Raw genomic sequence first — 72,089 nt, 5'->3', positions numbered from 1 at the left:
AATGATACAATAAGATTATGTATAGAAAACGTTATAGTAATGATAGATTGATAAGACGATACGATAAGGTTATGTATAGAAAACGTTATAGTTATGATAGATTGATAAAACGATACGATAAGATTATGTATAGAAAACGTTTTAGTTATGATAGATTGATAAGACGATACGATAAGGTTATGTATAGAAACATTATAGCTATGATAGATTGATGAGACGATACGATAAGGTTATATATAAAAAACGCTATAGTTATGATAGTTTGATAAGACGATACGATAAGGTTATGTATAGAAAACGTTATGATTATGATAGACTGATAAAATGATACGATAAGTTATGAATAGAAAACGATATGGTCACGACTAATTGATGAAACAATATGATTAGGTTATGAATATAAAATGATATGATTATGATAGATTGATAAAATGATAGAATCTAGGATGCGTTGGGAAACGATATGAGTAAAGTATGTTCATGAAATGATAATGGCTGTTATGACATAAGTTTATATTATAAATACATTATATGAGTTTCATAGATTAAAAATGGGATGTTTTATTAAATTAAAAATTTGAAATTATGTTTTGATTTTTTGTCACAAAATAAATTTTAATATCTAAAATGGAATCCGAGGGTAAATATGCGACTCAATTTTAATTTTGAGTAAGTTATAAATTTCTGTCTATAAAAGATTTTGAGTTAAGTAAATAGGAAGCTAAGAACATGATATTTACCGGATGAAATTCATTCATTCCCATAAAAAGGGCAAGTAGAAGAACCGTTCTCTGTAAGTACTAATTTCAAGAATTGGATAATAGGGTCTCGTTCTCTCACTTGCTCGAGAGCAACTTAGTTTATGATCGAATCATTAAATATTATTCATTAGAAAATAAGTGGTACTTAAAGTACCAAATATATTTATAGGGGTAAAATAAACTTTTAACTTAGTTGTATTTATGAACCATTCATGAAGGGTTAAATAACCCTTGCATGTGGCTATGGTCACAATTTGTTCTACTGTACCTACAGTCTATGGTGAAATTAAAGAGTTTAATTAATTAATTTTGTATTATTGTATAGATTTATAATACCCATTTGCGCGATCAAAATAATTGAAAGAAAATTTTGAACGATTCAAATAAATATTTAATATATTTGATATTATAAATGTAAAGAAAAAAAATTATTTTTAATTTGAAGAATTGAAATTAATGTTGTATAAGAAGTATCTAAATTAATATTATATGTTAAATATAAAAAGAAAATATATATTTAATTTGATGGGTTGAAATTAGTATTTAATATATTAAATATGAAAAGAAATAAATATATATTGTGTTTAAATACTGAATAGTATATAGTAGACCATAAATAAAAATATAGATTTAAATGAGTTAACTATATAGGAAGTATTTTATTATATTTTAAATTGATTTAAATAAAATATACATTCACGTCAATTATGTTTCTCAATGTCGTACTCAACCTTATCCATATATTATGGATCTTTCTCAATGTCCTTTTGATAAGATAAGGAATCACTACAAGGGGAGTAAGATTCGGATTGCCTTGTTGATCGAATATCTCAAGACAAGAATATTGTTTGAGATTCAAATCACTCCACAAGCAAGATCGATCATGTCTAGCTTGAATGATTCTTTGATCAAATATCTCAACACAAGAACACTTGATTGAGATTCGAATCACTCCACAAGCAAAATTGATCATGTGCAGCTTGAATGATTCTACATGCAACCTAAACTACATAGAATTCAAAAGAAACTTAGTCATTGGCTAAAAAAAAAAAGCACAAATGCTTCTTTTACTATATTTTCCAAGTCTGCTTACAAATACAACATACATGGCTTTATATAGCCTCAAAATCAAACTATTAAAGGCATACCAAAAGTTGTAACATTCATACTTATTGACCATAATTAGCCATTATGTAAATGTAACCTAAATTAAATAAAAAGTCTTAAACTACATTCATGAAATACAATAACTCTAAATTGTAATCCACCCAAAATTTATCACATGAAACTAAATTGTAACTCCAAAATAAAAAGTCTTAAAATACGATAACTCTAAATTATTCTAAATTGTAACCCACCCAAAATTTGCAACAATCAAACTTTATTTCTTCTTCAATGTAGCATGAATTGAAACATCTTTTGATAATTTTGACAACCTTTTCTTCACATCTTCATTGAAGTATATTGTATGACTGATGTCTCTTGGTTCATATCACATTTCCTTTACATTTATGTTTTATAATCTCCTTAATATTAGTTTTTGCATCACTATTTGTTAGGAATTACGGATCTCTACACTGGTATGATATTATTCACTTTGAGGGTAAGCTCTGATGCCGTTGGTTTGGGATTCCCAAAACGCCTCACACCAATGAAGATGTATTCCTTTACTTTATAAACCCATGATCATTCCCTAAATTAACGGACCCAACAAATCTCAACACTATTATTGTAATAAAAAGGAAAGAAGAACTCAAACCTAGTGATGTTTCTTATGATTTAGCTAAAGATTTTGAGGGATTTGTGAATATACTAATTAGAGGAGTTTGAGAAGTGCTCCAAAAGTAATAGAAATTGAAATTAGGCTCTTACATTTATAAGAACTAGATCTATAATGTTGTAACAGGTATCAGTATGGCGGTAACAACAGTTATCATGCAAAGGACATAATGAGTATTTTAATAAAAGATCTTGAAATTTTAGACTGAATCCAAGGAAGAAGATGATTGACGCATGGTGTCACGGTCATGCTCGTCCAAAGCGTGTTGCTCATGGCCACATGCCTATGACAAGCCAAACTCTTGATGTCTTTCTATGTGTAGTGTTTTAGTTTTGTATTTCTAGGAAGTATGACGTTTCTGAAAAATCATGTTTAGGCCCGCCAGACATGAAATGCCTCAAAATATACTATAGGGGGATATGACTAGTTGTCAACTTCTCCCTAGCCGATAGTTATATTTAGTAAGCTGTTGTTATTGCCTTTTGCTTACATTCCTATATAACACAAATTTCAATTTCTCAAATCTTGCTTTCAAAACTCTCTTTCAAAATCTGATAAGATAAGAAATCAATACAAGGGGAATAAGATTCGGATTACCTTGTTGATCGAATATCTCAAGGCAAGAACATTGTTTGAGATTCGAATCACTCCACAAGCAAGATCGATCATGTCTAGCTTGAATGATTCTTGTTGATCAAATATCTCAACGCAAGAACACTTGCTTGAGATTCGAATCACTCCACAAGCAAGAATGATCATGTCGAGCTTGAATGATTCTACATGCAACCTAAACTACATAGAATTGCAAAGAAACTTAGCCATTGGCTAAAGAAAAGCACAAATGCTTCTTTCTATATTTTCCAAGTCTGCTTACGAATACAACATACATGGCTTTATATAGTCTCAAAATGAAACTATTAAAGGCATACCAAAAGTGGTAACATTCATACTTAATGACCATAATTAGCCATTATGTAAATGTAACCTAAAGTAAATAAAAAGTCTTAAAATACAGTAACTCTAAATTATTCTAAATTGTAACCCACCCAAAATTTACAACAATCAAACTTCATTCTTCTTCAATGTAGCGTGAATTAAAACATCTTTTGATAATTTTGACAATCTTTTCTTCACATCTTCATTGAAGTATATTGTATGATTGATGTCTCTTGGTTCATACCAAAATCTCTCTGCCCCTGTTTTCTAAAACCTTCTTCTTAAACTGGGGCCAGAGGCTCGAGCATACGTCGCTTGGCCGTAGGCGACGCGAGAACAAATAGGCTTAACTCACTTGTTGCTGAGAAGTGAGTGTCGCACAATTGCAAGTCCGTTGCCATCAAAGTGCGATTGTGAAAAGTGGTATCAGAGCTTTGTTAGCTCCATGACATAGTAAAGACCGAAACCATGTCGATGACATAGTTGACACCCAAATCACAAGCCGACCGACCTACTCTAATAGAGGAGGAAATGTTATTCCTCAAAAAAGTCCCTACACCATCCGCTTCCTGGGAGCACAAGTGACAGAATTGAATGGAAAAGTCGGAGAAATCGACCCAATGGGCAACCGTCTAGATGGGTTGCCAATCAAAGAAGCAATGTTTCGACTGGACTCGCTCGAAGAAAGAGTTGCTCCTACGAGCAGCTCAAGACCTGCTGGTAGCCCTCATAGCTCTATCGCGCACAAGGAGGGACGTGGCAAAAAATTCGACGAGCTACAAAATGCCATGATGAAGTTGTTTAATGGATTAGCTGACGAATTTAGAACAATGATCGAAGCCATCCAAGAAAAGATGACCGAGATGAACACCCGAATTGGGGTGACCATGAAAGCCGTGAATAACGTCACGGCAGGACAAACTCATACAAGATCCAACAAACTGAAGTTCCCAGACCCTAGACCTTTCAAAGGAAACCGGGACGCCAAAGAGTTGGAGAACTTTATCTTTGATGTCGAACAGTACTTCAAAGCCACACCAGCCTGTACCGACGACATAAAAGTTACAGTCGCCATGATGCATCTCATTGACGATGCAAAACTTTGGTGGCGTTCGAAGGTGCAAGACATTGAAAATGGATTATGCACCATCAACTCGTGGGAAGACCTCAAGAGAGAGTTGAGGGACCAATTCTTCCCCGAAAACGTAGAATACATAGCAAGAGAAACATTAATAGCACTAAAACAAACTGGAAGCATAAGGGAATATGTCAGATAGTTCTCGATCTTGATGCTGGATATCAAGGGCACGTCAGAGAAAGACAAGATATTTCTCTTCATAAATGGGTTGCAACCGTGGGCCAAAACAAAAATATACGAGAAAAAGATTCAAGATCGCCAGCGCCGAAAGACTCCTAAACTTTGGAAGCAAAACGAGTTTCTAAAGAAAAACAACTCAAACTCCAAACACTTGGGGCAAAGCATATAAGCTATCGGGTCATCGAAACGAAGGCCCCAATAGGCCAAACAGAAGTAACGACAGACCAAATGGATGGGCAGATAGACCTTCTTAGAATAACCAAGCGGGGACATCTCGAGGACCTTACCCACAAAAGAACTATCCGACGGCACCTTTACAATGCCTGTTGTGTAAAGGCCACCACAAATTGTCCTACTGCCCTCACCGGGCCTCTCTCGGTGCACTCCAAGTGTCCATTCAAGAGAGCAACGACACAGGAGTCAAGACTACGCAAGACAAGAGGGAAGATCAAGACAATCCTCGAATGGGTGCGCTTAAATTCTTGTCAGCCCTCCAACGAAAGGTCGAACCAAAGGGCTTATGTTCATAGACGCAACAATAAACTCACGACCGAGCAAGAGCACCTTGATAGACTCAGGTGCGACCCACAACTTCATCGCTAACCAAGAAGCCCAAAGATTGGGACTCACCGTAGAAAAGAACCCCAGAAAATTGAAAGCTGTCAACTCTGAGGCCTTGCATATCGTGGGAATCTCCAAAAGAGTCCCCTTGAAATTAAGGGCCTAGTCAGGAGAAATGGACCTTGTCGTGGTTCGTATGGACGACTTCGACGTGGTACTTGGGATGGACTTCCTCCTAGAACACAAAGTTATCCCAATGCCACTAGCGAAATGCTTGGTGATTACCGATCACAACTCCACAGTAATACCTACAAGCATCAAACAACTAGATAATCTTATAATGATCTCTGCCATACAATTTAAAAGAGGACTCGCACGAGAGGAACAAACATTTATGGCTATACCTTAGGATATTAAATAAATGTAGTTAAGTTGTTTTGACCCTGTAAGAGCGTGAATTTGGCTGGCCATTTTTGGCTAACTTCGGGCCAAGTTTTAGCCCACTCTTTCTATTTTTGTAATTATGTTTGTTATTTAAAGAATTCAACTATGAGAAATAAAACATCGAGTCTTCAGCAAATCTCTCCCTCTCTCCTTTTACTTTCCGCTATTTTTTCGTTCAAAGAAATTTTCCTTCGGCCAGTTTTTTGGTCGACGTTTTCCTCCGAGTTGCCAGAGTTAACAAGTGGTATCAGAGCCCGGTTGAAGCCATCGGTGGTATATCATTTCAGAAGAGCCAATCTTATTAACAGTCAAGTTGAATAGCTCAAGTGGTTAGAGAGTTGACTTAACAACACATAGGTCTTAGGTTCGAGTAGAAGAAAATGCAAAGCGCGAAAATATACACATCGTGGGGTCCATCTCGGGTAGGCTCACTCACTCACTCCTTCATGGTAGGTGCGCCCATATGTGGCTCAATTTGAGGAGGACGTGTGCGCATGCGTCCCCAATTTCGATTCCAAATCCACGGAGGTGGAGGTATGTGGCTCAATCTGGGGGGGGGGGGGGGACGAGCAGCGAGGCCGGCTGGCTTCATTTCCATCGACGACGGCTGCTCACGCAGGTTCGGCGGACGACAAAACTGTCTTTACATCCTGGAGTGAGAGATAGAGGCAACCCTGGTGCGCACAAGTTAAGTTCGGCATACAACGGCATCTACAGCGCGCCCTACTCCCCCCAACAGAATGGAGTGGTGGAGCGCCAAAATCAGACCATCGTCGAAGTCGGAATAGTAGAGCACTATTCGCACAAGTTTTGGTAAGTTTGGCATACAACAGCACCTAACGGCGCCCTACTCCCCCCAACAGAACGGAGTGGTGGAGCGCTAAAATAAGACCACCGTCGGGAAAGCGAGGTCATTGTTGGTGACGGTCGGGATGCCTGGGAGATTCTGGGGAGAGGCGGTTCGGTTGCGTCGCATACATGAAGGTAACACGTCCCTACCTCGCCAAGCTCGATCCCAGGGGGCTGAAGATCGTCTTCATCGGCTATGAACCTGGGAACAAGGCGTACAGACTCTATGATCCTGTAGGGGGGCGAGCTCACGTGTCTCGCGACGTCATCTTCGACGAGCACCTTCTGGCAATAGAACAACGTGATCGAGACAGACCACAACCCAAATCAATTCACGGTGGAGTACCTCGTCACCAAGTCGGAAGAAGGAGGAGTCCAGCATCAGGAACCGTCACCGCCGCCAGCAGGTGCACCCCCTGAACCAGTGGAGTTCGCAACACCACAGACTGCCGGATTCGACGCTGGATGCCGATCACGATTGATTGATCTGGTGGCCAGGTACTGGAGGATGAACGACCTAGTGGGAGGAGGTGAACCACATCGATTGGCAGCGTGCGAGCTCGAAGAAGTGGCTGATATCCATCACCGAGAACCAGACGTGGAGTTTGGAGGATATGCCACCGGGACACCGAGCCATAGGGCTCAAATGGGTCTTCAAACTGAAGCGCAATGAAAAGGGAGAAGTTGTGAAGTACAAGGCCCGTCTGGTGGCGAAGGGCGCTACGTCCAGAAGCAAGGAGTGGACTTCGAAGAGGTATTTGCACCGGTGGCAAGTTTTAGAATCCGTCCGCCTTTTGCTGGCAATTGCGGCACATTGCTCTTGGGAGGTCCACCATATGGACGTGAAGTCTGCTTTCCTTAACGGAGAGCTAAAGACGACCGTGTACATCCGACAACCACCTGGCTTCCTGGACAAGGACAACCCCGATAAGGTACTGCGTTTGCACAAGGCACTCTACGGGCTTTGACAAGCACCACGAGCCTGGAACGCGAAGCTCGACAGTACCCTACTGATATGAACCAAGAGACAATCATACAATGTACTTCAATGAAGATTTGAAGAAAATATTGTTGAAATTATCAAAAGATGTTTCAATTCATGCCACATTGAAGAAGAATAAAGTTTGATTGTTACAAATTTTGGGTGGCTTACAGTTTAGAGTAATTTAGAGTTATTGTATTTTAAGACATTTTATTTACTCTAAGTTACATTTACATAATGGCTAATTATGGTCATTAAGTATGAATGTTACAACTTTTGGAATGCCTTTAATAGTTTCATTTTGAAGCTATATAAAGCCATGTATGTTGTATTTGTAAAGTAGACTTGGAAAATATTATTAAAGAAGCATTTGTGTTTTCTTTAGCCAATGGCTAAGTTTCTTTGCAATTCTATGTAGTTTAGGTTGCACGTAGAATCATTCAAGCTAGACATGATCGATCTTGCTGGTGGAGTGATTCGAATCTGAAACAAGTGTTTGAGATATTTGATCAACAAGAATCATTCAAGCTAGACATGATCGATCTTGTTTGTGGAGTGATTCGAATCTCAATCAAGTGTTCTTGCCTTGAGATATTCGATCAACAAGGTAAATTGAATCTTATTCCCCTTGTAGTTGATTCCTTATCTTATCACCTACTCTCACTAAAGTTCAAGCGTTGTGCCTCTGAGCATGGCATATACACGCACGGCCACGGCGAGTAGCGACTGATCGTGGGAGTGTACGTCGACGACCTCATAATCACTGGAGGTAACATGGAAGTCCTCGGAAGATTCAAGAGGGAAATGTCAAAGAACTTCAAGATGAGCGATCTCGGCGTACTCAGCTACTACTTCGGCATCGAAGTGCAACAAAGTACTGCCGGCATCACCATCTGTCAAAGTGCGTACGCAAAGAAGTTGTTGGATATTCTTGGGCTAGCAGACAGTAACCCTACAAGGACGTCAATGGAGGCCCGGCTCCAACTAAGGAAGGCCGGCACTACGACGACAGTCGACTCCACCAATTACCACAGCATTGTCGGGAGTCTGCGCTATCTGGTAAACACTCGTCCTGATCTTGCTTATTCTGTTGGATATGTGAGTAGATTTATGGAAGCACCTAGGGAGGAGCATCTAGTGGCTGTCAAGTGCATCCTGCGCTATGTAGCCGGAACCAGAGGCTGGGGTGTAAGATACTACGCAGGGAGAGAAAAGGAGAAACTCCAGCTGGTCGGCTACAGTGATAGTGACATGGCCGGTGACGTTGATGATCGTAAGAGCACCAACGAAATGGTCTACATCCTCTCAGGCGGCACGATCTGCTGGCAACCAACAAAACAGAAGGTAGTTGTTTTGTCTTCCTGCGAAGCAGAATACATCGCCGCTTCGATGGCAGCAACACAGGGGGTTTGGCTTGCGCGACTAATGGAAGAACTCATCGAGAGAGAAAGCGATCCACCAATGCTATACGTGGACAACAAAGCTACGATCTCCCTGATCAAAAATCCAGTTTTGCACGACCGGAGTAAGCACATAGAAATCACATTCCACTACATTCGAGAATGTGCAGATCGAGGGCTCATCAAGATTGATTTCATCCGAAAAGAGGAACAACTTGGAGATATTTTCACCAAGTCCCTGGCGCGGGTAAAATTTGAAAAACTACGCTCAAAGATCGGAGTTCAAATAATAAGGTAGATATAGCACAGCTTTTAAGAGGAGATTATTAAATAAAAGTTATGGTCTTTAAATGTAGTTAAGTTGTTTCGACCTTGTAAAATTCTGAATTCACGCTCACGGAAGAGCGTAAATTTGGCCGGCCATTTTTGGCTAACTTTGGGCGAAGTTTTAGCCCACTCTTTCTATTTTTGTAATTATATTTGTTATTTAAAGAATTCAACTGATGAGAAATAAAACATCGAGTCTTCAGCAAATCTCTCCCTCTCTCCTTTTACTTTTCGGTATTTTTTCCTTCGAAGAAATTTTTCTTCGGCTAGTTTTTTCGTCGACGTTTTCCTCCGAATTGCCAGAGTCAACAGAAGAAACTATTACGAGCGAAATCAAGGATGTACTAGACAATTATGCCAACATAATGACAGAGAGCTTACCACAAACATTACCACCTCGTCGAGGCATCGATCACGAAATTGAACTCATTCCCCGAGGTTAAACCCCCAGCAAAGAACGCATATCGGATGGTTTCCCTTGAGCTAGCTGAATTGAGGAAACAACTAGATGAGTTGTTGGCGGCAGGATTTATTCGTCCTACAAAGGCACCTTAGAGAGCCCCCGTACTGTTTCAGAAAAAGAAGAATGGGACGTTGCATATGTGCATAGATTATAGAGCCTTAAATAAGGTGACCGTACGCAACAAATACCTATTACCGATAATATCTGACTTGCTTGACCAGCTTCACGTGGCCAAATACTTAACGAAGCTGGACTTACGATCAGGGTACTACCAAGTACGTATCACCAAAGGGGACGAGCCTAAGATAATATGCGTACAAGATATGGGGCTTTTGAGTTCCTGGTAATGTTTGGCCTGACAAACGCCCTAGCTACGTTTTGCACGTTAATGAACCAGGTTTTCCATGAATACCTGGATTAGTTCGTCGTGGTATACCTCGACGACATAGTTGTATACAGCGCAACCCTAGAGGAACACAAGATGCACCTGAAGCTAGTGTTCGACAAGCTACGGCAGAATCAGTTGTATGTCAAGAAAGAAAAATGTGCCTTCGCACAAACATGCATCAACTTCCTTGGACATGTCATCAGTTGTGGACAGATTAGTATGGATAGGAACAAGATAAAAGCTATCCAAGAGTGGAAAATTCCTACTTCTGTATCCGATGTACGATCCTTCTTGGGTCGAAGGGTTTTCACGACGAGCCGCCCCATTAACATAACTTCTGAAGAAAGACCACCCTTGGTCTAGTCAAATGAATGTCAAATGGCCTTTGAAGATCTGAAGGCAACCATGACGAGGGGACCTATCCTCGGATTGGTGGATGTTTCTAAAACATTTGAAATAGAGACAGATCCAAGAAGGCCACCCCATCGTTTATGAAAGTCGGAAGCTCAATGATGTAGAAAAAGAGGTACATTGTCTCTAAAAAAGAAATGCTAGTTGTGGTCCATTGTCTACGAGTCTGGAGACAGTACCTCTTGGGATCAAAATTCGTGGTGAAGAAGGATAACAACGCCATTTGCCACTTCTTCGATCAATCGAAGTTGACGGCAAAACAAGCTCGGTGGCAAGAGTCGTTGGCTGGATTCGACTTTAAATTTGAACACAAGACAGGGAGGAGTAACCAAGCAACCGACGCGCTGAGTCGGAAGGGCGAACATGCAGCCCTGTGCATGTTAGCCCATATTCACTCAAGTAAGATCGATGGATCGATGCATGACATCATCTAAGAACGTTTACATAGAGACCCGTCAGCCAAAGCCATTGTTGAACTAGCCAAAGCTAGGAAGACACGACAGTTTTGGGTCGAGGGAGACCTTCTAATGACAAAGGGAAACATATTATACATCCCAAGAACAGGAGAACTAAAGAATAAATTCATTCAAGAATACCATGATACTTTATGAGCCAGGTGACACAATCGCACTTTCGAAGGCAGCGGACTAGCGATTGTGCGGCACTCACTTTCCAGCGACAAGTGAGTTAAGCCAATTTGTTCTTGCGTCGCCTACGGCCAAGCGACATACGGTCGAGCCTCTAGCCTCGGTTTTAAAAGAAGGTTTTAGAAAACGAGGAGAGAGAGATTTTGGAAAGAGAGATTTTTAGAAAGAGACGTTATATAAGCAAGCAAGAGAAAGATAACAACGACTTAGCATATATAACCTTGGGTAGGGAGAAGTTGACGACTAGTCATATCCCCCTATAGTACATTCTGGGCCATTTTAGTTCTGGCAGGCCTAGACATGATTTTCTTGAGGTGTCATACGCTCAAGAATTACAAAAGGAAAACACTAGAATGAAAAGACATGACAAGGGTTTGGCTTGTCATGGGCATGCGGCCATGGGCAACAAGCCCTGGACAGGCATGACCGTGACACCAGGCACCTTGGGTGGAAACGAACTTATGCCTTAATCAAAAAGAGGTATTTCTGGCCAAATATGCGAGACTACATAATGCAGTACACCAAGACGTGCCTCATCTGCCAACAGGACAAATTCGAGAAAGAAAGTCTCGAGACTCTTGAAACCTTTACCCGTGCCAACAAGGCCTTGGGAAAGTGTGTCTTTAGACTTCATAACACACCTCCCAAAAGTCGCGGAGTATGACGCCATCTTGGTTATCATAGACTGATTTTCTAAGTACGCAACGTTCGCTTCCACCCCAAATTATGCTCGGCCAAACTAACAGCCCAACTATTTTTCAAACACATTATGAAGTTATGGGGCATTCACCTTCTTGGGAACGACTTTAAACATCTCCTCGAGCTACCATCCCCAAAACAATGGACAGACAGAACAGTTCAACTGCTTGCTCGAAGAATACTTGCGTCACTTCGTCGACACTCGATAGAAGAACTAGATACAACTGCTAGATGTCGCCCAATTCTATTTCAGTTGTCAAATGAGTTCGTCTACCGAAAAGAGCCCGTTCGAAATTGTAAGTGGACGGCAACCGACCTTATCCCATATTATTGATCATCCTTAAGCAGAAAAGAACCCTCAAGCTCAAAACTTCACCAGAGAATGGAAGTAGACAACAAATATAGCTCGGGCGTATTTGGAGAAAGCTTCCAAGCATATGAAGAAGTAGGCGAACAAGAAGCGTCGACCCTTCCAATTTCGAGTAGGAGACCAATCCTCATCAAGTTGAGGCCAGAACATGTTAGATTCCGTAGTCGAAAGGTCTGTTGTTTTGACTGAGGAGGAAATCGTTGATGAGGGAAAAGCCGAAGGAAAAAGCCAAAGAAAAACTCTTGGAAGAAGAAAATAACGGACAAACAAAAGAGAGAGACAGTATCCGCTAAAGACCCGATGATTTTATTTTCATTCAGTTGATATATTTAAATAACCGTCCAATCCTAAAATTAGCCTTAGTGTCAAACAAAGTTTGCCCTTAAAGTTGGCCAGAATGGCCAGCTAAAAATATGTTCTTCCATTATACGTGGAGCATTAATTTAGATATAAAAAAAAAAAAAAAAACAACAACTAAGTTTAAGGAAACGTGTGAATAACCTAAACAAGGAAAAACCATAGCTTTTATCTAACAATCTCTTCCTAAAAGATAAAAGCGGTGGTATATCTACCTTATTATTTTTTAACTCCGATCTTTAGGCATAGTTCCTCAAATTTTACCCGCGCTAGGGACTTGGTGAAAATGTCTCCAAGCTGTACCTCTGTTAGGATGAAATCAATCTTGATGAGCCCCCGACCTGCACATTCCCGGATGTAATGGAATCTGATTTCTATGTGCTTGCTCCGGTTGTGCAAAACTAAATTTTTGATCAGGGAGATCGTAGCTTTGTTGTCCACGTATAGCATTGGTGGATCGTCTTCTCTTTCGATGAGTTCTTCCATCAGTCGCGCAAGCCAGACCCCCTATTTTGCCGCCATCGAAGCGGCGATATATTCTGCTTCCTAGGAAGACAAAGCAATAACTTTTGTTTTGTTGATTACCAACAGATCGCGCCACCTGAGAGAAAGTAAATCATCTCGTTGGAGCTCTTACAATCATCAACGTCACCGACCATGTCACTATCACTGTGGCCGACAAGATCAAGCTTCTCTTTTCCTCTCCCTGTGCAGTATCTCAAACCCCAGCCTCTAGTTCCGGCTACATAGCACAGGATGCGCTTGACAGCCACTAGATGCTCCTCCCTAGGTACTTCCATAAACCTACTCACGTATCCAACGGAATAAGCAAGGTCAGGACGTGTGTTTACCAGATAGAGCAGGCTCCCGACAGTGCTTCGGTAATTGGTGGAGTCGACTGCCGTCGTAGTGTCAACCTTCCTTAGCTGGAGCCGAGCCTCCCATTGGCGTCCTTGTAAGGTTACTTTCCGCTAGCCCACCTGTGCCCAGCAGCTTCTTTTCAAATGTACCTTGAAAGATGTTGATGTCGGTAGTACAATGTTGCACTTCGATGCCGAGGTAGTAGCTGAGCACGCCGATAACGCTCATCTTGAAGTTCTTTCACATCTCCCTCTTAATTCTCCCAAGAACTTCCATGTCACCTCCAGTGATGATGAGATCGTCGACGTACACTCCCACGATCAGTCGCTGCTTGTCGTGGCCATGCGTGTACATGCCATGCTCAGGGCACAGCGCTTGAACTTCAGCGACAGAAGGGTACTGTCGAGCTTCGCGTACAGGCTCGAGGTGCTTGTCGAAGCCCGTAGAGTACCTTGTGTAGATGCAGTACCTTGTCAGGTTTGTCGTTGTCTAGGAAGCAAGATGGTTGTCGGACGTAGACGGTCTCCTTCAGCTCTCCACTGAGGAAAGCGAAGTTCACATCCATGTAGTGGACCTCCCAGGAATGATGTGCGGCGAACGCCAAATTCCAACCTTGCCACCGACGCGAATACCTCTTCGAAGTCCACTCCTTGCTTCTGGACGTAGCCCTTCGCTACGAGACGGGCCATGTGCTTCACAACTTTTCCCTCTTTGATATGAACCAAGAGACATCAATATACAATATACTTCAATGAAGATGTGAAGAGAAGGTTGTCAAAATTATCAAAAGATGTTTGAGTTCATGCTACATTGAAGAAGAATGAAGTTTGATTGTTGTAAGTTTTGGGTGGGTTACAATTTAGAGTAATTTAGAGTTATTGTATTTTAAGACTTTTTATTTAATTTCGGTTACATTTACATAATGGCTAATTATGGCCATAAAGTATGAATGTTACAATTCTTGGAATACCTTTAATAGTTTCATTTTTGAGTTTATATAAAGCCATATATGTTGTATTTGTAAGCAGACTTGGAAAATATAGTAAAAGAAGCATTTGTGCTTTTCTTTAGCCAATGGCTAAGTTTCTTTGCAATTCTATGTAGTTTAGGTTGCATGTAGAATCATTCAAGCTCGACATGATCAATCTTACTTGTGGAGTGATTCGAATCTCAAACCAGTGTTCTTGCTTTGAGATATTTGATCAACAAGAATCAATCAAGCTAGATATGATCGATCTTGCTTGTGGAGTGATTCGAATCTCAGACAATGCTCTTGCCTTGAGATATTCGATCAACAAGGTAATCTGAATCTTATTCCCCTTGTATTGATTTCTTATCTTATCACTCTTCGTTATGCTTCAGTTTGAATACCCAGTTGAGACCTATGGCTTAGTGTCCCGGCGGCATGTCCTTCAAACTCCATGTCTTGTTCTTAGTGATGGACGACATCTCTTCCTGCATTGCCTTTAGCCAGCACGGGTTCCTTTCTGCTTCGGCAAAGGTGTTCGGTTCATCCGCGCTGATGGCATGCAGTTCGACTACCTCTTCTTTGAGCTCGCGCACCGCCAGTCCAGGTGGTTCACCTCTCCCAGTAGATCTTCATCCTTCGGTACCTGGCGACCAGACCATCATTGTGATCGGCATCCAGTGTCGAATCCGCAGTACGTGGTGTTGCGAACACCACTGGTCGGGTGCAGCCGGAGTTGTGGTTGGGGTTGGCGTAGGCGTGCTCGATGCAACTGCTGGCGGCAGTGACGGTTCTTGATGCAACGCTCCTCCTTCTCCCGGCTCGAGAGGTACTCCACCATGAATTGATTTAGATTTCGGTCATGTCGTTCCACTATTAGAAAGTGCTCTCTGGTCACTCGTGGATGTATATAATAAAATGATGTAAAATTCACAAGAATAAGTGCAAGTATATACTATCACAAGTAGCAAGTAATAAGTAAATTATCGATTCCACAGGGAACCTATCTTTTTGGTTAATTTTATCGCTGGAAATTAAGTGAGTTTTTGGGTAACATTCAAATGGGTGTTGGAGATAACTATTTAAACAAAACTAAACCAGAGTGCCACTACTGTCGAAAAATAGAAAATGATGAGAAAATCAACTATAATGAGGAAGGTTCGGCTAAGAGAGATTAAATAGATAAGTTGTTGAGTTTTGTGGTAGATTTTAGTTCTTTTTAATAGATTCTCAAGCCCACTTCCGAGGGTCATGAATGGTGATTATTTCCATAATCGTTATAATTTCTATTAACAAGGCTTTAGGAAAAGAATTATTCCTAACCCTTCTATTACCCTTCAAGTCTCCTGCTATGGAACTAGAGTATTAAAGAGGATTTCATTGCTCCCTCTCTTCTCCAGAACAACTATGTATGTAAAGTAGCTAATTAAACATATATGTAAATCATTAACAACAACTCTTTAATAAACTAAAATCATACCGTCAACACACTTAAACTATATAAAACTCTCTCGCCTCCCCTATTAAGTTTAGCTCTCCATACAAACTGAATTAAACAGAGGAATCCGCATCTTCATCATGTAAATTGATGGAATAAGGAAAGAGAATAAGGAAATAGAGAGTTATCCCAATTTGTTGTCGTTCGTCAATGGAAGTTCCCTTCTCTTGAGCTCTCACGTCCACCTCTTTGCCCTAATCAATCCTTGTTGATCTCCTTTTCCTTCTGCTGTCAACAGCTGCTGGATTAGGGTTTTCTTCTTCTTCTCTGGTCTGGATTAGGGTTTTCTTCTTCTTCTCTAGTTTCACAGCAGTTCACTGCAGCAGATGCTGCTGCTGTGTAATTCGATTTTCTCCCCAAAATGTGGCTCCCCTCCTCTTGGTCTTCCTTTTCCTTTTATATTGTCCATGAGTTCCCCTTTAGGGGTGAAAAGGAATAAGTTGTTTACTTCCTCATTGGGCCTTTAGGGCTGAAAATGAATAAGTTGTCCACATAGGATGTTCCTCATTGTGTAATCAATGACCCACTTGGACTGCTGATGTGGATTTAAAATTTCCATGTCATCCCCCATTTATTTCCAGATTTGCTACTCCCTCATGGTTCAGCATAAATGTCTGAAATTTTACCACATAACTCAATTAAATGTACAATTAAAATCGATTTATGCAAAATCATATTTTTTTCATGTTAGACCGCAATAAACGATTTCATGCTCACTAAGTAGAATAAATGGGGTAAATAATGAGAAAATTGTGAATACGAGTGCCATATTAAATACAAAAAGACTTGATATGACTCTACTTTTAAACAGTTGTCACTCTCGTCGAAGACAACGTCGCGCAACACGTGAGCTCCCCCCCCCCCCATAGGATCATAGAGCCTATACGCCTTGCTCCCAGGTTTGTAGCCTATGAAGACGACCTTCAGCCTCCTAGGATCGAGCATGGCAAGGTGGGGACGCACGACCTTCATGTATGTGATGCAGCCGAACACTCGGAGATGATGTACCGCTGGCTTCTTGTTGTACCAGGCCTCGTGTGGCGTCTTCCCGTCGAGGCTTCGTGTTGGCGACCGATTGAGGAGGTAAATGGCCGTCATTATTGCCTCTCCCCATAACCTTCCAGGCATTCTGACCGACATCAGCAATGACCTTGCTGTCCTGACGATAGTCTGATTTAGGTGTTCCACCACTATTCTACTGGGGGAGTAGGGCGCCGTTAGGTGCCACTGCATACTGAGCTTGTTGCAGTACTTACCGAAACTCGCCGAGGTGAATTTTCTACCTTGGTCCATGCGCAACACTCGCATCTTCTTCCCGCATTCAACCTCCGCTCGTGCTTGAATGTGCTTAATCGCCTCTACTGCCTCACTTTTCGCTTGCAACAAGATAAGCCACATGAAACGGCTTTTGTCATCGACCAGTAGGAGGAAGAGGGTCTTGCCGCCCAGGGTTGTTGGCTTGACGGGCCCGCAGATATCGCCGTGTACGAGCTCCAATGTGTAAGGACCGGGCAGACGCGATGACTCAAAAAGGCGGGTAAGTTTTTTGCAAAATAAAAACAAAGGAATTTAAAATATTATTTACATTATATCAAAATAGAGCTTATACGTAAGTATTCAAAACACAGCATACTAGTTAAAACACAAAATAAGGAATGGACACAAAGCACTTTAAGACAAAAGGGTTGAGGACGACGGGTGAGGTTAGTCTATGGCACCTGCTTCAGAGTCCGCTCCCGACCTTGACCAACTCCTTATCACCTGAAAAAAAAATTGGAAAATAAGGAATGAGTACAAGACTCAGTAAGTAGCCTACTTGTAGGCTCTTAATCGTGTCCTTGATATGCTAGGGTACCACATTCTTTGTTCTTGTCTTGTTCTTGTTCTTGTTCTTGTTCTTGTTCTTGTTCTTGTTCTTGTTGTAAGTTCTTAGGCCCTCTAATTCTTATTCTTGACTTGGGGTTCTTATCTTGATCTTTCTTGAGGACCTTGGTCCTTGAATTCTAAAACCTTGGTTTTCCTTTAAGGGCCTTAGTACTATGGTTTTTTTTTTTTTTTTTTGTTCTTGGTTCTTTGTTCTTGGTTCTTGTCCTTAGAACTAGGATCTTGCTCCATGTTCTAGTCTTTGATCTTTCTCTTGTTCTTGGTACTTTCTAGATTCTTGTTTTGTTCTTGGTTCCTTCTCCAAGACACTCCCCTTAGGATTTACGGCACTAGATATGCACCTGACAATCCTTTGTCCAAAGCTTCATGCGTTCCAAGTGTCACAACCTTAACCTATGTCCAAGGCTTCATGTGTTCCAAGCGACACAACCTTAACTTATGTCCAAGGCTTCATGCGTTCCAAGTGACGTAGTCCTACCGCATCTTAGAGCTTGCCCTTCGATACGGTCTGCTTAAACTATGCCTAAGGCTTCATGCATTCCAAGCGGCATAGTCTGAAAACCTACATCCAAGGCTTCTTACGTTCCAAGCGATGTAGTCTTAATACTGCATCAAGGGCTTGCCCTATAATACGCAGTAAGCCGTTGTTGTTGCCTTTTGCTTACATTCCCATATAACACCAATTTCAATTTCTCAAATTTTGCTTTCAAAACTCTCTTTCAAAATCTCTCTGCTCCTGTTTTCTAAAACCTTCTTCTTAAAATAGAGCCAGAGGCTCGAACATATATCGCTTGGCCATAAGCAACGCGAGAACGAATAGGCTTAACTTACTTGTTGCTGAGAAGTGAGTGCCGCACAATCGCAAGTCCACTGCCATCAAAGTGTGATTGTGACACATGGCACGCATGCACGCATAGCTGCATGTGAAACCGAGAGTGGCCGAAACCTCTAGCACGTGGGATAGAGTATTTTTCACTCTTGTTTGTTTGAGTATTTGTAAAAGATGTTTTGAAATGTAAATTATTGTCAAGCTTTGTGTACATTTTATGTAAAAGATGTTTCGAAATGTAAATTATTGTCAAGCTTTATGTACATTTTATGTAAATTACGCGTAGTAACAACTTTTTTTATTTACAGAATGATAAATATATTATAAGTAGTATTTTTCGACATTTTATTCCTTTTATTATAATAAATTGAACTTAATTATAGTATATTGCCTATTTTAAATTGAAAAAATTAGAAATAATATAATTATAAATTAGATGTAGAGATGGAACAAAAATATATTAATGACGTGCTCTTAATGCAGGTCATTAATAGTAATTTTCTAATTCTGTAATTATAAATGAGATGCAGCAATCATTTATTTTGTAATCATTTAATGACGTGCTCTTAATGCACGGTGAGTAATTTACTTGATATTCCTTATCGATCTTCTAATTAGTTTATTTTTAACTTGTGCCCCCATCACTTATACTTGTTATTGCTCTCAATTAGCCACATTAAGCTTCTTCATTCCATTACGAGTTTAGGTCCTTTGATGTTGAGTTCACGAGTAGGGTTTATCTCAATCTTGTGTACAACATTGAAACATTAAAGATATTTTGTCTGCACTCGCCTTACTTATCTTAGGCGATTGTTGGCCGCTATTACTTTATAATCTTAGCCTTCAATTTTGGCCTATATCTTTATCTTAGCGATTCATTAAGAGGGTTCTCGTTTCGGTCATACTTATCTTCCCTGTGTATTCATAATAGTAGGAATGCACAAATTCCAAGTTAAAATCAAGTCAGTACATATTAACTTAGATTAGGCATGTACCTATAAGCATCGTACCATCCTCGCTGTCACTCTCATGAATCGCAGTCCACATCGTACCTTGCCTTTTGGGTTCTGTCCTTTTTTTCGCTCTTTTGGCCCAAACTCGAAGGTCGGTTAGCTCTCCATCTCTTATTGTATAGACACTCAGCTGCCTTGCATCTCTGCTCTTCTCACATGTAAGGTAGCCTCATCCTCATTGACTTTAGTTGTACATCTGCTCTTCTCACATGTAAGGTTTCCTTGTTCCAAAATCTCTCTTCTTTGTTCCAAAATCTCTCCATCCTCGAGTTGTCGTTTTTGCTTCTTTTATTTGTTTCGACATATTTCGATCGTGGCCATATCCAATATTTGGTATTAAGAATGTTTGATTAATCCACCACACCTAAATGATGTGAAAGTTATCTTATTTATAATCAAATAAATTACAAGGATATGGTAATAGTAATAAATGGAAAGATACCTACGGTAAGAAGAATAAAATATCAAATATGATATATATGGTAAACTATAATTTATTACTAAATATCTTTAACAGGTATCAGAGCTAGGATGTCGAAATAAATGTCGTCACCATACAAAGTTGTGGAGGAGATGTGACAACAATAAGGAGTGAAAGGGAGGGGCGTGTAATGCTCCTACCCGTTACTTACGAAGAGTGTAAGGATAGGATGACTCTTGCCGCATGGTCGATAAAGATGCATGTTAACTTACCGGCACAAGGCATGTGGGACGCCGTCAAGCATGATAAATGTTAAGGAGTGTAAGGATAGGATGACTCTTGCCGCCATCTACCAAGAATTCCCAGACGACGTCCTTCTCATGTTGGCAGAGAAGAACTTGGCAAAGGCAGCGTGGGAGACGCTGCAAACAATGCATGTAGGTGTGGAATGTGTCAAGAAAGCAAAGGTGTAAACCTTGAAGAGTGAGTTTGAGGCTATCCGCATGAAGGATGGTGAGTTAATAACGACTTTGCCATGAAGTCGACGACGATCGTGAAAGGAAAAAAATAACAGAAGGGGAGAAGGAACAAAGACACACAAATTAAAATTATCTTCTTTCTATAGTATATTACTAACTTGACACCATTTTACTTGTATAATAAAAGGATAACAAATTTCTTGCTACAAATCAGCAACCACTCATTCCACTAATTCCACTAATTCCACTAATTCTACTCCCTAAAAACTAGTTCCACCCTTCACTACTTCTACTCTTCTCACGATATCTTCAGCCTTTTGTATGTAGGTTTCCACTCTTCCACTACTTCTACTCTTCTTACGATATCTTCAGCCTTTCTTATGTAGGAATGAACAACAAAAATAAAATAAATACTACCAGCTATTTTTAACCAAAAACTTATGAAACAAAATAAATAAATAAAACAAGTTTATAATCAACATATCGTCAGCGGCATCCATTCATTAGACGACTGATGGAGGAGATCTCCGTCGTTAAGAAGTTCCTTCGAGTTGTTCCCTCAAGATTCATACAGATTGTTACCTCCATTGAGTAGTTCGGTGACCTCAAAAACATGTTGGTTGAAGAGGTCGTTGGTCATCTTAAGGTACATGAGGAGAGACTTCGTGGTTACGAAGACAAAGAGAAGGAGAAATGCCTCTTACTCACAAATGTGGAGTGGCTCGTACGGAGGAAAAAGAAAGATGCAGACGACTCTTTTTCTTCAAGTATGAGCGGACGTGACAGCCATAACAAAGACAAAGAGGTTGTAGACGTGACGGTGAACGTGGTGGTAGAGGAGATCGTGACTATACCTCACAAACCCATTTAAATACTAATCATTGGAAGGACAAGAGTACGGTCAAGTGTTACTCTTGTAGAAAATATGGGCATTATGTGATAGAGTGCCATAATAAGGAGCGTGATGAGGAGGCAAACCTCATGTTCACGAATGATGAAGAGCTCACATTGATGTTGGCTGATAAAATGCCAAATCTGTTGTTGATGCTCAATGAAGAGAAGGTTATGTCGAACCCCTTCATAGATGGAGAAGACCAAGTAGAGACTAGCATGTGGTACCTAGACAACGGAGCAAGCAACTACATGACCAGAGATCGAGCAAAGTTCAAGGAACTTGATGAGAAGTTCACTGGAAACGTAAAGCTCTGCGACGGATCAATTGTACCAATCCAAGGAAAATGATCTATCTTATTCCAGTGTAAGAACGACGATCAACGTCTATTGACCAAGGTGTATTCATCTCGAGTTTGAAGAGCAATATTATTAGCCTTGGTCAAATGACAGAAGAAGGTAGCAGAGTGGAGATAGTCGGCTCATTCCTCAAGATATATGACAGAAACGAAGCTCTGTTGATGAAGGTAAAACGGTCATGAAACCGCCTGTATAAGATAATATTGAAAGACCATCAACATCTTCCAAAAGTATCTATTCGTGTTCACAGCAAGAAAGTAAAGAAGAAACCAATGCGTCAGGAGCAAAAGAAACCAAAGAACATAGCCAAGAAGAAACTAGAGGCTATTACAATCAGCGAAGAGGAACCTACAAGATGGCGTGTTTCATCGGACTTGTTATCTCAACCACGTAGGCCTAGAGGAAAGCCACCAGGCATAAGAAAAATGGGACATCAAACTTGTCCTCTCAAGCAAAGAAGGCTAGAGGCATGTATAAAAAGAAGGTTGAAAGACAAATGAGTACCCTACAAGATGGATAAGTCCATGCATAGAAGAGAGAAGCGGAAGAAATTGCATGTTGTGGAATTAACTTTTCTTACGAAGAATACGGAGTTGATCAGGGAGCAAGCAACGTTGACACTACAGAGCAACATGTAAAAATTCTCACCAAGGCCTTAGCAAGGGTTAAGCGTGACAAACATGCCAGAGTTGTTCGAAGTGAAGAAAAATAGGATTGAAAGATGATATGAACCAAGAGACATCAATCATACAATATACTTCAACGAAGATGTGAATAAAATATTGTTGAAATTATCAAAAGATATTTCAATTCATGCCACATTGAGAAAAATGAAATTTTATGTTATAAATTTGGGGTAGATTAAAATTTAGAGTAATCTAGAGTTATTGTATTTCATTAATATATTTTAAGAATTTTTATTTACTTTAAGTTACAATTACGTTATGATTAATTATGACCATTAAGTATGAATGTTACCATTCTTGTCATGTCTTTAATAGTTTCATTTTGAGGCTATATAAAGCCATGCAGGTTGTATTTGTAAGGAGAGTTGGAAAATATAGTAAGCCTTTGTACTTTTTTAGTCAATAACTAAGTTTATTTGCAATTCTATGTAGTTTAGGTTGCATACAGAATCATTCAAGCTCGACATGATCAATCTTGTTTTATGGAGTGATTCGAATCTCAAACAAATATTCTTGCATTGAGATATTTGATCAACAAGAATCATTCAAGCTAGATATGATCGATCTTGTTTGTAGAGTGATTTGAATCTCAAACAATATTCTTGCCGATATTCAATGTAATCCAAATCTTACTTCTCTTGTAGTGATTCCTTATCTTATTAGACGTCTGTCGTCAAGTAAAAAAAAAAAAAAAAAAAAAAAAAAAAAAAAAAAAAAAAAGTTTGTGACCAAATTCCATGATGTCCAACGAACAAACTATGAAGTCACGTTGGGTTAGGCCCACCACTTGGAAACAAACAAAACCGCTTCTTTTCATTCTCTCTCAAACCAAACCAAACCAAACCAAACCACCATATTCCTTCTCCTTTTTCACTACCCATGTCCTCCCACCGTCCCGGTTCCGATCTTTCTGCCTCCGTGTCGGCGAGAAGCCTCGGCGACATCTCCCAACTCACTACCATCCGAATCGGCGTCGACATTATTTCGGCCGTCCGGCGGAATCTCGCCTTTCTCAGAACCGTCCTCCATTCCCACTGGCTCCACTCTGAGCCCACTCTCACTCAAGCCATCAGAAGGTCAAATCTCAACTGGAGCCACCGTTTTTTCAACTTCTTAATGCGCTGCTGTCTATTCAAGTTTTGCATTTAATGCTAAGAGGGATTTTCTTGGGGTTTTATTTTATTTTTTTTCTAGGTATGAGGAGCTCTGGATGCCGTTGATTTCTGATCTAACGGTTGATGGGGCTTCTCCTCCGATGATTCTTCCTCCTTTGGATGTTGAATGGGTTTGGTTCTGTCACACGTTGAATCCGGTTAGTTTTAATTTCTGTTTGTTTCCCCAGAAAATGCCTAATGAATCACATGTCCTTTAGATTGCTTCTGATGGGTTTAATCTGTATGCACTTTGCGATAAATTGATTTATGTTTGGTTTTAGAGTTTCAAAAGTGCTTTTATAATCAATCACTTGGGTCAAAAGTACTTACAGAAGTGATTTCTTATGGGGGCTTTTTAAGTGCTCTCTATTGAGAAATTTGATTGGTATTTTTTTTTTTCTTTCCCTCTTTTTGTACTTCCTCTGCAGCCAAATAAGTATCAAAGGTAATGATATATTTCTTTCAGGTTCGTTACAAACATTACTGTGAGTCCAGATTCTCTAAGCTTATTGGGAAACCATCGATTTTTGATGAAGAAAATGAAGAATATGCATATATGAGGTGCCAAGAGATATGGGTCAAGAGGTATCCAACCCAGTCTTTTGAAAATGAGGAAGAATCCAGTTTCAGAGATGATATTACTGTTGAAAATCAGGAGCTTTTGGAGGAAGTGAAGAGGCAAAGGCACTTATATTCTAACTTTTTGGAGCCATATCAGTCCGAGATCGTTTACCTTATTGCAGCTAGACAAAGATACATGGGGTTTCTGTATATGTTGCAAAGGTTTTCTGATGAATGTTCTTCGTTTGTGCCTTCCTCTGATATTCTCCTCATGTGGCTTACCCATCAGGTTGATGCTCTCTCAATTTTCCATCTCATAGTTGATGGGCTTTTCTTTAATTTCTTAGGGGTTGTTTGATAATGAAACAAAACACCAATAGAAAAAAAAAAAAAAAAAAACAAGAAATGGGTGTGTTAATGAATGAATATTTAGGTTATGGTTTTGAATCTATTTTATGTTGCATATGTTAGGAATCACGGATCTCCATAATGGTATGATATTGTCTACTTTGAGCATAAGTTTTCGTGACTTTGCTTTGGGCTTCTCCAAAAGGCCTCATCCTAATGGAGATGTATTCCTTACTTATAAACCCATGATCATTTCCTAAATTAGTCAATGTAGGGCTCTCTCCCAACAATCCTCAACGGATGATTGATTAGAGGTTAAAAATTTCCTCCGAGCATGATACTACCCTTTACTTAGAATGATGCTCGCAGTGTCTCTATGCACAAGAGCCTTACTTTGAAATTCGATTACATTAGTCGAGCTTAGCTATGTCTATACAACGTATTGCGATGTATATATATTTCCTCAGCTCCAGTCATGTTCTTGTTTATTCAATGAGTTCGCTTACTAATGTATCTAGAACTGTAGTTCTTGATATCACTTTTACGATAAAGGTGGAATAAAAAATTTAATTGCGAATGAACATGGAAGTTCTGTATTCATGATTGAAGATGCAAATGGCAGGTGGAAGTGTTGTTATCATACTGTGTTGTCCGCCTTTACTTCAGATGTCTTATGTTTAAAACTTTTTTATTTTTTTTGTTTGTTTGTTATATGTAAACCAGAGTTATCCAACAGTTTATGCAGAAGATGTAAAGGAGATGCAGGGGGAGTTGGCAAAAGTGGTGAGATTTGGGGAAACTGTGAAGCCGAAGGAACTGGAAGAAACCAAGAAACTATGGCACAGAACTTTTGGGCAATCTTACGAGAAAGCTGGAGGGGAGGTAATCATGGAATTAGGCAGAGTTGTAACTTCTAAGCCTTTAGTTTACTGGGAAGTGTCCTTCTCGGATGTCAACTCGAAGTACAAGTCCATGACATCTCGGTTCATCCTCGAGGTTGGTTAACTCGCTTGATTATCTGTACTTTTCATGTTGGAAATAAGTACATTTTGTAAAGGAAGCTGAATTCTGTAGCAACTTTATCCTTGCTTCAAATTCAGGTTTCTGTGTTTATGCGGCTCAAAGATCAAAAACAGCCATTGCAACAAGTTGCTTCTCGAGAATTTCTTCGTCTACGCACTCTAAGATGCCATAAGGAATTTAAGCTCAAACAACCAATCTCGAGCCTCGACAATGATGTTTGGATCAAAGCTTGGCATCTCTATTGTGAATTTGGTACCAAGGGAGTTGTTATCGAGCTTCGGCATCCTGGTAGCCATTGTTTCAAAGAAAGTAGCACTAAAGACACCACCACATTCAAGTGGAATGACTTGATAAGAGCACCGTCTCTTACTTTAGAAAGACAATTCGATCAGAATCTCAAGATAGTTGCCTCAATAACTCCACCCGTTCAAGCACCGTACTTGTTAAAATGTGTGCCAGACAAAGTGACAGATGATTCGGGGGCAATGGTTTCGGATGTTGTTCTTAGAATGAACCAATACCGGCCTCAAGAAGGTCGGTGGCTATCTCGAACTGTACTCGACCATGGAGGGAGAGAGTGTTTTGTCATTCGTTTAAGGTAATAATTCAATCAATAGTTCATTGTCATTTGTCATTCCGTTTACTATTTGTTGAGTTCTGAAGGCTTACTAATGTTCGTTAAATAGAGATGCAACATAACAAATGTGAATGTAAAATGCAGAGTTGGAGCGGGATTTTGGAGGAGAGGAGGTGAAACTCCTTTGCCTGTGAAATGGGAGGACCGAATTATCGAGATTCGAGAAGGTTGTTGGTCCTACATTGCTGGCTCCATCGGCAGATGCCCGGGTATGGCGTGTCTGTACTTGAATCTCATCTCTCTAAGATTGAAGGTTATTTCAAATTTTAATGTTTTTTTCCTTTTCATTTATTTCTAAGAAAAGTATTGTGAGATCCAACATCAGTTGGAGAGGGGAATGAAACATTCTTTATAAGGGTGTGGAAACCTCTCCCTAACAAACGTGTTTAAAAACCGTGAGGCTAACGAATACGTAACGGGCCAAAGCGGACAATATTTGCTAGCGGTGGGCTTGGGTTATTACAAATATCAGAGCCAGACACTGGGCGTTGTGCTAGTGAGGACTCTGGGCTCCCAAGGGGGGTGGATTGTGAGATCCCACATCAGTTGGAAATGGCAACAAAACATTCCTTATAAGGGTGTGCAAACCTCTCCCTAACAGACGCGTTTTAAAACTGTGAGGCTAACGACGATACGTAACGGGTCAAAGCGGACAATATTTGCTAGCGGTGGGCTTGAGTTGTTACAAATGATATCAGAGCCAGACACTGGGCAGTGTGCCAGCGAGAACGAAGGGGGGTGGATTATGAGATCTCACTTCAGTTGGAGAGGGGAACGAAACATTCTTTATAAGGGTGTGCAAACTTCTCCCTAACAGACGCATTTTAAAACCGTGAGGCTGACGACGATACGTAACAGGCCAAAGTGAACAATATTTGCTAGCGGTAGGCTTGAGTTGTTACAAATATATTTGGGGATGTATCTGTTACATGTGCTTTTTTAGAATTAAGGATCCATTAGAACTTAGTTTCGAACTTTTAAGGACCAATTAGCAATCAAATTCAAACTTCGAGAAGTACATGTTACTTTCGAAACCTTGGAGTCTCCCTACTATTAAGTAAGTGATTGATTGATATGGAACAAACAGATGGATTCTTGGTTTAATTCTGATGATTGATTCATATATTGGCATCTAGAACAGAGAAAGTGGTGGGAACAGCAACACCAAAACAGCCACTAGAGGAATGGAAAGCTGCTTGGAATTTTTCAACTGGAGATGAACTCATAATCCAATGGGATACTTCAACACCAAAACGAGCCCTTACCTTTTCCTTAACAAATCCAACTTCTTCAGAATCATCTGTAGGTCATCGTTTCATATCGTATCTTGTTCAAACAGTCTTTTCGATTTCAGGTTTCAATATGTTTTGATGCTGTAGGTAAGGCTTCTAAAAGGTCGCCAAATGGTATATCGAGTACGGAGAGACAATGGCAGAGAGGAGGAAGAAGAGGAAGGCGGAGATGGAGATGGGTTTGTAACGGTGATTCGATATACCGATGAGGACCCAACTGGAAGAGCAACAGCTCTTCTAAACTGGAAGTTGCTGGTGATCGAGTTGTTGCCTGAGGAGGACGCTGTGTTGGCTCTCCTTCTCTGTGTCTCGATCCTCAAAAGCGTGTCGGAAATGAAGAAAGAAGATGTTGGGAAGTTGTTGATCCGAAGGAGATTGAGGGAGACAACAATCGGCCTTAGAGATTGGGGCTCCATAATGCTTCACCCATCTTCGTCGCCTTATCTTCAACCGTGGTATTGGAATGCCGAGACCGTGATGGCATCAAACAGCATCGACCACCTCTCGAGACAGCGTGCATCAAGCTACTTGCCCGTGGAGGGTGGAGATAAGCTGTACAAGCAAGGAATAATATCATAGAATGATAAAAACTGAGGAAACAACATGTTTTGTTGCTCACTCATTTTTCCTTTCTTTGCTCTATAAATTAAGTACATCAAGGTGTGTTTGTACAGCTATTTTTTTAGTTTCAATTTTATTGTCTGTAAAAATGATTAATCATTAGCTCCACCCTCCCGGCTTGCTCGAACTTATCAATTGATACTGACACACGTTTCATTCATCTCATCGGAGCATTCAGACATCTATCTATCTGAGTTCTATCGAGGCATTGGACCCTCTCATGTCTATGCTTACACCATTTATGAAATTCGTTCCGGATAGCGGATGCATACTCCTACCTCTGACACATGGGTTAGGTTACAATGGTGGCACACTCGTGCCAGTGGATAGTGTCCTTGAAAGACCCATTTCAAAGGAAGTTACCCGAGACACTTGTCTCACAATGCTCGCCCTCACTATGATACACGCATTTTGAGACATTTCTAATATTTCTTGAGTAGATGTCATTTTGGTGAGTGGTCATATGCCATTGTGTAGCATACGTTGAGTATCCAATTGACATCAAATTTGGCAAGCTTTCATCTTTACTATAGAAAAACTTAGCTCTAGAGTCCATGCTGAAACTCATATTGAAACCCCGACTTCTGAGGTTATGGTCAGGGTCTTATCCGACTCTCTTCGAGTTTGTCTTCGACAATCATATCGTTTCGTTCTCTCAAACCTTGCATATGCCTCAGCTTGGCTTGAATGCACATTCTCGATGTGTTGGATGATGCACCATCCTCCACGATCGCATCATGCCACTTCTCAATCTTAGTCCTCACGTTGTTAGATGGGCTCCACTTGAGGATCCCCTTGTTTGTCTTGCGTGTGTGGTCACAAACTACTCTTCTCTCAGCGAGGTTGTGACACTCTCACCCACTCAACCTAGTCATTATCTTTTATGGCTTTGAGAGCACAACAATCGTATCGTCGATTAAACCTTATGTGCCTCGTATTTTTTTTAAATAAAGTAAAAATTATTACTATATTTTTATAACAACTTCACGTCAGTCCACGCCGTGATCTGTGATTCGAACCACTTAGAAATCGATTCACAATTTCATGGTTTTTAGGTCCGTTCCAACCTGATCGCTTCTTGGATCCGTCTCCTTCACCCAAAAACGAGATGATCATCATTTAATAAGTATTGACCATGTATTTTAGCATATATACCTAATATATTTATAATATGAACCTCATATTATTCTAGCATACCAATTGAAATATAATAATATTAATTACATGATGTCAATATTATGTAATGTAAATCTCATAATTTTATATCATACTAATTTGATTATGTCATGGCCCAATTTTTTTAAGTTTTAAAATTAGGACCGCCACCAAAAAGACAAAGATAAAAGTAAAATTTTAAATTAAATTAAAACAAACTAACTCTACAAATAAATACAAAACCAAATCTAATTATACCAAAACATGGGGTTAGGGATACGTTTATAAAATAAAATATAAAATATTCAAAATATAAAAATAGAATAACACTCGGGAACGACCCCTATGTGACTATACAGCTCTTGAACGCTTCCATCCTCAACTAGTAGCCTATAAACACCTATAAAAGGGGGAAATGGCGAGTATAAAAATATTCAATAAGCAACATACTTGTAGCTTTCATTGCAGCCAATTTCTAATAGGTTTCCACGAGCTTTTCTTTAGGTTCAAAGAAGTTGGAGCTTGATTCAACACCTATTTGAGTCAACTATCTTTGTAGTCTCAAGTCCATGTTCAAAATTAATTTGCAAAATCACGACCTCAACCTTTGACTAGTTTCTACACGTAATAGAAGTACTCACTTTAACATCTACCTGCGTAATCCCAAGTCTCTTTCCAAGACTAGTTTACAAAATCATAGCGTGAGATCCCACTTCGATTGGAGAAGGAAACAAGTGCCAGTTAAGATGCTGGGCTCTAACAGGGTGGATCATGAGATCCCATGTCGGTTGGGAAGAAGGTCAAAACATTCTTTATAAAGGTGTGGAAACCTCTAGAAGAGAATGAACTTTTCATCCATATAGCGGCAACATTGCGAACGTTTCTATTTTAATTTTTATCAAGGGTTTTCGATTTCTTTCATTTTTTTTTTTTTTTTTGAATTTTTGAAAAAAAAAGACAAATTAAATTAGTTATTAAAAAAAAAAAAAAAAAGGTCGGCTATGGGGCCCACCAATGACCCTCTCAGCAGCCCCTTTCTCTCTCCTTTATATTACCGTACGGTCGTTACACGCTTCTGGGTCCCACCTAACGTACACAAATTTCCAACTTCCGTAAAATTAATAAATTAAAATAACCCACCGCAGCTTACCGTACCACGGTCCAAAATTATAACGAATAGTATTCCGCCACCTCATCAATTAGAAACTTCCTGTAGTCTTGCTTGTACCTGATCCCGCCCTCCTTCCTCTTCCCCAATTCTCTCCTCTCTGCAAAAACAACTCCATAATCCCACAAAACCCGAGAAATCAGAACACGAGAGAAGGAGGAAGAACAACAGTAGAACACCATGATGGATTGGGTCGGCAATTCCGGTTCGGGTCAGATCCAAACGCTCTCCAAATCCGCCCACCATCCTCTCCTCCGTCTCCGCCTCCTCTTCCTCTTTGTCCCAACTTAGACTCCGCTTTCTCAATTCTTCAAATCTCTGTTGTTTTCACTTTGTTTCTTCAAAATCCGCTAATGCCTTCACCATTTCCACTTCTCCTCAACTTCCCCGATGAAATCCTCATCCGTCTCCGCCGATATCTCACCGACGACTCCGATTCCAGATCCTGGCGGCTCGTCTGCAAGGACTTCTACCGCGTCGATTTAATCTCCCGCACAACTCTGCGAGTCCGTCGAATTGAGTTTCTCTCCAGTTTAATCGCCAAGTTTGAAGCTATCGATGACTTGGATCTGTCGATTTGCCCTCGGATTAACGATGGGACGGTCTCGATCTTTCTGGGTCTTGGGTTTTCAAGGCTGAGAAGTTTGATTCTAAGCCGATCGTCGGGGTTGAGCTACATGGGGTTGGAGAGGGTGATGCGGGTCTGCACGGGGCTGGAAATGGTCGACATGTCGTACAGTTGGGGGTTTGGGGATAGGGAAGCGGCGGCAGTGTCGAATTGTGCGGAGTTGAAGGAGGTGAGGTTGGATAAGTGTTTGGGGGTTTCGGATGTGGGTTTGGCGAGGATTGTTGTTGGCTGTGGGAGGTTAGAGAGGCTTAGTTTGAAGTGGTGCTTGCAGGTTTCTGATCTTGGTGTTGAACTTTTGTGTAAGAAGTGCTTCGATTTGCGGGTTCTTGATTTGTCTTATCTCAAGGTTTGCTCCCCTCGTCTCTGTTGTTACGTTTGTTTGTTTTCCTATACTTTATGTAATTTGGAAGCTCTGTTTAATGACAAATTCAGGAAAATAAACTTAATTAGGTAGGTTTATTGACTTTATTAGTAAAATTTCACTGGATTGGATGATAGACTAAGACAAATGTCACAATTTGTATCTTAAACTAGAATAAGTAATTCAAAATTTACCAATTGATAGGTTTTTGTATGAAGAATTGTGAAAAATGGTGTATAAAGTTTATGAGATCTTAGAAGAAAGTTACTGAAGTTGATTTTTGTTGACATTTATAAATTTTGGGAACATCGATTCAATGTAGTTTTATTGTGCATAAGGTTTGAGTGTTTTTTTGCTTATTTTTGTTAAAATTAGCAAATGAATGTTACAGAATTTGAACACATGCTAAAAATGGCAACTCTTAACTAAGCAATCAGAGGAAAATTTGAAAATTTTGATATTCTCTTTGAATTTTTGTTTTCAAACGTTTTTAAGAACAGCTCCCAAACAATTCCAAACATATTCTTTTGGTAATTCTGGTTAAAATGTGTGAACTGAACTTCATGTTGGGTTAATAACAGGTGACAAATGAATCACTACGTGCAGTAGCTTCTTTGCCAAAGCTTGAGGTCTTAATTATGGTGGGCTGTCTTTCAGTTGACGATGTTGGTTTGCAGTATCTTGAACACGGGTGCCCATCTCTAAAGGTTCTTATGATCAAGTGCAGTATGATTCTTTTTGCTTAATACATTACATAAATTCGAGCAAACTGTCAAGTCGGTCGGCTTGCTTAGTTATATGTTAGTATCACGATCTAATTTGTATGAGCTTGCACGTTTTCAAATGGATTGTAGGAACTTGATATTTCAAGATGTGATGGCATTACACCATATGGCTTAACATCTGTTATAAGAGGTCATGATGGTCTTGAACAACTTGATGCAAGCTACTGCTTCTCTGTAAGATGATGCTGCATTTTTTCGATTTTGAGTTTGCCTTCTTTTTCTGTTATGAAGCTTCCATCTTTGGCTTTTGCTTCTAGGAGCTCTCCACAGATTCTCTTTACTGGCTGAAGAACCTGAAGTGTCTAAAAGCAATTAGGCTTGATGGTACTCAACTCTCGAGTGCGTTTTTCGACGTGATCAGCATCCACGGCAAGTATTTGGTGGAACTTGGGTTGAGCAAATGCAACGGAGTAACTGATGCAAACATCATTCAGCTGATCACTCACTGTATTGGCTTGAAAGTTCTTAATTTAACATGTTGCCACTCCATCACCGATACGGCGATATCTTCAATGGCTGGCTCGTGCCAGAAACTCATGTCGCTGAAGTTAGAATCATGCAATATGATCAGTGAAAGAAGTCTTGATCGGCTTGGGTTATATTGCTCATTACTAGAGGAGCTTGATCTTACTGATTGTTGTGGTGTGAATGACAAGGGTACTTTCATTATAACAAGTAATAACATACAACCATTTGAGTGAATCATTAAGCTAACTTGATTGTGTCCTCTCTTGCAGGACTTGAATGCTTATCAAAATGTTCACAATTGCTAAGCTTGAAACTAGGATTGTGCACAAACATAACAGACACAGGGTTGATCAAGATTGCTCTCAACTGCAAAAGGATTTATGAACTCGATTTGTACCGGTAATGTGAGAGTTCAGAAATTTATTACATCTTTTTGAGTAACTACTCAAAAGAGGAGAATGTCATTCTATTTAACTCTTGAACTGCAGTTGTCTGGGAATTGGGGATGCCGGATTAGAAGCTCTATCAACTGGGTGCAAGAGATTGACGAAACTAAACTTGTCATACTGTAATAAGGTTACGGATAGAGGAATCGAGTGCGTCGGCCAGCTCGAAGAACTCTGCAGCTTAGAAATACGTGGGCTTCAGAATGTCACAAGCGTAGGTTTGACAGCAGTTGCATTCGGTTGTAAAAGATTAGTAGATTTGGATATGAAACAATGCCAGAATGTGGATGACTCTGGCTTTTGGGCACTTGGCTCCTATGCTCGGAATTTGCGTCAGGTATATGGATAGATTCATTACATGTGTTGTTATGTCATTTGTATTTGGTTCTTGGAATGAGATGAAACAGCTGATTGTTGTTTGGATTGTGGCAGTTAAATGTGGGGTGTTGTGGTGTATCAGACGTGGGATTATGCATGATGATGGGGAACCTTTCATGCCTTCAGGATGCCAAGCTCGTGACCCTTAATAAAGTTTCAGTGCGAGGCTTCGAGCTAGCACTCAGGGCCTGCTGCCTCCGGGTCAAGAAAGTCAAGCTGCACGCATCTCTCAGGTTTATGCTCTCCTCAGAGATACTTGAAATTTTAAATGCTTGGGGTTGCAAGATTAGATGGGATTAGAGCGATTTGAGAAGGGAACCAGTTTGATGCATGTTTGTTTGTCATGTTCAACGTGTGCATATCACATTCAATGGCAGAATTGGGTTACTGGGTAGCTTCTTAATAGCATTGCATGCTTTATAGTGCTTTGTATTGAACTATTTGTTCCCATCAATGCTGTGGGATTGAAATAATGGTGAATCTGAAAGCATTTTATGTTAACTTTTTAGTTGTATTAGACGATTTCTTGGAAGCATTTATGAATAACTTCATTACTTGATTCTAAGACTGTCTTCTTCAACGCTTACATGAGTGGTTTGGTACAAGTAGGGGTGTCCATTCAACCCGGTAACCCGACAACTCGGACCAACCCAACCCGAACTATAAGGGTTGGGTAGAGTTGGATTAGCAGTTCGGGTAGGGTTGGATTAGCAGTTCGGGTAGGGTTGGGTAGGGTTGGATTAGCAGTTCGGGTAGGGTTGGATTAGCAGTTCGGGTAGGGTTGGGTTCATTTTTTCTGAACCCGAACTGAATTGGTTCGGTTTTGGGTTCATGGGCAAAACCTTCGGGTTGACCCGAACCAAATTAAAATATCTACAATATATTAAGAACTCTTTTGTATAAAATATCTACAGTATCTACAATTCTTTTTTTATTTTTAATTTCTTGTTTCGTTCTTTAAATTATTTATATCAATGTTCTTTTTTTATTTTTAATTTCTTGTTTCGTTCTTTAAATTATTTATATCAATGTTCTTTTTTTATTTTTAATTTTTTTGTTTCGTTCTTTAAATTATATTTATATCAATGTTCTTTTTTTATTTTTAATTTCTTTGTTTCGTTCTTTAAATTATGTTTATATCAATGTTCTTTTTTTATTTTTAATTTTTTGTTGTTTCGTTCTTTAAATTATTTATATATATAATTTAAAAATATTCTAAATTATAATATATTTATTATCTATTTATTTGTAATATTATTATATCACAATTTATATACATTTTTATTTTTCTAATAGTTTAAGGTAACGTATAAAGAAGTATATGGTAACGTATAAAGAAGTATATTTCAATTAAAAAAATATGTTTTTATTTTTAGTTTCTTTGTTTCGTTTATATTATTTTATTATTTTTAATTAAACACTTTAGAAAAATTAATATATAACTATTAATATATTAAACACTTTTATTCTAAAATATAACTTGTTTAAATTATTTAGAACAATAAATTATATGTATATATAATTTAAAAATATATTCTAAATTATAATAGATTTATTATTTATTTATTTGTAACATTATTATATCACAATTTATATACATTTTTATTTTTCTAATAGTTTAATGTGGAGCATATTTCAATTAAAATATTTTTATATATTTTCTATTTTTGTTATATATAATACTCTTAAATTAATGATTTTGATTGTTTGTTTAATTTCATGATATATCCTTGTATTTTTGTTATTTTAACCAATTCTAAAAAAATGTCGGTATTTAATTGTTTTTAAATGTCGATATTTAATTGTTTTTAATTTTATGACAATGTTGAAGTGTGTTAATATGTTATTATCTTCGTTCGTTATTTTTTATTATTATTATTATTTGTCAATAATTATAGATTAATTTGTGTTTGTAAACTTTAAATATATTTTATCTTTCGAATAATTATAAATGGTGTGTAAATAAAATTAAAAAAAAAATTGACAAACCAACCCAGACCCAACTCAAACCCAACCCGAAAATGGGTTGGGTTGTGAAAAGTTTTGGGTTGGGTTGGGTTACCAATCCAACCAACTCGAACTTTTGGATTGAGTCAAAAAAATCCCCTAACCCGACCCAATCTAGACCATGTACACCCGTATAAAATGGGAATATAATTTTGTCTCTGGCCCATTTATCTAATAGAGAAAAATATTCTCCTCTTCCTCCTCGTTTGGAGTCGTTTGGGACGAGGTCTGGATGAGTAAGATGGATATCCATGTTTGTATTAATAAGTGGAAGTTTAAGTTATAAAAGGATACACTTTATTTAGAAATTGAGATATTAGCTAAAGAAAAGGGCAAACTTCACAAATTTTAGAGTAAACAAAAAGAAACCACAAATTTAGAGGAAGAGTTGGAAGAAACATTCAAAAACCAAACCCTTTTGATCCTTTATAAACCTTCCCTACTCTCCCAACCTCTTCAAACCCACATTCTAAAGGGGGCTTCTAAGAGGAAGGTCCCCAACTACCTCCCAAAAGAAACCAACAAAAAAAAAAAAAAAAAAAACAGGAAAGGAAAAGGAATACCAAATTAAATAAGTAAAAGAAAGAAACAACCTTGATGGCTTATGATGATGATGCTGCTGCTGAGAACAGGAAGCGCTACGCCATCATCGGCGTCTCGTCCATGCTACTGGTTGCGATGGTGGTGGCGGTGACCGTCGGAGTTAACCTGAACCAAGATGGAACGAGCGATCCGGCCACCGGAAAGAAGACTCATGAGATATCTTCTTCTATGAAAGCCATCAAAGCCATTTGCCGGCCTACTGATTACAAGCGAGAATGTGTTGATAGCCTTAAGGGGTCCGGAAAATCGGACCCGAAGGAATTGGTTCAGGTTGGGTTCAAGGCTGCCATGAAACTCATCCAAGCCGCTGCTAAGAAATCTGTCACCTTAAGAGAGGTTGAGAAAGATCCTAGAGCTTCCCAAGCCCTTGCTGTGTGTAAGGAGCTCATGGATTATTCTGTTGACGAACTTAAATTCTCCATTCAAAAGCTTGGCGCGTTTGACATTAGTAAACTCGATGAGATGTTGATCGATATTAAGATCTGGCTCAGTGCCGTTATTACTTATCAGGTAATTCATATTCTCCACTTTCAGCATAAGCTCTCGGTTGATTTAGAAGTTGATGGGTTATTGTTTCTTTTATTAGGAAACTTGCTTGGATGGGTTCGCCAACGCGACAGGGGACGCATCCGAAAAGATGAAGAAGGCATTGAAGACATCGATGCGATTGAGCAGCAATGGGTTGGCGATGGTGACGGAGTTGTCCTCCATGTTGACGGAGTTGCAAATTCCAGGGATCGACCGACGACTTCTCAGCATTCCAGTTCTCGGGCACGAGGATTTCCCCGAGTGGGTCGACCCCGGTATACAGCGTCTCCTCGCCGGTTCTCCGGCGAAGAGGAAGCCAAACATTGTGGTGGCTAAAGACGGAAGTGGGCAGTACAAAACCATTCAAGAGGCTATAAACAAAGTTCCCAAGAGGAAGAACAACGCAACTTTTGTAATCCATATCAAGCAAGGAGTGTACAAAGAATATGTTGTCATTCAAAAAAAGCTAACCCATTTGATGCTCATTGGTGATGGCCCTAAAAAGACCATAATCACCGGAAATAAGAACTTCGTCGATGGCACGACCACGTTCAAGACCGCTACCGTTGGTGGGTTAATAATGCATTTTTTTAGAACATAGGGTTTGGACGACGTGGATCAATGATTTGTTGATGTTGTTGTTGTCGTCGTCGTCGTTGTTTGCAGCTGTTTCCGCAGAGCACTTCATGGCTAGAGACATCGGATTCGAGAACACGGCAGGACCACATAAGCACCAAGCCGTAGCATTACGAGTCCAAGCAGACAAAGTAGTATTCTTCAATTGCGAGATGCATGGATACCAAGACACCCTCTACGTACACACCATGCGTCAATTCTACCGTGACTGCACCATCTCCGGCACGATCGACTTCGTGTTCGGGGACGCAGCGGCCGTGTTCCAAAACTGCAGCTTCTTGGTGCGCAAGCCGCTGCCGAACCAACAAAACATCGTGACGGCGCACGGGCGGAAGGAGCGGAGGCAGCCCTCGGCCCTGATCATCCAAAATTCAAAGTTCAAGCCGGATGCGGATCTAGTTCCGGTGAAGAAGCAGTTCCGGTCGTACCTAGGGCGGCCGTGGAAGGAATATTCTAGAACGATCATAATGGAATCATACATAGATGACATAATAGAGCCGGAAGGGTGGCTGCCGTGGGCGGGGGACTGGGGGCTGAGGACATGCTTTTACACGGAGTTCAACAACTACGGGCCGGGGTCGGGGAAGTCGAAGAGGGTGAAGTGGAGGGGAATCAAGAGCATTACGCCGCAGCACGCGGTGGACTTTACTCCGGGGAGGTTCATATTGGGGGATAGATGGATTAAAGCCACCGGAGTACCGTACGTTTCAGGGATGACCAAACCCAAGGCGGGAGTTGGTAATTGATTATTGTTAATGTAATTGTATTGTTGATCATGTAATTGTAAGCCCTTTTCTTTTCTTAATTCTTTTTCTTTTCTTAATTCTTTTTCTTTTTCTCTCTTCAATTTGGTTTGAGTTGTGTGTGGGCCTCATTTTATATATTTTCTTTCTTTTAAATTTAATTTTTTATTTTTTTATTGTTTGGATTTGGATCCCTAATTGTTTATTTGTTTTTTTATTTTTTTATTTTTTTTATTTTCTTCATTAATAAATCATCAATTAGTTTGTGTTCATGTAAATTGCCTTAGTAAAATCGAACTCTTCATAGCAAAAATCGAAGTCTTTAGTTTGGAATATTCTACGAAAAATTAAATTTGGAATAAATGTTTGTTTGGGAGGGGAGATGCCATGAATGGAGCTATGGAGGAGTATTTTCAAGCACCAGTGGCCACGGTTGCATGATGATGTGGCCATTTCGGTTTGTTCCAGAAATTAGACACAATTAGAAATTTGTGAAAGAAAAATTGAAATAATTCAGATATCAAAAGCTCAAGAACAGAGGTGAAGTAAAGCTCAAGAACAAAGGTGAAGTAATTCAAATAGCAGAAGCTCAAGAATCGAGGTGAAGTAATTCAGATATCAGAAGCTAAAAAACAAAGTAATTCAAATATCAGAAGCTCAAGAACATAGGTAAAGTAATTCAGATATCAGAAGCTCAAGAACAGAGGTGAAGTAATTCAGATATCATAAGCTCAAAAACAAAGTAATTCAAATATCAGAAGCTCAAGAACATAGGTAAAGTAATTCAGATATCAGAAGCTCAAGAACAGAGGTGAAGTAATTCAGATATCAGAAGCTCAAGAACATAGGTGAAGAAGTAATTCAGATATCAGAAGCTCAAGAACAGAGGTGAAGAAGTAATTCAGATATCAGAAGTTCAAGAACAGAGGTGAAGTAATTCAGATATCAGAAGCTCAAGAACAGAGGTGAAGTAATTCAGATATCAGAAGCTCAAAAACAAAGGTCCTAAATAGACTCTTAAAATAATCTATTAAATCAACTCTTATGCCAATGAAATTTGGTGGGATAAGGATAATTGCTAAACCAAATAATAGTAAAGTGACTATAATGCCCTTAAGGTAATCTGCCTTTCATGATCTAGACCTCCAAATTTTGTATTAGACCTATTCTTTTTTATGGTTCTTTAGAGGGTTTTAGAAGAGTAACTTATTTAGGTTCCAAACTTTGTTTAATACCTATTCTTTTTTATGGTTCTTTAGAGGGTTTTAGAAGAGTAACTTATTTAGGTTCCAAACTTTGTTTAATGAACTTGGAATCTTGAAAATACACATGGTTAGAATCTTATAGGGATCATCTATAAAGCAGGTTCTTTTTAATGGATTCAGAAAAGAAAAGGCTGGCAGGCTGAGATAGATGTTATGTATGGGTGGTAGGCATTTCTTTTTTCTTTACATCTTACATGTAAGAGAATTTATCCATCTTCCATAAAAGAGCTGAAACCAAAGTTTTCCGTTTAGAATTAGAGACATTCAAAATGATGCAAGTCATTTGGAGCATGTCTAAACTTTGAAATATCATATAGAGTTACAGGGGCATTAGTTTAGCTGCTTAACGCTTGTTACTATGATGAGTTCATAAGCTAAAGGATGCATGATGCAATTAGGTCTCAAGAACAATATAAGAAATACATAAACAGTTTATGATTGAAAACTCAAGGAAGGTACCGCACAAAGGCCAAAAGGAAAATTGAAAGGTCAATATGTAATGGCCTAGATCCACTACTAGCAGATACGGGCTTCCTCTAATGTGGGACATCACAATCCACCTCCCTTCGAGGCCAGCGTTCTCGCTGACACTCTTTCCTTCCTCCAATCGATGTGGGACCGCCCCCAAATCCACCCCCCTTTAGGGCCCAGCGTCTTTACTGGCACACCACCTCGTGTCTACCCCCCTTCGAGAAACAACGAGAAGGCTGGCACATCGTCCGGTATCTGGCTCTGATATCATTTGTAACGGCCCAGATCCACCGCTAACAGATATTGTCCTCTTTGGACTTTCCCTTTCGGGCTTGCCCTCCAGGCTTTCAAACGCGTCTGCGAGGGGAAAGTTTCCACACCCTTATGAATGGTGGTTTGTTCTCCTTCCCAACCAATGTGAGACATCACACAATAACTATTTCGGAATAGTGGGTTAGAAAGTGATGGCACATGGGATAGCCAGTTTTAGCCTTTAGGAAACCTATAAATTAGTTTGTTTTCCCAGAGCAAGAAATCAAATGAGCAGAGAGCAAAAGTGTAGTGTAAGAACAAAAGTACAGAGCAATAGATAAGGGTTTTCAGAATTCTTTCTCCTTATCTTTCCCCTCTCGACATCTCCTTCACAGTTTCGTGAGTGTTATTTCAACAAATTGGTATCAGGAGCCTTTATTTCTACAAATTGGTATAAGAGCCAGGAGCCTTTATTTCTACGAATAGGATGGGTCAAATGCCGCTACCGTGATTAATGAAGACGAACTACGAGAATTTGAGCATTCAAATGAAAGCTCTTCTCGGTTCTCAAGACGCATGGGAGGTGGTTGAAGAAGGTTTCGAAGAACCAAAGGATACCACGGGTTAGATGATAGCGCAAAACAAGGCGCTAAAAGAATTACGATCAAAGGATAAGGCAACATTATACATGCTGTTCCAGGCCATTGACGAGTCGAGCTTTGAGAAGATTGCAAGGGCAATTGCTTCAAAAAAAAGTGTGGGACACTTTAGAAAAGGTGTTCAAAGGAACCGACCGAGTCAAGCAAGTGCATCTCCAGACTCTGCGTGGCGAGTTGGAGAGCATGAAGATGAAGGAGTCTGAAAATGTATCTGACTACATCACGCGCGTACAGACCGTGGCAAATAACTTAAATCGAAAAGGAGAAATGTTACCCGAGACACGAGTTGTGGAGAAGATCTTGAGGTCGTTAACAGACAACTTTGAGAATGTTGTATGTGTCATAGAAGAGTCAAAGGATCTAAGAAAGTTTACGGTCGATGAGCTCGTCGGTTCTCTCGAGGCACACGAACAACGTAAGAAGAAGAAAGAGGAGACACTCGAACAAGCGCTTCAAACTAAGGCATCAATAAGGATGAAAAGATACTCTACTCTCAAAATGTTCAAGATAGAGGTCGTGGAAGTCGCGGAAATGGTCAATGTGGTCAAGGTAACAGTTATGAAGAAAATTATAAGGAGAGAGACAGTCGAGCCAAGCAAATTGGCGTGGAAAAGGACGCAATCAAGTACACGACCAAGGATATAATTCAAACGTCCATTGTTAAAAATGTCAAAAATATGGCCATTATCCAGAGATTGTCGAGCCGAGAAAAAGGTGTAAGAAACGATCAACCTTAGGTTACAATTACATAATGGTTAATTATGGCCATCAAGTATGAATGTTACAACTCTTGGAATGCCTTTAATAGTTTCATTTTGAGGCTGTATAAAGCCATGTATGTTGTATTTGCAAGCAGACTGGGAAAATATAGTAAAAGAAGCATTTGTGCTTTCTTTAGCCAATGGCTAAGTTTCTTTGCAATTCTATGTAGTTTAGGTTGCATGTAGAATCATTCAAGCTCGACATGATCAATCTTGCTTGTGGAGTGATTCGAATCTCAAGCAAGTGTTATTGCCTTGAGATATTTGATCAACAAGAATCATTCAAGCTAGACATGATCGATCTTGCTTGTGGAGTGATTCGAATCTCAAACAATGTTCTTGTCTTGGGAATATTTGATCAACAAGGTAATCCGAATCTTACTCCCCTTGTAGTTGATTCCTTATCTTATCATTTGGTATCAGAGCTTCAGGCTCAAGATCGGATATATGTTTCCTTTGCATTTCTTCTCAATTTGATTTTTATTTATTTTTATCTTTTTAATTTTCAATCGACCGAGAGTTCAAAATTCAATCTTTGCTCTATTTAAAATTTTGAGAGGGGAGAATGAGAGCTTCATTTGTGTAAACGAGTGTAAAAAGAGTGGCCTAAAATTCCTTGAGTGTATACTCGTGAGAGAGCGTTGTGAGGTCCTTCGTATTTCCATAACTTATTTTTTGCAGAAAAGTTTCACAAATAGATTCGAGGACGAATCCTCTTGAAGAAGTGGAGAATTATATGAACAAAGAGACATCAATCATACACAATATGCTTCAATGGAGATGTGAAGAAAATATTGTTGAAATTATCAAAAGAATATTTCAATTCATGCCACATTGAAGAAGAATGAAGTTTCATGTGATAAAATTTTGTGTGGATTACAATTTAGAGTTATTGTATTTCATTAATGTAGCTTAAGAGCTTTTATTTACCTTAGGTTACAATTACATAATGGTTAATTATGGTCATCAAGTATGAATGTTACAACTCTTTGAATGCCTTTAATAGTTTCATTTTGAGGCTGTATAAAGCCATGTATGTTGTATTTGCAAGCAGACTGGGAAAATATAGTAAAAGAAGCATTTGTGCTTTCTTTAGCCAATGGCTAAGTTTCTTTGCAATTCTATGTAGTTTAGGTTGCATGTAGAATCATTCAAGCTCGACATGATCAATCTTGTTTGTGGAGTGATTCGAATCTCAAGCAAGTGTTCTTGCCTTGAGATATTTGATCAACAAGAATCATTCAAGCTAGACATGATCGATCTTGCTTGTGGAGTGATTCGAATCTCAAACAATGTTCTTGTCTCGAGGATATTCGATCAACAAGGTAATCCGAATCTTACTCCCCTTGTAGTGATTTCCTTATCTTATCGCATACTCAACTCATTCATTTTACACTAAGGAACACTCGTGTTTAACACACAAAGGTAAGGCTATTTAGGAAAGTGACCAATTTCTGATCAAGGTAGGTAATATGGATAAAGCAATTCTAATAGTAGCGAGTTATTCAAGACAATCTAGACAAGGTAATTATGTAGTAACAACAAAATAAAACAAGAAATGAACAAATAAATAAGGGACAAAGAATGGTTGTGAAGATCGAACACTATAATTTCTGATTTATATGCTTTAGGAAAAAATGAGAATTGAAATTAATTTGATCTTCAAATAAATGTTCAAATGTTCTAATGATAAGGATTTATTAAGAACAATATGATAAGGATTTTTTTTTTTTCCTTTCAAGATCTAAATATGATCTTTAAGAGGACACTAAGAACAAAGTAAAAGATAATGAAGAACGTTGGAAATGACAGTAAGAAAATAAATGAAAGATGTAAAGAGACGATAAACAATAGCGGAAATTAAAGATAAAATTAATTCTAGAGTAGGCCACAAAGATGCAACCTACGGTCTGATACCAAACTGATAAGGCAATCTTAATCCTCAGCCCAACGATCCAAGCTTTTGTTGAAGCAAGAACCCTTGAATCAAAGTAATTAACACCTCCTTATACGAAATTTGAATGAACCAAGAGATAAGGCTAGAATTAGATTACCTCTTATGATCGAAGATCTAGAAGCAAGATTTGGAAACCTTGTTCTAAATTGAGTCACTCCACAATCGAATTTGATCAAGGCTTGATTGAATGGCTTGGGTGCAATTCTACCACAAGGATTGCTTGAAACTTAGAAATGGCAAATATGATGCTCGGATTTCGAAGGGAAACGTCTCAATTTGAGATCTGAATTACATTCATCCACGAATCTGAATTTTACATAACATATTGTGGGTATTTATAGTCTCCCAACAAAAGACGTTTGTGGACGGGATTTATTCGAGATGTTTATGGACGGAATTTATTCCCGATCCCCTTTAATCTCCACAAACAATAAGTCAAATTGACCATTTGACTTTTACATAATTTATGAAATTAAACCTAGTTTTTTCTAACAAATGTTGACGTGCTTGAGTGGCTAATGCGACAGGTTTGAAATCAATTGAGCTCTCTCTTGGCAATAGGTCCATTTGGAACACCGTGATTCTTATCAGTAAAAGAGAGAGATAAGAGTGAAAAAAAAGAGAAAAGTGAGGGGCAAAGGATGAGTGAAAACCAAGAAAGAAAAAAAAGGTGAGAAAAAAAATATATTAGTAGAGAAAAAAAAAAACAATATTCAGTTCTTGTCCGAAAAGAATGAAGAATTTGATTTGAGGACAGATCCTTTTAAAGAAAGGGGGATGATATGAATCCAACAACTGATCACTTCCATGTACCCAAACAAGCAATTACAAGAAGCAATACAAAGAAGATTCGAGTATCAAATCAAGAAAATAATGGAGTGGCTGACATTGGAAAGTGATTAGAAGACTTGCCATGTAGTTGAATTACCAATTAAGACAATTTATGAATGCTTTTCTTCCATTTGTATTTAATAGCATTTATTAGTGGTTGAATTTTATGAAGACAATTTGTAGTTGATTATGTCGAGCTTGAATGATTCTACATGCAACCTAACTACATAGAATTGCAAAGAAACTTAGCCATTGGCTAAAGAAAAGCACAAATGCTTCTTTTCACTATATTTTCCAAGTCTACCTACAAATACAACATACATGGCTTTATATAGCCTCAAAATGAAACTATTAAAGACATTTCAAGAGTTGTAACATTCATACTTTATGGCCATAATTAGCCATCATGTGAATGTAACCTAAAGTAAATAAAAAGTCTAAAATACAATAACTCTAAATTACTCTAAATTGTAACCCACCCAAAATTTATAACAATCAAACTTCATTCTTCTTCAATGTGACATGAATTGAAACATCTTTTGATAATTTTGACAACCTTTTCTTCACATCTTCATTGAAGTATATTGTATGCTTGATGTCTTTTGGTTCATATCAACCATGCTGATCAAAAGGTTGCAAATTCCAACCCAACACCATCCTAAACTTTACAAGCTTCAATGACTCAATGATAGTGGAATAAAGGTAGGTTCCCAAGCTTTAATATCTTTTAGTTTGGGAAAATATAAAGATGAAGTTCTTTGTGATGTATTTTCAATGCATCTGGAGACATATTACTTGGCCGACCTTGGCAATTTGATAGGAAGATCATGTATGATGGTTATTTGAATATGTATTCTTTTGTAAAAGATGGTAGAAAAACTACTCTTGTACCTTTGAGTTCTACAAATGTATTTGTTGATCAATTAAAGTTGGAAAAAAAGAGTTTGAGGAAAAAGAATCGAAAGAAAAACAATAAGTGAGGGAAAAATAGAGAAAAATCAAAGATAAAATAAATGAAAAGAAGAATGAAAAAAGAGATGAAATTGAAAAAAAAAAAAAAAAAAGTAAATTGTTTGGCTAGAGTAGGAGAGGTGAGAAGGACAATGTTTTCACAAAATACCATCTTTGTACTTGCTTACAAGGAAGAATTTTTGGTCTCTAATTATTACAATTTGTTTTTGCCCAGTGTTTTTCAATCTCTTTTACAGGAATTTGAGGACGTGTTTCGTGATGAAGTACTTAAAGAACTACCTTCCATTAGAGGTATTAAACATAACATAGACTTCATTCCGGGGGCTGTCATTCCTAATAAGCCAGCTTATATAGTCAATCCAACTGAGACTAAAGAAATTCAAAGACAAGTGGAGGAGTTCATGGAACTTGGTTTGGAAGCGTCATTCCATATACGAGAAAATTTGAGTCCATGTTCTACACAAGTCTTATTGGTATTAGAGAAAGAGGAAACTGGGCACATGTGTGTGGATTGTAGAGCCATCAACAAAATCACGGTAAAGTATCGGCATTCTATTACTATGCTAGACGATATGGTTGATGAATTGCATGGTTCATATCTATTTATAAAGATTGTTTAAAAATCTAGATATCATCAAATTAGAATGGAGAAGATGAATGAAAAACCACTTTTAAAATTAAGTTTGAATGGTATGAATGACTTGTTATGTCTTTTGAGTTAGCTAATGCTTCCGGTACATTTATGTGCTTACTATATAATGTTTTGAGAAAATATACGGGAAAGTATGTTATTGTGTATATTGATAATATTTTAATTCATTTGAAGACTTTGCTCGCCCCTGTGGAGTCAATTTTGATTACACATAGAAAACAAAATTTTCATTTTAATTTTATTAGGGGTAGTTTTTGCGACGGGGAAAAAGTTCACTTTTAAAGTAGAAGTAAATAAAGAGAAAATTAAAGTCATTAGTGATCTGCCAACACCCAAACGGTAAGTAAAGTGAGAAGGATCACAGTGTTTTAAGTGTTCTAATTGTTCCAACTAGATCTATTACACCAAAATATTCTAATTTGAATGGTTTAGAGAGAGAAGAGAGCGGGTTGGGAGGAATATTATTTTAAATATATGTAAAGAAGGGAATCTTACTTTTGCTTCAAACTAACGGAAAGCCCCCATTTTTTATTTACCTCCCAACACATAAAACCCCTTTTTTTTCTCCACCAAATTATATTCCCTCCTTTACGAGTTCTTCTTTATTTCTTTATTTATTTATTTATTTTATAATGCCTCACAGCTAAGTACATGTTTTATGTATATCGATACGAGTCATGGATCGTAAAATTTTAAAAAGGTGTATTCTTGTTCGACAATAACAATAGTAGATCAAGACCGTACTAAAATTTTAACAGCGATGGTCCTTAACAGATGGATCTAGATAAACTATAAGAAAAATCAAAAAGTCAAATTAAAGGAAGTTTCCTTTTAACTTTCTCTCCGTTCGAACCTTCTATGTTTTCTACCAATGTTTTAGACCAAATGTAAAAGGAATCAATAAATAATTTGAATTTATGTCCTTGTTCGTGTTACAGCACACAACCTTGTTGGAACAGAGTGCATGAAAACTCTTCTATATTAAGGAACACGTAATTACTTGGATGTTTCATGGTCTCTACAGTTGCGTAAACAAAGTGTATTATGGAATTTGTCGAGCTTGCACAAAATCGTTATAATAATTTAATACATATTATTTAAGTATGAGTGAGAGAAAAATAAGTGGGCATGGAATATATATATATATATTTTTTTCTTTTTGTTTGCTTTCATGTGTTTATTGCCTAATTAAATTAAAAAATATATCAAGACTTTAATGAAAATTATATGTTGATTTTAATTTTTTAATATAATTTTAATGATTTTGATAAAGCCAAAACGTAAAGATAAAAGAAGAAGAAAAATTGATAGAAAATTCATAATTAAAACCTTTTTATTTTTTAAAAATAATTGAATTTTAATATTTTTTCTTGTATTGAATGCATAAGTTGATTAAGTTGCTGAAAAGAAAAGTGCATATTGTTAGTAACTTTCAATTCTTTTAAGTCTTTATTTGTTATCTTATTCTTGTGATCGTTCTCATTCGGATGTGGTCTTGATTTATTCATGTATCCATTCTTCTCTACCTATATCATCAGATGTATACTCATTTTACACATTTTGACAAAGAGTTGCTATCACGTTATATTGGTTATGATTTACCCTAACCGAAGCAGAATTTGATGGAAGTCTTATTTTTGTTTAAATTCATATGGAAGGATGAAAATTAGGGGACAAAAAAAAAAAGAAAAAAAAAGAGAGTTTGTGTGTGGAATTGGAATTGGGAGATTAGAAAGAGAGGAATAGTAAGTTGGAATTCAAAGTGTTTGTCAAATGATTCCTTCGGTCAATATGGCTCCAAGCAATGGAGGAAAGAAAAAAGTGATTGTTGCCTCAAAGTAACAACAATTAGTTCTCTTTTCCACTATAAAAAGGGATCCCCCACCTTCCCACTTCAAACCCAACACTCAATACTTTTCCATTCATTTCCCCAACCAGGTACCCATGGGAGGCAACAAGCACAAGAAATCTCACTCTTCCTTCTCCTTCTTTGGCTTCTTCAAATCAAAGAGGGCTCGAAAAGGAGAGCATTATGAGCAGGACGAGCTCTCGTGCCCTACAAAGGTGTGGCCAAGCGATGCAGACAAATGCCACCGTTGGGTTGCAGAGCCTGGCATCGACCGAAAAGCTAAAGATTACATCGACAGGATCCATCGTAACCGTGTGTTGGAAACCGAACGCCAAACTGTCACGGTTGCCCCTTCGGGAACTAGAACCGACGTGTAAATCATCACCATTTGTATCTTTGTAATTTATTACTATCTTTCTCTCCCCCTATTGTAATTGGTTCCAAGTGTGGTGAGTTCATGAAATAATACATAATTAATTTGTTAGAGCTGGTTTTGGAAGAGTTTTTAAGGAAACAATATTAAAAAGGTAAGCTTCTTATGCTGTACGTACCGTTGAAGTACAGACAAACCATGTTATGTCTGCCAAATTTATTCGAGTGGATGAATGTTTTAACTCATTTTCATTATTATTATTATTTACTTTTATTTTTTTGCTTTTCAATTTCTTTGGTCTCAAACAAAATTAGGCACAACTTTTACATATTATATACATAATTTTGTTGTTTCTTCTCGCTTTTGTTCATCGTTAGATTACAGCTTCCAAAGAGAAATATGAACGAAAATTTCATTCCAATAGAGCAAAAATAAAATTTTTATAAATCAATAAAAGTAAATATTTTATACTACTGACTTTAGGTCCAAAATGAGGACAATTCAAAAAGAAAAAAGTAAAAAATTTGAGTAATTTTTTCTTTGTTTATTACGAGAAGTAATGAGGTTAAGGTATTGATATGGAATCAACCCGATGAAAGTTTGGAACAAATTACTTTGATAATCAAGATCAAGAGTAAAGAAAACTCGTTTCTAAACTCGTGATTCGAATCACTCCACAAGAATTTGATCAATACCACTTGAATAATTCTACATGCAACTTAAATTACATAAAATTGTAAATAAATTTAGTAATTGTCTAAAGGAACTATTACTGTATTTTTCAAGCCTGCTTACAAATATAACATACATGGTTTAGTCTGCTTCCAAATATAACATACATCGCTTCATATAGTCTCAAAATAAAACTATTGACCTTACATGATATTTCAAGAGTTTGTAACATTTATACTTTAGGACCATAATTAGCCAAGATGTAAACGTAACTTTTAGTTTTAAAATATATTAATGAAATATAATAACTCTAAATTGTAATCCACCTACAATTTATAACAATGAAGCTTCATTCTTAGACATGAATTGATAATTTCAACAGCATTTTTTTCATTCTTCACATGAAAGTATATTTTATGATTGATATTTCTTGGTTCATACATTTTATTGGGTCGGGTCCAAAATGAAGGTGAAAGTAGGTGTGTTTGTTGTTTGTTGATGGAATCTGTGAACATTAATTAAGATTAGAAAGAAAATTAAGTAAAATATTGGTTTAGGGTTTGCATGGAAAAGGAAGGTAATGATGTATGGTGGGGAAAGAGAATAAATGAGATACTTGTTTGTAAAATATCTGAGCTTTTTTGCAGCCAATTCTGTAGAGTTGCTCGTGTGGTTGTCGGGTTCCTACAAAGAATTTAGAAAACCACCCATCGTTTTCTTTCATATGATGTTTGGAGCTCTATCTCCAAATCTTTTTTGATCCCACTACTGTTTCTTAGACTTTCGATACTATTTCTATTTCTCATTCTTAACATGGTATAGCGGAGATTTTTGTCATTTGCACGCCAGGTGGCTATAGCGTTGGATTCGGTAGATGGAAAGGAGAGAATTGAGGTGATGGATTCTTTTTGTTTGCAAGGCCTCTCCTCCATCAGTTGAGAAGACAACTTTGAATCATACACAGTGGCCTACTCTTGAGTGGTGCAATGATTCAGGAAATGGTTTCTGGGAGAATTTATAGGGCATTCTAGTGGGTAGCTTTCAACTTATTAATATTGAACATATCTGTTCTTCCATTTTACTCAAAGAATATCAAAAGAGATATGCATGATGCTCATAGGAGATGCCTCTTACCTCAGTTCTTCATCTTCATTATTGTTCAGTCTAAACTAAAAAGGGTCTCCAATTTGGGTGATCCAAATGTTTGTATGGCCCGACCACCAAAACAACCATAGATTCTGACATTTGCATCACAATAATTCAGATCGACCTACACTTTTCAACAAGAATTGGACCATACCTTTTTCTTGAGAATATATATATTTATTTATATATATATATATATATATATATATATATATATATATATATATATTATATGTTGGCTGCACAAAATAAATTCTTGTTAGGGTTCTTTTTATTTAATTAGAACTATTTTTCAATTATAATATAAAGCTCTTTTTTTTTTAAAAAAATGATAATAATCTATTAAAATAAAATATTTAAAATTCGAAAAAGATTAAATAAGTGAAAGAATTTGTGTAGCGAGAGATGCTTTTAATCACAGATTGCAGTGGCTAATGCTTGATCATGATAGTAAAAGTACTGTAATAGCCCAAATAAATAAATAAACAAATAAAAATAATTATAAAAATAGTTAAAATAATAATAATAATTATTAATTTATTTATTTAAAGAAAAAAAAAAAAAAAATTTTCCCCACTTCTCTCCACTAACCTCTCATCCTTTACTATAATTATCTCTCCTCAACCCATCCTTACCCGTAATGCAAAAAGAAAAGGAAAAACAATAATTGTTAGATCTACTTGAGAAAAGAAAAAAAGAGAATGACCTTTACCTAGTTGAGATTCACCGGAGATTTACGTGATCGGATCAATAAGGTATATATTAAATTTTCATTTTCTTTTATCCTATTTTTTAGAAATCACAACCAATTAGAGTTAGATTTTCATTGAATTATTACAATGATCTAGCTTTGAGTTAGAAACTAAATGTCAATCATTTATACGATTTTAGTCAATCACGTCAATTAGTAATATTATATTAAATTTTTATCAGTAGCCAAATGAATAGATTAAAGATAGAATAATCCAGAAAACTTCTGAATAGGAAACATTGAGATAAAGAAAAGATTTGAAAACAGAGATCCACTAGAAATTTGGAATACATGAGAATATAATGAAAAGGCATAGATAAAAAGGAAGGAGGTTAGGAAATTAAAAACCACAAACTAAATATAGAGGGAAAGGTAAATACAGAGAGTAGTAAAGCCCAAAATAACTTGAATTAGCTGTATCTACTTTCTTATACAACAGTAACTGATATGGAAATCAACCCAAGGGAAAGTATGGAACGGATTACCTTGATAATCAAGATCAAGAGTAAAGAAAACTCGTTTCTAAACTCGTGATTCGAATCACTCCACAAGAGGTTTGATCAATACACTTGAATGACTCTACATGCAAGTTCTAAACACAAGAATTTGCAAATAAAGTTTAGCTCTCAACAAAGCTAAAATAGAAATTCTATTCTTAATTCCAAAATCTGATGTCTAATCAAAGATCATTTTGACTATATACTTGAACTTGATCCATTCTTATGTCTCTACATATAGTTCAAGTAATCATACTATAGCCAGAGTGTTCTTAGTTTATTGGATTTAGATTAATGATTGTAAAGTTCACTTTATTCAATAACAATTTTTACTAAATAAACATCAATAATAACTTTATTGAAAATGGAGTTTAGGACATACTTCATCAATAATAACTTTATCAAGAATATATCTTTGTTTACAAACTATGAGTTTTAGGACATAAAACCCAACAGGTTTGTTGTAGCTTCTTGGCTCTCGTCCTTGTAATTGGACCTTGAGGTATGGAAATTCCTTGCTCGTGGTTCATATCATTCTCTCCCTCTTGAGAAAGATTCGTCCTCGAATCCAAGCCATAACCTACATCAAAAGGACTCAAATCAACAACATTAAAAGTTGCACTAACACCGTACTTACCTGGTAAATCAATTTTATAAGCATTGTTGTTGATGCGCTCAAGAATTTGAAAAGGTCCATCTCCTCGTGGTAAAATCTTAGATTTTCTTTGAGTAGGAAATCTTTCCTTTTGGAAATGCACCCAAACCCAATCTCCTGGCTTGAAGATGACAATCTTGCGTCCTTTATTAATTCGGGTGGCAAACTTGGAATTTTGTTTCTCAATTTGTTCTTTTACTTGCTTGTGCAGTTTATGAACAAACTCAACCTTGGCATTTGCATCAAAATTCACGAACTCTTGTGACGGTATAGGTAACAAGTCAATGGGGGTTAAGGGATTAAAGCCATAAACAATTTCAAAAGGTGTGCATTTAGTACTGCTGTGAACAATCCTATTATATGCAAATTCTATAAATGACAAACAATCCTCCCAAGTCTTAAGATTCTTATCAATAATAGCCCTAAGCATAGCAGTTATGGTTCTGTTAACAACTTCAGTTTGTCCATCCATTTGAGGATGACAAGTAGTTGAATATACTAGCTTAGTTCCTAACTTACCCCATAAAACACGCCAAAAGTGGCTTAAAAATTTTACATCACGATCACTAACGATGCTTTTAGGAATGCCATGCAATCGTACAACTTCCCGAAAGAACAAATTAGCAATATGTTTTGCATCATCAATTTTGTGACAAGGAATAAAATGAGCCATTTTACTAAATCAATCAACCACAACAAAAATGCTATCATAACCTTTCATAGTCCTAGGTAAACCTAAAACAAAATCCATTGATATATCAATCCATGGACCATTAGGAACCGGTAATGGGGAGTATAAACCATGTGGTTGAAGCCTAGACTTAGCTTGTTTACATGCTATGCAACGAGCACAAACTTTATGAACATCATGTCTCATTTTAGGCAAAAAAAAAAAAAAAAATGTTCAGAGAGCATATCATAAGTTTTAGAAACGCCATGGTGTGCCATTAAACCACCTCCATGAGCTTCCCTCACAAGTAGCTCACGGATGGAACAAGATGGTATGCAAAGTTTGCCTTTTCGGAACAAAAATCCATCTAACAACAAGTAATTATCCACAATGAGTCCTTTTTCACAAGATTCAACAAAAGGAGCAAAGAACATGTCATGTTGATACAAATCCTTTATGTGTTCAAAACCCAACAACCTAGCATTCAAAGTATTGAGGAGGACATACCTTCGTGATTGTTTATATTTTATGACATAAGGGAATGTTTCAATAAATTCTAACCACTTAGCATGTCGTCTATTGAGTTTATTTTGTACTCTCAAATGCTTTAAACTTTCATGATCCGTATGAATAATAAACTCCTTAGGCCAAAGATAATGTTGCCAGGTTGAATGCACGAACCAAAGCATAAAGCTCTTTGTCATAAGTTGGATACTTCAAAGATGCACCAGTCAACTTCTCACTAAAGAACATTAAAGGTCTTTGATTTTGCATTAATACAACACCTATCCCTACTCCACTCGCATCACATTCAATTTCAAAAGTAGAATCAAAATTAGGTAATGCAAGCATGGGAGCATAACTCAATTTTTCTTTCAAATATTAAAAGCAAGTTCTTGATCTTTTTCCCATATAAAGGATACATTTTTCTTAACAAGTTCATTCAAGGGTGAAGCAATTGTACTAAAATTCTTAATGAACCTACGGTAGAAACTTGCAAGACCATGAAAACTTCTTACCTCACTTACATTTTTAAGTGTAGGCCAATCTTTTATAGCCTTCACTTTCTCCTCATCAACCTCAAACCATTGGATGAAACTACAAACCCAATAAAGTTAACTTTTTCCATGCAAAAGCTACATTTCTTAAAATTTACACACATTCGTTTCTTAAAGTAGTCAAAACATTGTGTACATGGGTAATATGATCATCTAAAATTTAGAGTAAACAAGGATGTCATCAAAATAAACAACCACAAACTTACCTAAGTATTCTCGTAAAACATGGTTCATTAGTCTCATGAATGTACTAGGTGCATTAGTTAATCCAAAAGGCATAACCAACCATTCATAAAGATCATACTTGGTTTTAAAAGCTGTTTTCCACTCATTCCCAATATGCATGCGAATTTGATGGTATGCGAATTTTCTCTGATACCAAATGATATGGAAATCAACCCAAGGGAAAGTATGGAACGGATTACCTTGATGATCAAGATCAAGAGTAAAGAAAACTCGTTTCTAAACTCGTGATTCGAATCACTCCACAAGAGGTTTGATCAATACACTTGAATGACTCTACATGCAAGTTCTAAACACAAGAATTTGCAAAGAAAGTTTAGCTCTCAACAAAGCTAAAATAGAAATTCTATTCTTAATTCCAAAATCTGATGTATAATCAAAGAAAAGAAGGCTTTATATAGCCTTTACAACCTTAACCTATGTGATACATAACTCCCAAATTAAATGAGCTAGTAAATGAGAAATACCCATAACCTCCATATTAAAATGACTCGTTAATGGTGGAATATAGTAACCTAGGTGGGTTACAATAATAACCTTAACTTCTATATTTAAAACTAGCTTAAATATGACAACAAATTAAATCGGCTAGTAAATGAGAAAAGAAGGCTTTATATAGCATTTATAAATGCATTTTAAGTTGCATTTAATGAACTCCACTAAATTTATGAAACTAGTCCAAGGATGACTAATAAGCACATTTGATTAATTGCGTTATTTAATTATAGATTAACTATTTGTTTGTCATATTTAAGCTAGTTTTAAATATAGAAGTTACGGTTATATTGTAACCCACCTAGGTTACTATATTCCACCATTAACTAGCCATTTTAATATGGAGGTTATGGGTATTTCTCGTTTACTAGCCCATTTAATTTGGGAGTTATGTATGACATAGGTTAAGGTGGTAAAGGCTATATAAAGCCTTCTTTTCTTTGATTAGACATCAGATTTTGGAATTAAGAATAGAATTTCTATTTTAGCTTTGTTGAGAGCTAAACTTTCTTTACAAATTCTTGTGTTTAGAACTTGCATGTAGAGTCATTCAAGTGGTATTGACCAAACCTCTTATGGAGTGATTCGAATCACGAGTTTAGAAACGAGTTTTCTTTACTCTTGATCTTGATCATCAAGGTAATCCGTTCCATACTTTCCCTTGGGTTGATTTCCATATCATTTGGTATCAGAGCTTCAGGCTCAAGATCGGATATATGTTTCATTGAGCTTATCTCTTTTAATTCTCTTATAATTTTTTTTTTCTCAGATTGGGTAGAATGTTCATGTTTTATCACAAAAATATATAACAAAAAAAAAAAAAAAAAAAAAATTCTTATGTTCTTTAAAGTGTTAGATCTCGATCTTATCAACACTTTGTTCTTCTTTAAGATCTTCTAAAACAATTTTCTTGTTGGTAAATTGATTAGATTTTGCCAATCAGAAGGAAAAAAAAAAAAAAAACCATTGAAAGAAAGAAAGCTTATTGATGTTAAATGATATGAACCACGACCAAGGAATTTCCATACCTCAAGGTCCAATTACAAGGACGAGAGCCAAGAAGCTACAACAAACCTTATACAGTTATATTCAAGCTATGGTGAGCTCATCAAAGGAAATTCTAGAAGACGTTGGAGACCTCCCTTATATGTTAAAGTTCCATTTAATGAACTCCGCTGAATTTATGAAACTAGTCCAAAGATGACTAATAAGCACATTTGATTAATTGCATTATTTAATTATAGATTAACTATTTCTTTGGCATATTTAAGCTAGTTTTAAATATTGAAGTTAAGATTATATTGTAACCCACCTAGGTTACTATATTCCACCATTAACTAGCCATTTTAATATGGAGGGTATGGGTATTTCTCATTTACTAGCCCATTTAATTTGAGAGTTATGTATGACATAGGTTAAGGTTGTAAAGGCTATATAAAGCCTTCTTTTCTTTGATTAGACATCAGATTTTGGAATTAAGAATAAAATTTCTATTTTAGCTTTGTTGAGAGCTAAAGTTTCTTTGCAAATTCTTGTGTTTAGAACTTGCATGTAGAGTCATTCAAGTGGTATTGATCAAACCTCTTGTGGAGTGATTCGAATCACGAGTTTAGAAACGAGTTTTCTTTACTCTTGATCTTGATCATCAAGGTAATCTGTTCCATACTTTCCCTTGGGTTGATTTCCATATCATTAAATGGCTTTCTTTTTTCCTCTTGATTATTATATGTAACTCTCATATGTTACTAAGTCTAAATTAGTCCATAATCATTTTCTTTCTTTAATTCGTTTCTTTGTCGTTATTCGGATTCCTCCTTCAATACCCTTGTTTATATGTTGAGTGTGCTGTCTATTCACTTTGAATTGCATTTAGCTGTATAACATAGTTTGTCTCACATCCCAATTTGTTTTTTGGAATGTGATTTATGTGTGCTCAATTGTGAGGGTGAGTTTGTAAGGGAGTGACACATTGATTCGAGTGTTGAGTGCTAAACACGAGTGAACTATATTTACGAGTGAATACACGTGAGGGAGCGCTTGTGAGGTCCTTTTTTTCTTTTACCTTTCTTTTGTAGCATGGAAAATCCAGACGACAATACTAACATTACTGATGCACGATTGAGAGAAGCACAACAACGAACCATGGAAAGACTAATTCGAGAAATAGAAGAGTTGACTGATCGAATAGGAAGATTGGAGATTCAAAATCAAGCTCGACAGAGGATTCCACAACCTTTGAGGGCGACAATTCAAAATCAACCGATACATATGAGGGCGACAATTCTGATGACCACGAGGATAATCCACATGCGGTTGGTCATGGCTTGATGCGAGGGAGAGATCATGGAAGAAGGCATCATAATTTACAACAACGAGTTCCTTATGATGATAGAATTGATCGTAACGTGGGAAGCATCAAATTAAAACTTCCCAAGTTTTATGGCAAAACCGATCCAGAGGAGTACCTTGAATGGGAGAAAACGGTGGAGTCGGTGTTCAACTGTCATAATTTTAGTGATAAAAAAAAGGTATTGTTATGCATTGCTCAATTCAAACAATATGCTTAAATTTGGTGGGATAAATTGATCTCAAGTAGGAGAAGAAACCTTGAGGCACAAATTGATTCATGGTACGAGTTCAACGAGTCCATGAGGAAGCGTTTTGTTCCACAATATTTTCAACGAGACATGGCGCAAAAGCTTCAAGCATTGAAACAAGGACGCAAATCTATGGAAGATTATTACAAGGAGATGGATACATTGATGGATCGACATGATCTCGATGAGGACATGGAGGCTCTCATGGCGCGGTTTCTTAATGGGTTAAACACAGAGATTGTAGACAAGACTGATTTACAGCCTTATTCTAATATTGAGGAGTTGTTGCACATTGCAATTAAGATCGAGAGGCAAATCCAACGAAGGTCTCAATGGTATTCTTCTAAAACTTTTCCCAATTCTACTTCTACATGGAAAAAGGATAGTAAGAACATTGATTATAAGCATAGAAATCAAGAGATTAATGAGAAATACCCATAACCTCCATATTAAAATGGCTAGTTAATGGTGGAATATAGTAACCTAGGTAGGTTACAATATAACCTTAACTTCTATATTTAAAACTAGCTTAAATATGACAACAAATAGTTAAACTATAATTAAATAATGCAAATAATAAAATGTGCTTATTAGTCATCCTTGGACTATTTGATAAATTCAGCGAAGTTCATTAAATGCAACTTAAAGTGCATTTAATTCATCTCTGTCTTGAAGCTCAACTTTGCATAACATATAAGGGAGGTCTCCAACGTCTTCTAGAATTTCCTTTGATGATCTCACTATAGCTTGAATATAACTGTATAAGGTTTGTTGTAGCTTCTTGGCTCTCGTCCTTGTAATTGGACCTTGAGGTATGGAAATTCCTTGCTCGTGGTTCATATCAGTAACCATGAAAAATAAGATTTCTAATAAAACTATAATTATAGATATATAACACTTAAAGACTTCTAACAATGGACCAATGTAAATTAGAGAAATAATGTTGTAGAGTTCAAACCCGAAACTAATGTCATGGGCTCATATAGGTTGGCCCGGATTTCAAAGGACGGAATTGAACTTTCATTAAAGATATATTCGTGACAACGACTTAAGTTAACCAGGTAAGTGACCTTACTATCGACATGGTTATATTTTGATGTTGACACGTGCCCTGTGGTTCTGCACGTGTCATATATATTGATATGTGAGAATTGTCTGTGGATCGATATGCTTCCTATATGTTTGTTATGTTATAATATGTGGATTGTAGGATAATAATTATGGTACGATGTACTCAAGGATATGTTTGAGATAGGATACGAGAGGGATGCACAAAATGAAATGTAACGATCAGAGTAAGATACGTTCATGAAACGTTAAGGTTAGGTTATGTACCGGAGTGCTACGGATAGGAGAGATTGATGAAAGAATACGGTTAGGTTATGGGTAGAAAGGGATAGGTTTGTGATAGATTGATAGAATGATAGCGTTAGGATACGTTACTGTGACGATATGACTAAGGTACGTTACGTAATGATATGTCTGTGATAGGTATAAGAACGTTAAGCCTATGGTAAGTTAGAGAACGATATGACTATGAAGTGTTTACGTTATGACTTGTTTATGATATGATACATGTATGCTAGATTATTGTGCTTAAGAAGGTAGTTATGTGAACGTGAATGTATGCATGTATGCTTTTAGTCTGATGTGATGTGTAATGCATGTAACGATATGAGGTCCTTGAATGATTATGGCATGTTTGTATGGAATATGTGAATGTGAACAGCATGAATTGTATGACATGAAACACGGTAAACTGTCGGGAACCATAACCCCGATAGAAATGTGTATGAAATGTGAAATGAAAATGAGAATTACATGAAGCCTGGAACGTGACAGGGGGTTATGGTCATTAAAAATAAATGTAGAAATAGGGGGACCTCATGCATTATGTGTGTTCATGCATCTGGGGGGATACCCCCATCCCATCACGAGGGTACGGACGCGTACATTCAATGGCAGGACAACGATCGTTATGGATTGCATAGCGCTGCCGTGATGGTTCTAGTTTTAACAGGTCTCGGCATAAGGGGCTCCCAGAGTATGCCCACCAGCTAAGGACTGTGGCTCAGTGGTGTGCGAACTAGCTGGTGAGCCCATACTCGCACGTATGGGCTGTGTGTAGAGTATATGCTACACGTCCACAATTACCCGTTAGGACAACACCGTAGGGAAAATGAAATGAAGCGAAACGAAACGATAAGTCCCATCATTTCATTGCATGTGATTGTTGCATTTAACCCCAATAGTGGGGTCACTTACTGAGTATTTCTTTAAATACTCAAGCCATGTGCTACTACATTTTTCAGGTTAAGGCAACGCATTCCTATACGGCTGACGACGGCAACGCAACTCGAGATCATGGCACATGCATAAGATAGTGGTATTTATTTTCTTAGACTTCGGATAGAATATGATGTTTTAAACTTAAATGCTTATTTATTTTATTTCGGGTCTTTTGTTGTGTCATTTTAAAGATGTTTTCGAACCACATAAGTCCATGGCTGTGTTTTAAGTTAAAGGTTATGTTTTATGAAATTTAAATGAAGTCTTCCGCATTCAATGTTTATGGTATGTATACAGTAGCGACCTTGAATTAAGTAGAAAATTTTGGGTTGTTACAGTTGGTATTAGAGCTCTAGGTTATAGATCTTGTAGACTAGCCTACGATGTAGGCTTGGCATGTTCCATGGTCCCACCGTCGGTGCCCCGTCTCCGTCAGGTATGTCTTGCATAAGATAAGAAAATGAAATGTTGTTGATTGTGTATGTTGTTATTGCTTGGTCATTATAAAATATAACTCATAATTGGACTTTTACTCGATTGATCGTATTATAATTTACTGCATTCATGTTAGCTTAATTCTATATTTATTATAATTTATGTAATAGCCCAAAAACAAATAAACAAATAAAAATAATTATAAAAAAAAAAGTTAAAATAATAAAAATAAATAAATAAATAAAAATTAAAATTAAAAGAAGAAAAACATTTGGTAACGGATCCCTCCTCCTTCCTTCAATCTCTCACCACTCCTTCCCTAAAAATAATTCTGGCAACAAATCAGTAATTTCTTTTCTGTAAAAACAACCGCAAATTTACCCAGAATTTCTTCCTTCCTACCAAAACAAATAGAAAAAAAACAAAAGGTTTAAGCATACTTAGTTCCGCCCGAGGAGATATGTCATTTGAAGAGGTCAGTAGTCGTATGTTAAATCTTTCTTTTATTTTATTAAATAATATTAATTTGGTTACAACTATTTAGTTTTGAATTAGAGATTAAATGAAAAGAATTCGTTATGAGTTTAGGAAATCACAACCAATTATATTTTAGATCTACTAAAGGAAATAAGAAAAAATGAAATAGAGATAGAAATTCAGAATACTGTTAACTGGAAAGAAAAATAATAATAATAATAAAAAGGGAAGATTTAGAAGTAGGAATAGATTAACAAAATTGAATAATACCTCCTTAAAAATAATTACAGAAGAAGAGGGAAGATTGAGGAAAGATTTGTTGAACACAATTTAAAAATAAAACAGGAAATATTAGAGGGCATGGAACTCCCTTAAATTTTGTCTAACGGTAAATATCAGAATTTTAACCATTTAAATGAGAGAAATAATTTTATAGAGTTGAAACTTGAAACTGATGTCTTGGACTCACGTAGGTTGACATGGATTTCAAAGGACGGAATCGAACTTTCATTAAGGATATATTCGTGACAACTACTTAAGCTAACCAGGTAAGTGACCTTACTATCGGCATGGTTATATTTGATGTTGACACGTGCCCTGTGGTTCTGCACATGTCATATATATATTGATATGTGTGAATTGTCTGTGGATCGATATGCTTCCTATATGTTATGTTATGTTATAATATGTGGATTGTATGATAATAATTATGGTACGATGTGCTCTAGGAGATGTTTAAGATAGGATACGAGAAGGATGCACAAAATGAAATGTAACGATAGGAGTAAGATACGTTCATGAAACGTTAAGGTTAGGTTACATACCGGAGTGCTATGGATAGGAGAGATTGATGAAAGAATACGGTTAGGTTATGGGTAGAGAGGGATAGGTTTGTGATAGATTGATAGAATGATGGCGTTAGGATACGTTCTGGTGATGATATGACTAAGGTACGTTACGTAATGATATGTCTGTGATAGGTATAAGAACGTTAAGGCTATGGTAAGTTAGAGAATGATATGGCTATGAAGTGTTTACGTTAGGACTTGTTTATGATATGATGTAATGTATGCTAGATTATTGTGCTTAAGTACGTAGTTATGTGAACGTGAATGTATGCTTTTAGTCTGATGTGATGTGTAATGCATGTAACGATGTGTGGTCCTTGAACAATTATGGCTTGTTTGTATGAATATTTGAATGTAACTGCATGAGTTGTATGACATGAAATACGGTAAATTGCATGAAACATAACCCCGTTAGGAATATGTATGATATGTAAAGAAATGAGAATGAGAATGACATGTAAGCATGAAAACGTGACAGGGGGTTATGTTCATTAATGATAACTGTAGGACTAGTGGGACCTCATGCATATTGTGTGCTCATGCATTTGGGGGGATACCCCTATCCCATCACGAGGGTACGAACGCGTACATCCAATGGCAGGACAACGATCGTTATGCTTTGCATAGCGCTGCCGTGACGGTTCTAGTTTTAACGGGTCCCAGTATAAGGGCTCCCAGAGCATGCATATTGCCGTGACCTCATGCATATTGTGTGCTCATGCATTTGGGGGGATACCCCTATCCCATCACGAGGGTACGAACGCGTACATCCAATGGCAGGACAACGATCGTTATGCTTTGCATAGCGCTGCCGTGACGGTTCTAGTTTTAACGGGTCCCAGTATAAGGGCTCCCAGAGCATGCCCACCGGCTAGGGACAGTGGCCCAGCAGTGTGCGAACTAGCTGGTGAGCCCATACTCGCACGTATGGGCTGCGTGTAGAGTATAGGTACACGTCCACAATTACCTGTTAGGATTACACCGTAGGAAAAATGAAACGAAACGAAACGAAACGAAACAAAACGAAACGAAACGAAACAAAATGAACCGAAAGATAGGTCCCATCATTTCATTGCATGTGATTGTTGCATAACCCCATTAGGGGGTTACTTACTGAGTATTCTAGAAATACTCAAGCCTCGTGCTACTTTACTTTTTCAGGTTAAGGCAAGGCATTCCTGTATGGTTGACGACGGCATCGCAACTCGAGATCATGGCACATGCATAGGGTAGTGGTATTTGTTTTTCTTAGACTTAGTGATAAGATAAGGAATCACTACAAGGGGAGTAAGATTCGGATTATCTTGTTGATTGAATATCTCAAGACAAGAACATTGTTTGAGATTCGAATCACTCCACAAGCAAGATCGATCATGTCTAGCTTGAATCATTCTTGTTGATCAAATATCTCAACGCAAGAACACTTGATTGAGATTCGAATCACTCCACAAGCAAGATATTGATCATGTCGACCTTGAATGATTTTACATGCAACCTAAACTACATAGAATTGCAAAGAAACTTAGCCATTGGCTAAAGAAAAGCACAAATGCTTCTTTTACTATATTTTCCAAGTCTACTTACAAATACAACATACATGGCTTTATATAACCTCAAAATGAAACTATTAAAGGCACTCCAAGAGTTGTAACATTCATACTTAATAGCCATAATTAACCATTATGTAATTGTAACCTAAAGTAAATAAAAACTCTTAAACTACATTAATGAAATACAATAACTCTAAATTGTAATCCACCCAAAATTTATCACATGAAACTTCATTCTTTTTCAATGTGACATGAATTGAAATATCTTTTGATAATTTCAACAATATTTTGTTCACATCTTCATTGAAGCATATTGCATGATTGATGTCTCTTAGTTCATATCACTTAGGCTAGACTAGGATGTTTTTAACTTAAACTCTTATTCCTTTTATTTAGTCTTTTGTTGTGTCGTTTTAAAGATGTTTTCGAAATACGTAAGTCCATGGCTGTGTTTTAAGATAAATGTTATGTTTTATGGAATTTAAATGAAGTCTTCCGCATTTAATGTTTATGGTACGTATATAGTAGCGACCTTAAATTAAGTAGAAAATTTCGAGTCATTACAATTTAGAATACGGTATGTTTTACCTTGCATGGAATGTGAATGTAAATTATTGTATTGATGATGTTAGATTTACTGAGATTGTTGCTGTGAATGAGTAGCTATAGTTTTAGTAAGGTACTAAATGTTAGTGTTGTGTTGCTGTGAAAATAGCTAAGCAAGATCATATGTTTTAGTTAGACGTCTCAAACATAGATAAACTACACAGTCATATGACCATAGAGATGGGAATGAATGTACCAATGAATACTGAAGAGTAAGTAGTTTCAGATGAAATAAAATGACCTAAGAAGCTTGATAGATGTCAATATCTTATAGTATACTATAGATATTAAATGTGGTAGTGTCTAAAGAAAGTTTTATAACTTGAAAGTATGAAAAGATGAAATTAAAAGTATCAGTAAAAAAAAAAAAAATTGAGTTAAGACCATAAAAGTTTAAAACATGTATACTTAAATTGATTGGTGAATGACATAAGTGCCTTTAATGGAAGCTGAGCTTTGGAAGTACTGAGATGTAAAAAAACTTTCCTGCCTTAATACGAGCTGAAAATTTAATAATAATAATAATAATAATACAACCAATTAGGGAAGTTGTGAGGTGATTTAAAAGTATCGAGCCACAGTTTGGACGAGGCATTACGATCATGGTCAAAATTTTAGAGGTATATGGAGTGGGACTACGGTATAAGATATGAGATTGTCAAGATACCTTAAATTTAAGAAACCATGATTTAAGATGAACTTGGGTGGAGGATACACGAGGATTAGAGTGGGACATTGTCTCTAAATCAACTAGAAGTTTTGTGGTAATCCTCCTTAAGGTACACGAATGCACTCAGGAAGCTCAACATAAACAAATTGTTGTAGAAAATTACCAATCAATTTTTCCTAGCAATGTCAACCTGGTTAAAAGGTATTACCATAGTTAAAGTTTCAAGACTATCATTTTAAGTTTGATTTTCAAGTATCCCAAGTTTTATGGCATCTGAGGATATCCACCATACTTATACAATACTAATTTTTATAAGAGAATTTTGTTAAGCCCACTCTTGATAGTACAAGGCATTGAAAGGGTTGTGATGTCTTTTTTGTTATGGTTATAGGAGCATTAGTTTTGGGCTGTACTAGATAAGGTATACCAAGAGAAAAGCCTATTTGACAATGTTTCCTATGAAAGTTACCAAATCCTCAAACTCTAGCTTGACCACAAATCAAATACAGGAAGTCGTTCCTAGATCCATGTGATTTACTAGTGCATTTTATTTGCATTGGGATAGGGTGGAGTTTTTAACCAGTTTCATGTCTTGATTTTGACTCCAAGAATTTACTAGAATTGGGGTAGGTAGCGAAAGAGAAGAAATATTACAAATTTCTTGATTTTGTGGGGAAATAGGCAAATTTGTATATGGAATTCGTCTACAAAGATGAGACCTTAATGAGGAACCAAATCAAGTTGACACTTTCGAACAATACAAATACAAACAATAATGAGGAAAGGGAAACAATTTTTTATTTTTATTATTATTAAAAATATAGAGAAGGAACCATTTTAATTGGAAACATTCCTTTAATGAATTCCCTGGGAACTTCTATAGTAAATGGACTATATAGAATTATGATCAGTCAAATATTGCAAAGCCCCGGTATCTATTACCAGTTAGAATTGGACTATAACGAAATTTCGATCTATACCAACACCATAATATCTGATTGGGGAGGAAGATTAGAATTAGAGATTGATCGATAAACAAATGTATGAGTGCGTATGAGAAGGAAACAAAAAATATCTATTCTAGTACTATCATCAGCTATGAGTTTGAATCTTAAGAGAAATTCTCAAGAAGGTTTCTACCCTGAAATTTTTCGTTGTCTTTCTTTAATGATAACGAGAGGAAAAAATTTAGATCAAAAGAAAGTGTCATTTTGAAGTTTTACCAACAATTTTCTTGTGTAGGCGGAGATCTCGTATTTAGAATGAGATTTTGAGGATGTATGGACAAACTGGTCAATTAGTGAACCTTTAGCTAAGCGTAGCATCAACGCGAAAAGACTGAGTCATGGTCGATTTTATTTTATTTATTTATTTATTTTTTTGTATTTTTGTGGGAAACATTCAAATTCGATGATTTCGACACGTACGTTCGCAAACTAGTACAAAAAAAAAAAATTGATACGTGGAAATCACTACAAGGGGAGTAAGATTCGAATTACCTTGTTGATCGAATATCTCAAGGCAAGAACATTGTTTGAGATTCGAATCACTCCACAAGCAAGATCGATCATGTCTAGCTTGAATCATTCTTGTTGATCAAATATCTCAACGCAAGAACACTTGATTGAGATTCGAATCATTCCACAAGCAAGATTGATCATGTCGAGCTTGAATGATTATACATGCAACCTAAACTACATAGAATTGCAAAGAAACTTAGTCATTGGCTAAAGAAAGCACAAATGCTTCTTCTACCATATTTTCCAAGTCTTCTTACGAATACAACATACAAGACTTTATATAGCCTAAAAAATGAAACTATTAAAGGCATTCCAAGAGTTGTAACATTATGTTTTATGGCCATAATTAGTCATTAGGTAAATGTAACCTAAATAAATAAAAAAGTCTTAAAATACATTAATGAAATACAATAACTCTCAATTGTAACCCACCCAAAATTAATAACAATCGACGGTTTTCCCTTGCATTGGGGTACAATTGACGGTTTTCCCTTGCATTCTAAGGCATTTCCAAAAAGCTACCCTCTTGATATGAACCAAGAGACATCATTCATACAATATACTTCAATGAAGATATGAAGAAAATGTTGTCAAAATTATCAAAAGAGGTTGCAATTCATGTCACATTGAAGAGGAATGAAGTTTGATGGTTATAAATTTTGGGTGAGTTACAATTTAGAGTAATTTAGAGTTATTGTATTTTAAGACATTTTATTTACTTTAGGTTACATTTACATAATGGCTAATTATGGCCATTAAGTATGAATGTTACAACTTTTGGAATGCCTTTAATAGTTTCATTTTGAGGCTATATAAAGCCATGTATGTTGTATTTGTAAGGTAGACTTGGAAAATATAGTAAAAGAAGCATTTGTGCTCTTCTTTAGCCAATGGCTAAGTTTCTTTGCAATTCTATGTAGTTTAGGTTGCATGTAGAATCATTCAAGCTCGACATGATCAATCTTGCTTGTGGAGTGATTCGAATCTCAAACAAGTGTTTGAGATATTTGATCAACAAGAATCATTCAAGCTAGACATGATCGATCTTGCTTGTGGAGTGATTCGAATCTCAATCAAGTGTTCTTGCCTTGAGATATTCGATCAACAAGGTAATCCGAATCTTATTCCCCTTGTAGTTGATTCCTTATCATATCACCTCTTTTTTTCAATATCTTAATATTCCATTAGGAAGCTGTGCTGGGACTTGAATCTCCTACTCTTGGATTTCTTTCAAATTGGAGAGCAATTGCCCCACCATTTCCCATCAAATTTGTTTCTATAGTTTCTAAACCAGATTATCCCAAAGTTTTATGAAGGAACCAAATGCTAACAGAATTTAGAACCTAGTCCCCCAATAGTGGCCGCCTTTGAAGAGCTTCAAAGAAAACTTGAAAATCCAATCCAACATAAAAGCCAATTCGTCCAATGAAACCAATCTCATTAAGTTTATGCACCTCTAAGAAGTATTTCCATAGAAGACCACGAAAAGAATTAACCTCACGAACGTGCCCAATTGAAGAAAATCAGTTTCAGGTACAATTTTGGGTAAGTATCGAATTCCTATCTACGGTCCATTTTTCTTCAACTTGAGCATTCTTTTAGTTTCAGAGGACCAAGTTAAGTAACTTTGATAAAGGAATCGAGAGCTAAAACGTTGTGGAACGAGCTACCCAAGAAAACTCAAAGGTGTTCCTCCAAAAAAAATTCTTTTAGCTCAAGGGAAGAATAAAGAGGATGTTCCATGAAGAAATTGAGCCTTGAAAACCTCTAGAATTAACTACTCAATAAGAAATCCTCTGTGATATGAACCAAGAGACATCAATCATACAATATACTTCAATGAAGATGTGAAGAAAAGGTTGTCAAAATTATCAAAAGATGTTTCAATTCATGCTACATTGAAGAAGAATGAAGTTTGATTGTTGTAAATTTTGGGTGGGCTACAATTTAGAGTAATTTAGAGTTATTGTATTTTAAGACTTTTTATTTAATTTCGGTTACATTTACATCAGGACTAATTATGGGCATAAAGTATGAATGTTACAACTCTTGGAAGGCCTTTAATAGTTTCATTTTTGAGGCTATATAAAAGCCTTGTATGTTGTATTTGTAAGCAGACTTGAAAAATATAGTAAAATGAGCATTTGTGCTTTTTCTTTAGCCAATGGCTAAGTTTCTTTGCAATTCTATGTAGTTTAGGTTGCATGTAGAATCATTCAAGCTCGAAAATCTTGCTTGTGGAGTGATTCGAATCTCAAGCAAGTGTTCTTGCCTTCAGATATTTGATCAACAAGAATCATTCAAGCTAGACATGATCGATCTTGCTTGTGGAGTGAATTCCTTATCTTATCACTCTGTTTTGAACTCGGGTGAGAAATCAGTTTTCCAATAAACTTTGGAGGTGAATAACTTTTGGAATGATCCACGAGAAGGTATGAAATAAACCTCTGGCTCTTCCTTGTAACACCGTCTTTAAGTTTCTTGAAGAAATATGTAAGAACCGGGCTGATTCAATGACTCCAAAGAGATGGTTAAAACTTTTTGCAAAATAAATCAAACCAAATTTAAAACATAACATACATTATATTTATATTATATGAAAATAAAGTTTATACAAAGTATTTAAAACACAACAAAATAGTTAACACAAAATAAGGAACGATACAAAAAGGGTTGAAGGATGACAGGTGAGGTTTGTCTATGGCACCGTGATAAGATAAGGAATCAACTATAAGGGGAATAAGATTCGGATTACCTTGTTGATCGAATATCTCAAGGCAAGAACATTGTTTGAGATTCGAATCACTCCACAAGCAAGATCGATCATGTCTAGGGTACCACACTCTTTCTTTTCTTGTTCTTGTTCTTGTTCTTGTCGTAAGGTCTTGTTTTGTTTCTTAATTCGTCCTCCAAGACACTCCCCTTAGAATATTGCGGTACTAATCATAAACCTGTCAACCTGTGTCCGAGGCTTCATGCGTTCAAGTGACACAGTCTTAATACCTATGCTCATGGCTTCATGCGTTCCAAGCACCGTAGTCTAATTCATGAACATGATATACCGTGTGATATGAATCCAACAACTGATCACTTCCATGTACCCGAACGAGCAATTATAAGAAGCAATACAAAGAAGATTCAAGAATCAAATCAAGAAAATAATGGAGTGGTTGATATTGGAAAGTGATTAGAAGACTTGCCATTGGTAGTTGAACTACCAATTAAGACAATTTATGAATGCCTTATTTTCTTCAATTTATATTTAATAGCATTTATTAATAGTTTGTATGAATGCCTTATTTTCTTCAATTTGTATTTAATACCATTTATTAGTGATTTGTAGTTGGTGGCTGAACCTTATGTTAGGGTTATCTTTTGGGCCTATTTAAAGGCATGTAATATTCATGTTTGGATGAATGGTTGAATACAGAAAAAAAAAAAAAAACCTTTGTGTTTTCTTGATACCCTTTTGGTGTTATTCTTTTTCAAATCTTGCTTTAGGTTTGATGTTTAAACCGATTCATTGAATTAGTTTTGATCAAGCTAATTCTGAAGTGAATTGTCTTGGTATCTAAGAGTGACCATCATAGATTCCAAGTTCGATCTAAGAGTCATTCATCTTCTAACCAGCTCTTGGTTGGAATTAATCCGTTAAGTTAGCTTTCTCTGTGAGCGTTTTGCAAGGATTCTAGAAGGACCTCTAGCTTTGCAAATTCCAGCATTGTAGGCGCTTATCATTTGGTATCAGAGCATTTGGTTGACGTTCTTTGGCCGCTCTAGAGGTGAAATATCTTTATTTTTATTATTATTTATTTTTCTCTCTCAGATTATCCCAAAAGAAAAAAGAAAAAAAAAAAGTCAGTATTTACATTCTTGACCTAGTACCAAAAGCCTACCTTTGAGTATTAAACACGAGTGTCCCTGAGTGAAATTTTTGTGAGAAGTGTGGAGAGGTCCCTTGATAACAAAATGTCACATAATGGAGAAGCAGTACCACCAGTACCAGATCTTAATACAACCATTCTTCAAACAATTCAAGGTTTGATGGAAATGATGATGGAAGATAGACAAGAAAGAAGGGCGCAACAACAAAGACAAGAACGAACATTACAAGAAGATGAAGGTATAGTAGTACAAGAAAGACAAGTTGATGGTAGATGGAGAGGAAGAAATAACCATGCAACTATTATGCAACCTAGAAGGACCTCTAGCTTTGCAAATTCCAGCATTGTAGGCGCTTATCACCGTGGGAGGTCTTAGGAGGTTCTTGATTCTTGGCTAAGGTAACTTACTCTTTTCTTATCCATCGTGACCCTAGATTACTCCCCATGATAGATCATAAAGGTCACGTGATCAATGTACGCATGAACATGGCATAGACCATAAAGGTCACGTGATTGGTGCATACATGAACATGGCATCCTACAAATCATTAGGTACCCATAACATGTTGTAGGGAATCTCATCTAGGCGAGGGAAACATGAGGCCAAACATGACATCCTGCAAAGGAAACATGGTGCTGGACATCCCACCTAGAAGAGTAAATATGGCCTCTGGAAGCACCGCGTGGTGGGAGGTTATAGGTCACAATTGGACATGCTTAGAGTATTACCCAGCGTTCTTGAGTTTCTGAGTCTGAAGACCTTTGTCCCTTATCCTTGAATTGTACCTAGCATTCTTTTTTCCTTGGTAATTGTAGAGCTTGTTCAGTATTGTTCTTAGTTCTCAATCTTATAAGTTCACAAGGTTCATAATTCCTTGAGACATAAGTTGTCACATGCATTCGTAATCACATGAACCAATCATAATAACTAGCATGAGTTACTCTAGAAGGTCATAGATTCATAATATTCCTTAGAGGGTTCTAGAAGGGTCTTGAATCTTGAGGTCTTTCCTTTAGGTGTTTCTTAAATTCTATCTTGTTTTAGGTTCCAAACTTGCTCCAATCAACTTGAAATCTTGAACTTATCCTCATGTCTTTTAAAATAGGCCTTATAGAAAATAGTTGGTAATTTGGAGCATGTCTAGACCTTCCGCTAGGATATGACTACTTGTTTTGTTTTCAAGAACTAAACCTTAGAGGTTTTTATGTCATGTATCATATTTTAGCCCTAAAAACTCTTCCAATGTAACCCTTAATTTTCTCCCCATGAATGCATAAGTGGCGTCGTCATAATCGTGGCATCATGCTGACAAATCGTGATGCAGGACATCTCAATTTAGGTGAGGGAATTAATAAGCCCATCATGGCATCCTGCTCATGGTATATATAGCAAGGCATCCCACCTATAAAGGAATAGGGCCTCGTGGTACACTTCGTGATGGGAGATAAGGGTTACTTCGAGCATGGATCCTAGCAACTTGTTAAGCATGATATTTGCATTAGCCTAGGTGTTTTCTTGGATTCTTGGTGATACTAGGTGATATGAACCAAGAGACATCGATATACAATATGCTTCAACGAAGATGTGAATAAAATATTGTTGAAATTATCAAAAGATATTTCAATTCATGCCACATTGAAGAAGAATGAAGTGTCATGTTATAAATTTTGGGTGGATTACAATTTAAAATAATTTAGATTTATTGTATTTCATTAATGTATTTTAAGACTTTTAATTCACTTTAGGTTACAATTACATAATGGTTAATTATGGCCATTAAGTATGAATGTTACAACTCTTGGAATACCTTTAGTAGTTTCATTTTGAGGCTATCTAAAGCCATGTATGTTGTATTTATAGGGAGACTTGGAAAATATAGTAAAAGAAGCATTTGTGCTTTCTTTAGCCAATGGCTAAGTTTTCTTGAAATTCTATGTAGTTTAGGTTGCATGTAGAATCATTCAAGCTCGACATGATCAATCTTGCTTGTGGAGTGATTCGAATCTCAAACAAGTATTCTTGCCTTGAGATATTTGATCAACAAGAATCATTCAAGCTAGACATGATCGATCTTGCTTGTGGAGTGATTCGAATCTCAAACAATGTTCTTGCCTTGAGATATTCGATCAACAAGATAATCCGAATCTTATTCCCCTTGTAGTGATTTCTTATCTTATCACTAGGTTTTATGCATAATGTATTTGGTCAAGCTTGGAACTTAAAAGTTCTTCTTAGGAATAGCCCAGCATGATCTTGTGCATGTAGAATCTTATTATCAACCAAGTGTACTTGTGGGGAATCTCTTATTTTACAGATACCTCGTTAGTCATCCTAGGAGGTAAAGTCATATGGATCGTGATGTACGTTTTTCTCCATATCTTGGTTCTGCTATCTAATATTTTCTAATGACTCCCGAACTTCATTAACTTATACAACCTCCTGAGATAAGAATTCATACAACATTTCATAATATTTGGAGGTCATTTAGGGCTTAACCTGGAGGTAGTCTTCCTTAGGGGCATTATGGTCATTTTAGCCATAATTCTTGGTTGTGCTACTTAATGGCTTTCAAACTTCAACACATCATCAAACATCATAAACTAAGAACTACTTACAGAATTTGATAATATTTGGGGTCATCTAGGTCATGAACCAAAGATGGATGACCTTACGAGCATTATGGTCATTTTACACTGTTTCTTGGTTTACCTACTATCCTTATCCAATGACCACCAGATTTCATATAAAACCTCAACATGCTATATCATACTCAGCATTAAACTTTCATTGGCAGAAGAGTTCATTTAGTGGGTTATTTTAACGTTACTTAAATCACGAGAAATTTGATTAGTTCGGGGA

General features: G+C 37.1%; 3 protein-coding genes across 6 annotated transcripts; all 3 read left to right on the top strand.

Annotated features, from left to right (window-relative positions):
- The first annotated feature begins 23,386 nt into the window (after positions 1–23,386).
- Positions 23,387–28,378, top strand: LOC111793063 (glycine-rich domain-containing protein 2). Of its 2 annotated transcripts, XM_023674770.2 has the most exons (8): positions 23,387–23,658; positions 23,777–23,894; positions 24,203–24,586; positions 25,369–25,641; positions 25,746–26,266; positions 26,390–26,514; positions 27,447–27,607; positions 27,685–28,378. In XM_023674770.2, the coding sequence occupies exons 1-8, from the start codon at positions 23,462–23,464 to the stop codon at positions 28,174–28,176; spliced, it is 2,271 nt and encodes a 756-aa protein (XP_023530538.2). In that variant the 5' UTR covers positions 23,387–23,461; the 3' UTR covers positions 28,177–28,378. The 2 variants fall into 2 exon arrangements, with proteins under 2 accessions (XP_023530538.2, XP_023530540.2); XM_023674772.2 differs by lacking the exon at positions 23,777–23,894 and having other exon boundaries at positions 23,522–23,658.
- Positions 28,379–30,382: 2,004 nt separating this feature from the next.
- LOC111793065 (F-box family protein) lies at positions 30,383–34,172 on the top strand. Of its 3 annotated transcripts, none has more exons than XM_023674775.2 (7): positions 30,383–31,515; positions 32,112–32,237; positions 32,385–32,489; positions 32,573–32,972; positions 33,053–33,182; positions 33,272–33,566; positions 33,690–33,846. In XM_023674775.2, exons 1-7 carry the CDS (start codon positions 30,895–30,897, stop codon positions 33,705–33,707), a joined length of 1,695 nt encoding a protein of 564 aa, XP_023530543.2. In that variant the 5' UTR covers positions 30,383–30,894; the 3' UTR covers positions 33,708–33,846. The 3 variants fall into 3 exon arrangements, with proteins under 3 accessions (XP_023530543.2, XP_023530542.2, XP_023530541.2); XM_023674774.2 differs by having other exon boundaries at positions 30,386–31,515; positions 32,573–32,957; positions 33,662–34,172; XM_023674773.2 differs by having other exon boundaries at positions 30,387–31,515; positions 33,662–34,172.
- Positions 34,173–36,144: 1,972 nt separating this feature from the next.
- Positions 36,145–38,300, top strand: LOC111793906 (putative pectinesterase/pectinesterase inhibitor 28). The gene is made up of 3 exons (XM_023675976.2): positions 36,145–36,727; positions 36,804–37,314; positions 37,412–38,300. The coding sequence occupies exons 1-3, from the start codon at positions 36,212–36,214 to the stop codon at positions 38,125–38,127; spliced, it is 1,743 nt and encodes a 580-aa protein (XP_023531744.2). The 5' UTR covers positions 36,145–36,211; the 3' UTR covers positions 38,128–38,300.
- Positions 38,301–72,089: the final 33,789 nt, after the last annotated feature.

The sequence above is a fragment of the Cucurbita pepo genome, chromosome 4, assembly GCF_057944985.1.
Source record: "Cucurbita pepo subsp. pepo isolate OVF chromosome 4, ASM5794498v1, whole genome shotgun sequence".
In the NCBI taxonomy this organism is placed as follows: Eukaryota; Viridiplantae; Streptophyta; class Magnoliopsida; order Cucurbitales; family Cucurbitaceae; genus Cucurbita; species Cucurbita pepo.
This window is presented reverse-complemented; position numbering and strand designations above follow the sequence as displayed.

Bases quoted from the DNA above. Each gene is read 5' to 3' on its own strand.
- LOC111793065 (XM_023674773.2), top strand. From the start codon at position 30,895: ATGCCTTCACCATTTCCACTTCTCCTCAACTTCCCCGATGAAATCCTC. The intron at 32,973-33,052 runs GTACTTTCATTA...CCTCTCTTGCAG, and splicing joins TTGTGGTGTGAATGACAAGG to GACTTGAATGCTTATCAAAA. The intron at 33,183-33,271 runs GTAATGTGAGAG...CTTGAACTGCAG, and splicing joins TATGAACTCGATTTGTACCG to TTGTCTGGGAATTGGGGATG.
- LOC111793906 (XM_023675976.2), top strand. From the start codon at position 36,212: ATGGCTTATGATGATGATGCTGCTGCTGAGAACAGGAAGCGCTACGCC. The intron at 36,728-36,803 runs GTAATTCATATT...TTCTTTTATTAG, and splicing joins GTGCCGTTATTACTTATCAG to GAAACTTGCTTGGATGGGTT. The intron at 37,315-37,411 runs GTGGGTTAATAA...CGTTGTTTGCAG, and splicing joins GTTCAAGACCGCTACCGTTG to CTGTTTCCGCAGAGCACTTC.
- LOC111793063 (XM_023674770.2), top strand. From the start codon at position 23,462: ATGTCCTCCCACCGTCCCGGTTCCGATCTTTCTGCCTCCGTGTCGGCG. The intron at 23,659-23,776 runs GTCAAATCTCAA...TTTTTTTTCTAG, and splicing joins CTCACTCAAGCCATCAGAAG to GTATGAGGAGCTCTGGATGC. The intron at 23,895-24,202 runs GTTAGTTTTAAT...TATTTCTTTCAG, and splicing joins TCTGTCACACGTTGAATCCG to GTTCGTTACAAACATTACTG.